This window comes from Cottoperca gobio, chromosome 11 (genome assembly GCF_900634415.1).
Source record: "Cottoperca gobio chromosome 11, fCotGob3.1, whole genome shotgun sequence".
Taxonomy (NCBI): domain Eukaryota; kingdom Metazoa; phylum Chordata; class Actinopteri; order Perciformes; family Bovichtidae; genus Cottoperca; species Cottoperca gobio.
The window spans coordinates 13,266,898-13,338,986 of record NC_041365.1 but is presented as its reverse complement, the minus strand read 5'-3'; the positions used below and the strand labels follow the sequence as shown (position 1 = coordinate 13,338,986).

Below are 72,089 nucleotides of genomic sequence, written 5' to 3'. Positions count from 1 at the left end.
AAGTTTGAAGACATTACTTTATGGGGACATCTTCTGGTCCAAAGTGCCAGTGCACATGTTTAAGGGATAACAGCAGCAGGTCAGCAGTTTGCAAAATGAACCTTTTTTATAAGACCCGACTTTGAAATTTGAAAACATTCAAATGTCATAGTAGTGTATTTCCCTTTGATAGAGTGGTGGTTGCAACTCCTCTATACCAGTTTTTCTCAAACTTTTTCCAGACCAAGGACCACTTAACCAATAAAAAAAACTTGGCTCTGTGGATGGTGAGGGCCGTGTTGTGCTTTATGTGAACTTGTTTGAGGACCTGTGCAAACAACCGACATGTTAAATTTGACCCTTGATCACTCTGTAATATTTTGGGGATCCCAACACGGATATGAACTGGCTGAGGGCCTTGACTACAGATTTATCTTCTCTTCTCCTCCACTTCATGTACATAAAGCTACTGTGTCCTACAGCGCCCTCAGTCGGTTTCTCATTGTAATAACAATGAAAGAAGTATGTAAACCAGTAAAATGGACAATTATTTTTGCAACATTCTGTGATGATAACACGTGTCAAATAGCTCGGTATCAGAAAGAAACAACAATAATCAACTAAATGAATATCTGTAAAACCATTATTGCTCTTTTACTAGATAATAACCGCTTTAAGTCCAAAACATATGACTGCACACACATACGCTTACTGAAAAAAGTAATAATTTAAATTAAGAATAAAATAGGCTGAATACATTTTAATACAGGACAAGCTGTATTATAAAAATGTTCTGGTTTTTGTTTTTTAAATAGAGAAAATAAGTAATATTTTGCCAGTAAAATCAAATTGTTATATATTTAGCATATCAGTATTTGTGGTCATATTCTCAGTCTCATGATAAGAATTTAACAACAAATATTACTTGGACCACTGCAGATGAACATTTAATATCCAGGAATTGACATTATAGACATCACTGGCTCTCTGTAATCTAGCACATGTTGTAGAGAGAAGTGGAAGATGATGCAATTAATATCTAATGATTTGCTAAAAGTGCTAAATGCCTAGTGGTGGCTGAACCACACCTACAGGTGGCTTCATAGAAGGCATCTGACCTGCATGAATAAGTTTGGTATGAGTGATAATGTTTTATAGAACTCCAGAAATAAGCACAAACAATTAAAAAGTACTGATAAAAACAAAAAAGCTAAAATGGCTTAAGGAGAGGTTCACCCCCTGCAAGATATGTGCCGGCAATATCTATATATGAATACACATTTATGGTCATGTAACATATAAAAGAGGTTTTCAACATAGCCACAGTCTGTGTCACTTACAAAGAATGGAATTGAATAACCTGTGGTTTATTCTGGAGGTACTGTATGTATATTACCTTCTTATTGTTTTACCAGAATTAAATAGCTTGAGTTACTTAAATTGTTAACCTTTCATAAAGAGTTTGCTTGCTGAAGTACTGATATACAGGACTGTCTCAGAAAATTAGAATATTGTGATAAAGTTCTTTATTTTCTGTAATGCATTCTGGATTCATTACAAATCAACTGAAATATTGCAAGCCTTTATTATTTAATATTGCTGATTATGGCTTACAGCTTAAGAAAACTCAAAAATCCTATCTCAAAAAATTAGAATAGTTCCTCAGACCAAGTAAAAAAAAAAAGATTTATAACAGCAAAGAAAATGAATGAATGAAAAGAAAATGAATTCCTCATCTCCAGAGCTTTTCAGCAGACGGAAGCATGTAGTGCTCTAAAATCTCTTGGTACACAGCTGCATTTACTCTGGGCTTGAATGAAACAGTGGACCAACACCAGCAGCTGACATGGCTCCCCAAACCATCGCTGACTGTGGGAACTTCACACTGGATTTCAAGCAACTTGGATTTTGCTCCTCTCCAGCCTTTCTCCAGACTCTGGCGCCTTGACTTCCAAATGAAATACAAACTTGCTTTCGTCTGAAAAGAGGACTTTGGACCACTCTGCAACTGTCCAGTGCTTCTTTTCCATAGCCCAAGTCAGACGCTTCTTCCGTTGTCTGAGTTCAGAAGTGGCTTGACCATGGGAATACGCTATTGTAGCCCATTTCCCGGACACGTCTGTGAACAGTGGCTTTTGATACCTGGACTCCAGCTTCAGTCCACTGTCTTTGAAGCTCCCCCAAATTCTGGAAGCAAACTCTTCACAATGCTGTTAAGGCTGCGGTCATCTCTCTTGGTTGTGCAGTGTTTCCTGCCACATTTCCCCCTTCCAACAGACTTTTTGTGGATTGTGCTTTGAAACTGCACTCTGTGAACAGCTTGCTCTTTGAGACATTTCTTTTGTGTCTTACCCTCCTGATGGAGGGGTGTCAATGATGGTCCTCTGGACAGCAGTCAGATCAGCAGTTCTTCCCCATACTTGAGATTTAGTTTACTGAACCAAGCTGAGTGTTTTCAAGGCTCAGGAGACCCTTGCAGGTGTTTCGAGTTAATTAGACGATTCAAGTGATTCGTTGAACACCCTACTAGTATACTTTTTCATGATATTTAATATGTTAGAGATAGGATATTTGAGTTTTCTTAAGCTGTATGCCATAATCAGCCATATTAAATAAAAGGCTTGCAATATTTCAGTTGATTTGTAATGAAATCCAGAATGTATGACATTTTGTTTTTTAAATTGCATTACAGAAAATAAAGAACTTTATCACAATATTCTAATTTTCTGAGACAGTCCTGTACAGTTGTACTTGTTTAAACATAATCAGAGTACATGGTGTTGGTACTCATAGTCCAGGGGTCGGCAACCTTTACTATCAAAAGAGCCATTTTGCCTCCTCTTCCACCAAATAGATTGGTCCTGGACCCGCAAAACATATTTGATAACACAGCTTATAAATGTAATATATAGTTATACTATATTTGTTTGCATTTATGAAATGACAGCATGACAATAAAGGAAACTGTTGAGATAGTATTGCCATTTGTACCTGTTTTAAACAAAGGAAAACACCAAAACTCTTTTGAAGGAGGAAGAAATACAGTGGCATGTTTATGGCCCACTTTGAAACAAATTAAACAGAACTATGCAGGCCTATTTGAGTCCTCCCATTTTGTTGAATCAAATAAAAATATAATATAAAAATACACAAAACAAAGAAAATACAATAGTATCCCACTTTGAAAAACAAACGTATATCTGCAGCCTAACAGCTTAAAAAATTATGGAGAATATGAACTGCGTCTTTGTATGAAGGACTATAACATGCAAATGAAAGCAGGTTAATCTTTTCTCAAACTGCCGGCTCTCCCACTGCTCAGGTGCCCATGGCAGACCACAGTTTGTTTGCTTTCCGTGAAAAACCTTTCAGAAGGCCAAGTTCAGTGGAAACAATAGAGTTCCGTTAAAGGTTCCAGGAAATATTGAGCTTTTTTACTATAGACAAGGCAGACAGACAGATAGAATAGATTAGGCTCAGATGCAGAGACAGACACCAGGCTTGGAATGGGTCAGAAGAGGAGTCTTTACTTTTAGAGCAAACAGGTGGCAGGACAAAACTCAAAATACCTCCGAAGCTAACAGGTAAAGTCTGGGCAAAAACAGGATAAACAGAGGATAATCCGAAAAAGCAGGCAGCAAAGGATCTCAAGAGCTAAGAGTAAAAAAGGCAAGTGGAACTAAGGAACGGAGACAAGGCAACAAAACCCGGACCTCAAGAGACGGCTCAAACTCACAAACTTGGCCTCCGGCAACAATCAAGACCACAGAATGAACAGAAGAAAACAGGCAGTTATAAAAGGCTAGCAAACAGAACAGGTGCAACCAATGAAACATAAAGACAAGCACATGACACACAGAAATGAAACGGTGGCGACCCACATGGTCAAAAGAGGGAATGCAGTCCAAAAACCCTGACAGATAGATAAGATAGATAGATAGATAGATAGATAGATAGATAGATAATTAGATAGATAGATAGATAGACAATAGATAGATAGATAGATAGATAGATAGATAGATAGATAGATAGATAGATAGATAGATAGATAGATAAGATAGATGCCGTATATAAAGTCATTTAAAATGAGCTCCAGCTTGACCACATTCCAAGTGATGACACATTAACAAAGTCATTAAATACAATCATATAATATATATTATTGGAGAGTGAGACTTTTATTTTTGGTACTTTAAGATATTTGATGCTAATTCATTTTGTACTTTATTAATTACAATTAAACAGGTTATTGAAGGAATTCAAACCATATATGTAACTTTAGTTACCGTTCTTAGAGCTGCGATGTTTATCTGTCGACAGTTGAAAGAATTTGCATTTTTGACCATATATTAATATGTTCTTTGCTCACTCCAGTATACGCATGAGGAAGAGGCAGTGTAGTCTGGACAGTTCCTGTTCTTATGGAGAACTTCAGTTTTTATTTAAGCCTCGTAGCTAGATTACTTTTTCATCTATAATTTTTATTTTTTATAATTTATAAACCATTGATCATTTTATTATATTAAAGCAGAAGACTGAAAGACAGCAGTTTCGTCACTTTTCGGACATCATCCACCCTTTGCATCTGAGGTTTCTCCATCAAACACTCAGGTAATGGGCCCATTGTGGAGGAGATGTAGGACAGGAGGCAAAGGAAGGCTTTCTGTCAGATTATGACGTTTCTCTAGGAGGAGCGGACATGTTCTACACACAAATAATACCCACTGATGATGCAGCTATTGAATCTAAGGATTAGGACACTGGAAAAAAGGCTTTTCATCTTGCTCACTCAGGTGCGCTATTTGCCTGCATAAATCCTAAAGTGATGCTGAGAACACACGTTGAAATGACTTAACTTAGGTTTGTAATGCATTAGATGTGTTCCTGGTAATTTTTCATTACAGTTCTTGTATGCGTTACAATGTAAGACAGAAATTCTGTAAATGCAATTGGTGGGTCCTGCCATTAAGTCCAGTAACCAAGCATAACGAAAATGTCAAAGGAATCAATTTTCTTCTGAATTAAGAAAAAAGAGGTCTCAGTGCTTATAGGTGACAAAACGAGGCCCTTCTAATCGGCCTCCAAAAAGCATTGTATCAAAAACACAACTTCCACTGCACCAAACTTCTCCATCGATGGCTTCTCCGTACCGTTCTCAGTCAAGTCACGAGCCTTGGTGTCACCTCTGGAAAGCACCCTTCCTTGTACCCCAAATAAAGAACATCACCGCACTGCTTTTTCAACCTGAGCAACTCTCAGACTCCCAACCGTCCCTGTCCCAATCCAGTATAGAAGTCTTCGGTCCACGCTTTTGTGACCATCATGGATTGACTACTGCAATGGGTTCTCTCGGCCTTCCAAACCAAAAACTGCTCCAACCGACTCAAATCATCCAAAACGCCGCTGCCCGGCTAACGGACCCGCACAAACCTTGTTATTTTAGTATTATTATTATTATGTATTATATTATATTATTATTATAATTATTATGTTCTTTATATATTATTATGTATTATATTTATATTATTATTAGTACATGCAGAGAGGGGCTTACCCTCTCATTGAAGGATAAAGCACTGGAGACCTCTTTTTTCTTAATCAGAAGAAAATGATTTCCTTTGAAATTTTCGTATGTTGTTAACTGGACTTAAGTGAGGACACACCAATTGCATTTACAGAATATTATGTCTTACATTGTAACGCAGTTACAAGAAACTGTGAATGAAAAAAATATTAACACAGGAAAACACCTTCTAAGCATTACAAATAAGTTAAGTCATTTAACGGGGGTTCTCCGGCATCCACTTTAGGATTTATGCAAGCAGAGCGCACCTGAGGTGAGCAAGATTGAAAAGCATTTTCAAGTGTCTCTAATCAGAGATTCAATAGCTCTGCAGCATCAGTGGGTATTATTGTGTTAGAAAAGGTCTCGCTCCTCCTCGAAGAACGTCAGTATCGACAGAAAGATCATTGCATCATGTTCAAAATCTCTCACACAAGGGGCCTTACCTGAGTGTTGATGGAGAAACCTCAGATGCAAAGGTGGATGATGTCCAAAAAGTGAAGAAACTGCTGTCTTTCAGGTCTTCTTTGCTTTAATATAATGAAAATGATCAATGGTTATAAATAATAAAAGAATAAAAATGATTAGATGAAAAGTAAATCTGCTACGAGGCCTTGAAATAAAAATGAGTTCTCATAAGTAAGAACAGGAAACTGTCTCGACTACAACGCCTCTCCTCAGGCGTATTAATGGAGTGAGCAAAGAACATCTTAATATAGGTCAAAATGCAAATTCTTTCAAACTGGTCGCAGATTAAACATCGCAGCTCTACGGAACGGTGGGAAAACTTAAAGTTAATATATGGTTATTTAATTCCTTACAATTATACATTTTAATTAATTTAAGTTAAAAGTACAAAGGATTAGCATCAAATATATTAAAGTACCAAAATAAAAGTACTCACTCTGCACAATAATATATATTTATGATTGTATTATAATGACTTTGTTAATGTGTTCATTCACTTGAATGTTGCAGCTGGAGCTTCATTAATGACTTATATACGGCCATCTATCTATCTATCTAGGCTGCTATCTATCTAAGCCGATACAGCGATGCGATCGATCTATCGATCTATCGATCGATCTATCTATCTATCTATCTTCTATCTAGCCTATAGATCTATCTATCTATCTATCTATATATCATCTATCTGTTCAGGGTTTGGGGACTGGCAGTTCCTCTTTTGACCATGGGGGTCGCCACGTCATTCTCTGTGTGTCATGTGCTGGTCTGTATTTGTTTCATTGGTGCAACCTGTTCCTTGTTTGATAGCCTTTATAATCTGCCTGTTTCTATGTTCATTGCTGTGTCTGATTGGTTGCCGGAGGCCAAGTTTGATGAGTTTTAGCCGTCTATTGAAGTGTACGTTTTTGTGCCCTTCTGTCTAGAGTTCCTAGTTCACTGCCTTTGTATCTTTAGCTCTTGAGACCTTGTGCTGCTGCTTTTCGGATATCATAATGTTGATCCTGTTTTTGCCCAGACTTTACCTGTTAGTGATCTGGAGGATTTTGAAGTTTGTCCTGCCCCGGTTTGCCCCTAAAAGTAAAGACTCCCTTCTGACCCATTCAAGCTGTGTCTGTCTCTGAATCTGAGCCCTAACTATCTTCTGTCTGTCTGCTGTCTATAGTTTAAAAAGCTCAATATTTCCTGGTGGAACCTTTAACGGAAACTCTATTGGTTTCCACTGAACTTGGCCTTATGAAAGGTTTTCACGGAAAGCAACAAACTGTGGTATGCCCTGGGCACCTGAGCAGGTGGGAGGGGTGGGAGGAGCCGGCAAGTTTGAGAAAAGATTAACATGCTTTCATTTGCATTTATAGTCTTCATACAAAGACGCAGTTCTATTCTCAATCATTTTTTTTGTAGCTGTTAGGCTGCAGATATACGTCTGTTTTTCAAAGTGGGATACTATTGTATTTTCTTTGTTTTGTGTATTTTTTATTATAATTTTTATTTGATTCAACAAAAAATGGGGCGGACTAAAATAGGCGGACATTTAGTTCTGTTTAATTTGTTTTCAAAGTGGGCCTAAACATGCCACTGTAGTTTCTTCCTCCTTCAAAAGAGTTTGGTGTTTTCCTTTTGTTAAAACAGGTACAAATGGCAATACTATCTCAACAGTTTCCTTTATTTGTCATGCTGTCATTTCATAAATGCAACAAATATAGTATAACTATATATTACATTTATAAGCTGTGTTATCAAATATGTTTTGCGGTCCAGACCATCTTATTTGTGGAAGAGGAGGCAAAATGGCTCTTTGATAGTAAAGGTTGCCGACCCCTGGGACTATGAGTACCAACAACCATGTACTCTGATTATGTTTAAACAAGTACAACTGTACAGGACTGTCTCAGAAAAATTAGAATATTGTGATAAAGTTCTTTATTTTCTGTAATGCAATTTAAAAAAACAAATGTCATACATTCTGGATTCATTACAAATCAACTGAAATATTGCAAGCCTTTTATTTTAATATGGCTGATTATGGCATACAGCTTAAGAAAACTCAAATATCCTATCTCTAAATATTAGAATATCATGAAAAAGTATACTAGTAGGGTGTTCAACGAATCACTTGAATCGTCTAATTAACTCGAAACACCTGCAAGGGTCTCCTGAGCCTTGAAAAACACTCAGCTTGGTTCAGTAAACTAAATCTCAAGTATGGGGAAGACTGCTGATCTGACTGCTGTCCAGAGGACCATCATTGACACCCTCCATCAGGAGGGTAAGACACAAAAAGAAATGTCTCAAAGAGCAAGCTGTTCACAGAGTGCAGTTTCAAAGCACATCCACAAAAAGTCTGTTGGAAGGGGGAAATGTGGCAGGAAACACTGCACAACCAAGAGAGATGACCGCAGCCTTAACAGCATTGTGAAGAGTTGCTTCCAGAATTTGGGGGAGCTTCAAAGACAGTGGACTGAAGCTGGAGTCCAGGTATCAAAAGCCACTGTTCACAGACGTGTCCGGGAAATGGGCTACAATAGCCGTATTCCCATGGTCAAGCCACTTCTGAACTCAGACAACGGAAGAAGCGTCTGACTTGGGCTATGGAAAAGAAGCACTGGACAGTTGCAGAGTGGTCCAAAGTCCTCTTTTCAGACGAAAGCAAGTTTTGTATTTCATTTGGAAGTCAAGGCGCCAGAGTCTGGAGAAAGGCTGGAGAGGAGCAAAATCCAAGTTGCTATTGAATCCAGTGTGAAGTTCCCACAGTCAGCGATGGTTTGGGGAGCCATGTCAGCTGCTGGTGTTGGTCCCACTGTTTCATCAAGCCAGAGTAAATGCAGCTGTGTACCAAGAGATTTTAGAGCACTACATGCTTCCGTCTGCTGAAAGCTCTGGAGATGAGGAATTCATTTTCTTTTCATCTCATTCATTTTTCTTTGCTGTTATAAATCTTTTTTTTTTTTACTTGGTCTGAGGAACTATTCTAATTTTTTGAGATAGGATTTTTGAGTTTTTCTTAAGCTGTAAGCCATAATCAGCAATATTAAAATAATAAAAGGCTTGCAATATTTCAGTTGATTTGTAATGAATCCAGAATGCATTACAGAAAATAAAGAACTTTATCACAATATTCTAATTTTCTGAGACAGTCCTGTATATCAGTACTTCAGGCAAGCAAACTCTTTATGAAAGGTTAACAATTTAAGTAACTCAAGCTATTTAATTCTGGTAAAAACAATAAGAAGGTAATATACATACAGTACCTCCAGAATAACCACAGGTTATTCAATTCCATTCTTTGTAAGTGACACAGACTGTGGCTATGTTGAAAACCTCTTTTATATGTTACATGACCATAAATGTGTATTCATATATAGATATTGCCGGCACATATCTTGCAGGGGGTGAACCTCTCCTTAAGCCATTTTAGCTTTTTGTTTTTATCAGTACTTTTTAATTGTTTGTGCTATTTCTGGAGTTCTATAAAACATTATCACTCATACCAAACTTATTCATGCAGGTCAGATGCCTTCTATGAAGCCACCTGTAGGTGTGGTTCAGCCACCACTAGGCATTTAGCACTTTTAGCAAATCATTAGATATTAATTGCATCATCTTCCACTTCTCTCTACAACATGTGCTAGATTACAGAGAGCCAGTGATGTTCTATAATGTCAATTCCTGGATATTAAATGTTCATCTGCAGTGGTCCAAGTAATATTTGTTGTTAAATTCTTATCATGAGACTGAGAATATGACCACAAATACTGATATGCTAAATATATAACAATTTGATTTTACTGGCAAAATATTACTTATTTCTCTATTTAAAAACAAAAACCAGAACATTTTTATAATACAGCTTGTCCTGTATTAAAATGTATTCAGCCTATTTTAATTCTTAATTAAATTATTTACTTTTTTCAGTAGCGTATGTGTGTGCAGGTCATATGTTTTGGACTTAAAGCGGTATTATCTAGTAAAAGAGCCAATAATGGTTTTACAGATATTCATTTAGTTGATTATTGTTGTTTCTTTTCTGATACCGAGCTATTTGACACGTGTTATCATCACAGAATGTTGCAAAAATAATTGTCCATTTTACTGGTTTACATACTTCTTTCATTGTTATTACAATGAGAAACCGACTGAGGGCGCTGTAGGACACAGTAGCTTTATGTACATGAAGTGGAGGAGAAGAGAAGATAAATCTGTAGTCAAGGCCCTCAGCCAGTTCATATCCGTGTTTGGGATCCCCAAAATATTACAGAGTGATCAAGGGTCAAATTTAACATGTCGGTTGTTTGCACAGGTCCTCAAACAAGTTCACATAAAGCACAACACGGGCCTCACCATCCACAGAGCCAAGTTTTTTTTATTGGTTAAGTGGTCCTTGGTCTGAAAAAGTTTGAGAAAAAACTGGTATAGAGGAGTTGCAACCACCACTCTATCAAAGGGAAATACACTACTATGACATTTGAATGTTTTCAAATTTCAAAGTCGGGTCTTATAAAAAGGTTCATTTTGCAAACTGCTGACCTGCTGCTGTTATCCCTTAAACATGTGCACTGGCACTTTTGGACCAGAAGATGTCCCCATAAAGTAAGTCTTCAACTTTAAAACTCCAGATGGTCCACATGAGATTCATGTGAAACTACCAGTCTTACTGTTACAGAAACTAAAATCTGAAGATTATTTCTGTTCCCTTTTTCAGTTCCTCCACAACCATCTGTACTGACTGTTTCAACTACGGTAGGTCAGGTAGGTTGAACACTTAATCAGAAATATTCTCAAAGCTCCATTAGGAGTAATCCATAAAGGGTGTTGAGTGCATTTGAAAGATAGATCACTAAAATCAAGAAGAACAATTATTGCAGTTATGAGAATTCATTTGTGATGAACCAAAACAAACTTTAGGGTTAGTTAAAGGTTTTATTTGTCACATGCTCATACAAATGTGTGCAGTGCTACTGCTAGAGTTAAATAATAATACTAATATAATAATAAGCTTTATTTGTATAGCACCTTTCATACAAGAATTGCAGCCCAAAGTGCTTCACAGCAAAAACATAACAATTAGTACAAGATTAGACAGGAATAAGAGCATTTACAGTACAATAAGCACAGTGTTGATGTAAATGAGTGTGAAGTACCATTAAAAATAGTATCAGAGCCATATTTGAAAGCATGAGATCAACAATGGACCCCTGTGGCCTTTCAAATGGGTTACTCCCTTTGCTACAGTCACAACTCCAGTCCAGGCTAAAGTCATGGCTATTTCTAAATATCCTCAGCCTACAACAAAAAAAGAACTACAGCGTTTTTTGGCTTAGTGGGGTATTATAGGAGTTTCTGTAGGAATTTTTCGACTGTGGTTTTTTCGTTGACTGAATTGCTGAAGGCCAAGGCAACATTTATTTGGTCATCTGAGTGCCAGCAAGCCTTTGAAAATGTTAAATCACTCTTGTGCTCTTCCCCTGTGCTAGCAGCTCCAGGTTTTCATAAAACATGTATGCTGCGGGTGGATGCAGAGCCACCTAAGAATTTGATTGACTTTGTGAATGGTTTTAGACATCGGTTGGTTGTCGCTGGTGGAATGGCAAGGGAGAAGTTACAACTATCTCAGAGTAGGATGAAGCACATATACGATCGTCGCGCAGAACGCCGTGTGTTTAGTCCAGGGGACCAGGTCCTTGCTCTTATGCCTTTGATGGGGTGCGCCCGGCTCTGGTTGTCAGCTCTATGTCCGTTGCGCGTGAGGACGATGGGGTGCCAGAGCCGGATGATAGTTTGTTGTACGGGCGTTTGAAAATTCACTTTTGCATAAATATCCCCCTGGAGCCCCCAATTTGTCACAACCCAAGCTCTAGGGCAGAACAAACAGACGAAAAGGACACGAAATGCCAAAATATATAAGTGATTTATTTGCAAACAGGACATAACCTGGCTCGGGCAGGGAGAGACCGCAGCATCGCGGATGCTGGGCCTTTTATGGTCGTGGGATGCGCTGCGCCCAGGTGCTCCAGATCAGACGGACTGCTGCCATCAGCTCCACTGACACCTTAAAGATATCCAACACAGTGACTGACACAAGACAGGTTAAGCAGGGGCCGTCACACTACCCATTCTTGGTCTTCCCGTTTCATAAACAAACCCCAGTTTGTTAAGTTTTATGAAATCTACCGGTTAATAATAATAATAATAATTATCAGAGAAACTTCCTCTGGCAATTACATTGGCATGAAGGATAGAAGCAATAATTAGAACATTAAATATAAAGATAGTATAATAATAATGTAATGTTGGAATAGATATAGACAATACCATGTCCTTTGATAAACAGAAGATATCGGGACACTTCAATACACCCATTGCAGCAAGTCTGGTTTCTAATATAAGTAAAAAAGTTACTCCTGACTCATTTGAGATGAGTCCTGTCTCAGTAACAAAAGTAATGACAATACTTTCCTCATTATGTACAAACAAAGCAACTGGCCTGGATCTTATTCCAGCCAGATTCCTGAGAGATAGTGTCAGTTTCACCTGTGGGGTCATTACTCATATTCTGAATGAGTGGTGGTGATGGCCTCGTGGTCTAGTGGTACGGCTTCCAAATACAACACCAGATGGTTGAGAGTTCAGGGTCCCCACCATTGTGCCCCTGAGCAAGGTACTTAACCCAGAGTGGAACTGTACTTAGTTCACTGGAAGTCGCTCTGGATAAGGGCGTCTGCTAAATGACCTGTAATGTAATGAATCTGTTATTAAAGCAGGGAAAGGTTCCAAGTCACACAAGAAAGGCAAGAGTTCTTCCCCTATTAAAGGCCCTGTCACACAGTGCCGTATGGCAGAAACGTATGCTGCACATATGACAATGAGCATATATGAACGTATACAGAGCCTACTGATAGCGTATCATGACGTGAAAGGCAAGTAGAAATGGAGTTACAGTCTGAATGAACAAAATAAATCTGTATATGATCATCTTTATGTTAAATGGAGGCACAGTGGGATAAAGTTGAACAATGCATCTCAAGTGTAAAAAACAGAAGTGAATCAAACACTAGTAATTCAATTATAATGTTTTCTATTGTTATACACTGAGAAATATAAAAAGTACATTTGTCACAGTTAAATGGCATACAGTACCCTTAACATGCTCAGGTGCACATATGCAATCATGCATGGTGGTGCAAAGGACTAATTCTAGAAGCAATTAATCAATTACATTGGCATGTCACATTTTCAGTTCATCTTGCTTCAATGAATCATATACTTACAATGTTATTAAGTGCTAAGATAGCATGGCATGTCCCATCTTTGTGCATGAACAGTGAGCGCTGTTTGGTTAGTGACTTTTTATAATCTGGACCCTTGCTCTCTGAAGGGATCATCAGTACAGTTCAGGTGCTCATACGACAGCCAGGCGGGAAAGCAAGAATGATGGTTTAGAGGGGAAGTCAAAGACGGCAGGCGGAAAACGCACCAAACTCTCAAGTCTGCCTTCATATCGAAATCATGTTAAATATCTCGGTGACCAAGAGCACAATTCAAGCTTAGAGCTTCATGACATACAGGACAATGACACTGGATGTTATCTATCTATCTATCTATCTATCTATCTATCTATCTATCTATCTATCTATCTATCTATCTATCTATCTATCTATCTATCTATCTCTATCTCTATTTTATCTCTATCTCTATCTCTATCTATCTATCTATCTATCTATCTCTATCTCTATCTCTATCTCTATCTCTATCTATCTTGTTTTTTTATGTTTTCTATATCCATAAAATCAATCAATCAATGTAGAGCTCTAAAAGTCACCAAAAGTATCTTGAACTGGATTCGTTATTTAATGTGTAGTCAGTGAATAAACAGGTGTTACAAGACATCTTTTCCAGGACCTGGTTTAAAGGCCATTCAACAGCTTCTGGACCACATTTTAGTGATTGATGGACGTGAAAGGCAAGTAGAAATGGAGTTACAGTCTGATGAACAAAATAAATCTGTAAATGATCATCTTTATGTTAGCTGGAGGCACAGTGGGATAAGTTGAACAATGCATCTCAAGTGTAAAAAACAGAAGTGAATCAAACACTTCATGCTGCTCAAGAGTCAATGCCGGGTCAAAGTGACATTTATATTTCTGATGGTAGATTTACCAGATGATGAAAGAGAAGCATCTGAAAACTTAATAATACATCTTTAGGAAGAATAAGGAAATGCATCAGCATCCCAAGCATCACCGTAACATCATCTTCCACACCAATGATATTAAATTATACACCACAAAACCTGCATCTTCCCTTCTTAATGTCCGTAATGTGATCACTAATTAAAGCAACTCTTCTGTCTACTCCCTATTCTCATTTTAAACTTATAAAAAGGATGAATTGAAGACTTCAGTTTATATGTTATCAAAATAATTCTTAAAATGAACCTGTCAGAGCAGAATCAGTTTTATGTTATGAAACCTTTCACCCATTATGTAGTGAAACATTTAAATAGTCAATGCTCTCAGCACTGAGAGGAAACAGCATGATATGTTGAGGACAGCTACACTTCACTGACTCTGTGTGTTTGCATACGTGTCCTGCCTCTCTGCTCCCAGCCGTTAAGAGATCAGAGTTGATCGGTGGCTGTCCAGGCCTTTCAGAGACACTGACACGCCGGCAGCACAATGATGATGTCACTGATTCTACTGCTGGTCACCCTGGGGCTCCTTGTTCAGGGTGAGACTCTCTTGTGAAAACTTTGCTTCAGGACGCTACCAGGTTCACCAACATGATGATCTGCTATGATGGAGAAACACTGAAACAAGCAGCATTTACCTTCTTCCATCTCTTCTCCATGTTAAAGAAATGATGCTCTTCTGTGTGGATGTTGATCTTCTTTCTCCAAACTGGATTTGTCTCAATAACCCTTCTGCTGTTTTCATGTTTTCCAGATTCATCAGGAGATATCATCCTGACTCAGTCTCCTGCATCTCAGTCTGTTGTTCCAGGTCAGACTGTCTCTATCAGATGTAAAGCCAGTTCAACTGCCAGTACATACCTTAACTGGTACCTCCAGAAACCTGATGAACCTCCCAAACTCTTGATTTATTATGCTACTAATCGTCAGTCTGGAGTTTCAGGTCGTTTTAGTGGAAGAGGATCTGGGACTGCCTTCACTCTGAGCATCAGTGGAGTTCAGACTGAAGATGCAGGAGATTATTACTGTCAGCAGAGTAACAGCATCCCGTTCACACAGTGATACAACGTCGTACAAAAACCTCCTCAGCTGGAGAGGAACTGATCCGACTCAACAGCTGCATAGAAACTAAAAACTAGAGGATTGATTAACATATATTTTTCTTTGTCATACCACAATAACATTTTCATCTTGAATACATTTTGTATATTTCTGTTAAATATAGTAGTTTTGAGTAAATATGAGTTTACACAATGTCAGAACTGTATGAATTTAGCTCTTATAACATTATATTATTACTATCATTATAACACATAATCAATTAATCAATGGAGATTTAGATTAGAATGTTTAATAAATGCTAAATTTGTACGTTTAGTGTTTGCTTAAAAAATGCCATAAACTTTATATTATCAAACTCAGAATTTTGGCTCTTAACAAAACGTAATTCATTCCTTGTTGTTAGAAATTGTGTTCCATTGTATCATTTTATCATCGATTTATTCTATTACACTTACACAGTATCGATGATACTTTACAATTTCTCACTCTAATATTCTTAGTGTCTTGTAGTAAACCCTTAGAGACACATTTAGACCCATTGTTGTCTTTTTTAGGGAGGGACAGGGATCCATTGATAAACAGCATCAGAAGTGAAGTCCCAATAATGCTCAGAGGAACGGGACATTTAACATCTGCATTTCAATAACTGGGCGACTCCATCTGCTGAGGAAGATCATGTGATATGAATGAAAGCTCAACAACAGTTAGTGGATGGAGGTTGTGGAGAGATTGTTTTGCTGTTTCCAAGGTCAAGAATGAACTTTCAGTCTTTTTTGTGGATTTCAGTTACATGTAAGAGAAAATGTGTTTTTACATACGCTTTATGACCATGCAAAATAATAATTGTTCTTATGTACATTTCCACGGTAGCTGCTTTTGACTCTTTGGAAAAATCAGAGAAGAATTTGAGATTATAATGGGATATGACTGGAGAAAGTAATCTGATTACCATCAAGATCATGTTTGTGTCTTTGAACTTGTTTTGATGAATGTTCATCGGTGGTTACAGCAACAACAGCATGTGTGTCCTCAATAAACTGGAGTTAGCTATACATTTAAAAAGGGAGTGATAGTATCCAGATACCCTGCTTTAACTTCTGATCTGATTAATGACTGAGAGAAGGGAAGAGGAGGATGTTGAGACTATTACAGCATGTCACAGGCATACAAGCTGACTTTCTGATGGTGTGAATGAAATGATGTCAGAGATGCTGATGCATATCCCAAAGAACCAGACAGGGATTCAATGTAAATGAAAAGGTTAGTGGAGAAACAAATCATCTATATCTAATCAACATTTGTAATTATATCTGTATTGAAGGATATTCCCATTTTCATAAACCATGCAGTGAATTATGTGTTTTAACCAACTACTGTGTGTCTGTGTCTGTGTGTGTGTGTGTGTGTGTGGTGTGTGTGTGTGTGTGTGTGTGTGTGTGTGTGTGTGTGTGTGTCTCTCAACTCCCTAAAAAAGACAACAATGGGTCTAAATGTGTCTCTAAGGGTTTACTACAAGACACTAAGAATATTAGAGTGAGAAATTGTAAAGTATCATCGATACTGTGTAAGTGTAATAGAATAAATCGATGATAAATGATACAATGGAACACAATTTCTAACAACAAGGAATGAATTACGTTTTGTTAAGAGCCAAAATTCTGAGTATGATAATATAAAGTTTATGGCATTTTTTAAGCAAACACTAAACGTACAAATTTAGCATTTATTAACATTCTAATCTAAATCTCCATTGATTAATTGATTATGTGTTATAATGATAGTAATAATATAAGTTATAAGAGCTAAATTGCATACAGTTCTGACATTGTGTAAACTGCATATTTACTCAAACTACTATATTTAACAGAAAGATTACAAAATGTATGCAAGATGAAAATGTTATTGTGGTAAATGACAAAGAAAAATATATGTAAATCAATCCTCTAGTTTTTTAGTTTCTATTGCAGCTGTTGAGTCGGATCAGTTCCTCTCCAGCTGAGGAGGTTTTTGTAGCGACGTTTATCCAAACCCACTGTGTGAACGGTCTAACTGTTACCCTGCTGACAGTAATAATCTCCTGCATCTTCAGTCTGAACTGCCACTGATTGCTCAGAGTGAAGGCAGTCCCAGATCCACTTCCACTAAAACGACCTGTAAACTCCAGACTGACGATTAGTAGCATATAAATCAAGAGTTTGGGGAGGTTCATCAGGTTTCCTGGAGGTACCAGTGAAGGTATGTTAACAGGACAACTTGAACTGGCTTTACATCTGATAGAGACAGTCTGACCTGAACAACAGACTGAGATGCAGGAGACTGAGTCAGGATGATATCTCCTGATGAATCTGGAAAACATGAAAACAGCAGAAGGGTTATTGAGACAAATCCAGTTTGGAGAAAGAAGATCAACATCCACACAGAAGAGCATCATTCTTTAACATGGAGAAGAGATGGAAGAAGGTAAATGCTGCTTGTTTCAGTGTTTCTCCATCATAGCAGATCATCATGTTGGTGAACCTGGTAGCGTCCTGAAGCAAAGTTTTCACAAGAGAGTCTCACCCTGAACAAGGAGCCCCAGGGTGACCAGCAGTAGAATCAGTGACATCATCATTGTGCTGCCGGCGTGTCAGTGTCTCTGAAAGGCCTGGACAGCCACCGATCAACTCTGATCTCTTAACGGCTGGGAGCAGAGAGGCAGGACACGTATGCAAACACACAGAGTCAGTGAAGTGTAGCTGTCCTCAACATATCATGCTGTTTCCTCTCAGTGCTGAGAGCATTGACTATTTAAATGTTTCACTACATAATGGGTGAAAGGTTTCATAACATAAAACTGATTCTGCTCTGACAGGTTCATTTTAAGAAATATTTTGATAAAATATAAACTGAAGTCTTCAATTCATCCTTTTTATAAGTTTAAAATGAGAATAGGGAGTAGACAGAAGAGTTGCTTTAATTAGTGATCACATTACGGACATTAAGAAGGGAAGATGCAGGTTTTGTGGTGTATAATTTAATATCATTGGTGTGGAAGATGATGTTACGGTGATGCTTGGGATGCTGATGCATTTCCTTATTCTTCCTAAAGATGTATTATTAAAGTTTTCAGATGCTTCTATTTCATCATCTGGTAAATCTACCATCAGAAATATAAATGTCACTTTTGACCCGGCATTGACTCTTGAGCAGCATGAAGTGTTTGATTCACTTCTGTTTTTTACACTTGAGATGCATTGTTCAACTTTATCCCACTGTGCCTCCAGCTAACATAAAGATGATCAATTACAGATTTATTTTGTTCATCAGACTGTAACTCCATTTCTACTTGCCTTTCACGTCCATCAATCACTAAAATGTGGTCCAGAAGCTGTTGAATGGCCTTTAAACCAGGTCCTGGAAAAGATGTCTTGTAACACCTGTTTATTCACTGACTACACATTAAATAACGAATCCAGTTCAAGATACTTGTGGTGACTTTTAGAGCTCTACATTGATTGATTGATTTAATGGATATAGAAAACATAAAAAACAAGACAGATAGATAGATAGATAGATAGATAGATAGATAGATAGATAGATAGATAGATAGATAGATAGATAGATAGATAGATAGATAGATAGATAGATAGATAGATATATATATATATAACATCCAGTGTCATTGTCCTGTATGTCATGAAGCTCTAAGCTTGAATTGTGCTCTTGGTCACCGAGATATTTAACATGATTTCGATATGAAGGCAGACTTGAGAGTTTGGTGCGTTTTCAGCCTGCCGTCTTTGACTTCCCCTCTAAACCATCATTCTTGCTTTCCCGCCTGGCTGTCGTATGAGCACCTGAACTGTACTGATGATCCCTTCAGAGAGCAAGGGTCCAGATTATAAAAAGTCACTAACCAAACAGCGCTCACTGTTCATGCACAAAGATGGGACATGCCATGCTATCTTAGCACTTAATAACATTGTAAGTATATGATTCATTGAAGCAAGATGAACTGAAAATGTGACATGCCAATGTAATTGATTAATTGCTTCTAGAATTAGTCCTTTGCACCACCATGCATGATTGCATATGTGCACCTGAGCATGTTAAGGGTACTGTATGCCATTTAACTGTGACAAATGTACTTCTTATATTTCTCAGTGTATAACAGTATAAAACATTATCATTGAATTACTAGTGTTTGATTCACTTCTGTTTTTTACACTTGAGATGCATTGTTCAACTTTATCCCACTGTGCCTCCAGCTAACATAAAGATGATCATATACAGATTTATTTTGTTCATTCAGACTGTAAGTACATTTCTACTTGCCTTTCACGTCGTGATACGCTATCAGTAGGCTCTGTATACATTCATATATGCTCATTGTCATATGTGCAGCATACGTTTCTGCCATACGGCACTGTGTGACAGGGCCTTTAATAGGGGAAGAACTCTTGCCTTTCTTGTGTGACTTGGAACCTTTCCCTGCTTTAATGACAGATTCATTACATTACAGGTCATTTAGCAGACGCCCTTATCCAGATCGACTTCCAGTGAACTAAGTACAGTTCCACTCTGGGTTAAGTACCTTGCTCAGGGGCACAATGGTGGAGACCCTGAACTCACAACCATCTGGTGTTGTATTTGGAAGCCGTACCACTAGACCACGAGGCCATCACCACCACTCATTCAGAATATGAGTAATGACCCCACAGGTGAAACTGACACTATCTCTCAGGAATCTGGCTGGAATAAGATCCAGGCCAGTTGCTTTGTTTGTACATAATGAGGAGAGTATTGTCATTACTTTTGTTACTGAGACAGGACTCATCTCAAATGAGTCAGGAGTAACTTTTTTACTTATATTAGAAACCAGACTTGCTGCAATGGGTGTATTGAAGTGTCCCGATATCTTCTGTTTATCAAAGGACATGGTATTGTCTATATCTATTCCAACATTACAGTATTTAGTGTTATATTTCCCTGGTGAGCCCACACATGTCTTTAAGGACTTTCCATAGTTCTTTGGAACAGCATCAACGTAACAGATGAGGACCCACTGGCTTAGTGTGTGTGTGTGTGTGTGTGTGTGTGTGTGTGTGTGTGTGTGTGTGTGTGTGTGTGTGTGTGTGTGTTGCCTTTATCTTCTGTTAAAAAGCATATCGGAGGTGTTTGCTTAACCCTCCTATTGTGTTCGGGTCAAATCTGACCGATTTACTACTTTCATCAATCATAAATATTTTGTTTTACATCTGATTGCTTCAAGTCCTTATGATATCCTCCACAGTAGACATTTGAACATATACAATTTCTGATCACCACTTTCATTGAATTTGGAAGGGGTTCAGTCAACTTTGTTACATCCGTGGTGTTCCCGGTCAAAATTGACCGGCATAAGAAATTAATGGGTAACCCTAGATTAATTTCATCCAACAGATAGCGCACACACACACACACACACACACACACACACACACACACACACACACACACACACACACACACACACACACACACACACACACTTATTTGTACCTTGCTCTCATTTCACTCTGTGAGCACAATGAGTAGGCCACTGAATATCTGTCAGAGAGGTTCTTGACCAAATCTTTGAACCAGATGAAGTTGAAGTTGACCCAGAAATAAAGGAGGATGTCTCAGAAATGGAAGACAACATCGATCCTGACTTTGATCAAGACCTTTGTGAGTCTGACCAGTCAACAGATGGCGAGGAAGAGGCCCCTGAGAAAGAGGCCCCTGGGGAAGATGCAACTGAAGAAGAGGCACCTGAAGAAGAGGCACCTGAAGAAGAGGCACCTGAAGAAGAGGCACCTGAAGAAGAGGCATCTGAAGAAGAGGCACCTGAAGAAGAGGCACCTGAAGAAGAGGCACCTGAAGAACCGGCACCTGAGGTGACATTCCAGTCCAAGGGTGGTAACTTGCTCTGGTATTCATCCTCCCAGGACAGAGGAGGCAGAGTGAGAGTGGAAAACATTGTAAGGATGACGCCAGGGCCAACACGGTTTGCAACATCTCGTGTGGATGACATCATGTCCAGCTTCCAACTCTTTTTACCAAAGTCCATTGAGGAAGTTATAGTGGAGATGACTAACCTGGAGGGGAGGCGTGTGTTTGGGGACACGGGGAGAGCATTGGACCAGGTAGTCCTCCAAGCATACATAGGTCTGTTGATTCTAGCAGGAGTTTATCGGTCAAACGGTTAGGAGTCTGCAAGCCCCAGCCACGGCCCTGGCCCCACTCCCCCAATAAGGACAGGGGCAGAAAAAGAAGAGATGCAAGCTCTGTGCCCCAAGAGACAATAAAAAAACTGTGTGTGTGTGTGTGTGTGTGTGTGTGTGTGTGTGTGTGTGTGTGTGTGTGTGTGTGTGTGTGTGTGTGGTTCCGTAACTACTCTTTTTAAAACTGCTTATCTGGCTCCATCTTCTGGCAATAATAAATCTCTGCAACAGGTTTTGGTTATCTGTCCTCGTGTGATGATGTCATCATGGTCTGCAGCCGCTATTGTTTTGATTAGAAACTGTGAAGTTTTACTATTTCTCCAACTTTAAGTTGGTCTTTGAAGACATTGTCGGTCTGTACACTCATTTGTAAATAATATTTCTGTTAATGAAGAGTATATGCAGGGAATATATGAACGGAATGTTTTGCACGAGTTTGTAATGGAGGAGCTCACTATGTCTTGGATAGCGTGTTAAATCTCTGTCTGAGTGCGATGAATGTTTATTATTGTTTCTAATGGCAATGTACGTTTATTTCTCAGTTTTACCCAACCCCAAGTGGCTTCAGTAAAATAGTGTGTGTTAGAGTTGTCACAATACCAATACCAAGTTTAGTATCATGATACTTGATAGTGAGACTTAAATTTGACATTGAAATAGTGCTGATTCCACACTATCAATATTCAATTAACCACGAGACTGTTAAATATATCAGTAAATAAATACTGTGAATTATTAAGCCTGGCTGTGGCTACGTTAAGCATTAAAATGGTGCATACCTGTCAACCCTCCCGCTTTTCCCGGGATTATCCCGTATTTTTCCTTCTGTCCCGCTGTCCTCCCGTTTAAATATTTTCCCATAATCATCCCGTATTTTTAACCTTTAAATACAAATAGGCCTAATTAAAAAAAGTGTACAGTGGTAAAGTGGCCTCCGGTAGAGCAGGTGGCAGTATTATGTTTAACTTTAGCTGAAAAACATTATCCGCCAGTAAACACAGGAACAATAACACAGAAGAAGAAGACGAAAAAATGTGGATGAGAGTCACAGTGAACGGGAGATAGATGGAGACGCAGCTGTACCTGCCAAAAAAGTTAAAACTTTATGCAAGTACCTCGCCGAATGAGAGGAGACCTTCCCTTATTTAATAAAAAGCAGAGTCGGACAAACTCGTGTTTTTTGTAAAGTGTGCCATTCAGATGTTAGCATCACACACGGCGGAATAAGCGATGTTCGCCAGCATGAAACATCGACCAAGCACAAGCACAAGCACGCGAAGAGACACAAACACATACACTGTCAATGACTTCATGTGTGACAAGAACTGTGTCGGAGGCAGACCAAGTGACCAAAGCTGAGGGAAAGATGTCGATGCTTTGTGTCAAAAATAATGTCGCCTTCAGCTTCTGCGATGATTTCAGTCGCAGTGTAGCGGACACGTTTCCCGATTCTGCCATCGCAAGGAAGTAGGCTACTCGTCGGGGGAAACAAAAGCCACACAACTCATCCATCATCAAATAAATTGATGAATAAATAAAATACATAAATCTTATAAACATGTCTGTACAAGTAATAGCCTACATACTTTAAATAAACTTGTGTTTCCTGAACAGATGGTGACTCCGACGTGATTGGGTGTGGAGAAGTACCTGGAGATTGGACCGGAGGATTCCTACTCACCTCCCGACACTTGTTCTGCGCATATTGAGTAAAGGTAGGCAGAGCCTTTTGATATCAAAATCTGCATAGATTACATGGGAAAATAGAATACGAGTGTCAGCGGAGAGTCGTTATCTGTAACAAAACATAAATAACATATTTAAGTACAATAAATAATTGAATAATGATGATATATACGTGACTTGTATGTCGGTTTGAATGAGAAACTAGTTGAGTGAACTCCGGGAGGCCCTTGGTGCCGCCCGACGTGTATATAAATAAATAAATCATTTGAGAGGTACGAGGAGAAGCTCGGTTGATAGTGTAAAGATTCATTGACAATCCACCCAGAGAGGTCTGGATTGAGTCCAGTGGCTCGGGTAGCACGCCTTGATGTACCACCATAGTCTATAGTGTAATGATAGGCGGGAGTGATAGTGGAATTTTGAGTGTTTGAAGAGAGGACCATGGTGTGTAAATATATGTGAAATGGGTGAATAAGAAAGTGATGAAAAAGTTGTTGAGAGTTCAAAGAGTGATTCTACGCAGTGTGTTTTAAAACTTTGGTGTCAAAATATTGGATCAGAAGTGGAAACCTTACGGTGATAACACAAGCTTCTGTACAAATATTCAAAGGATCAGTCACTCGGGTGAATTCCATAACGACTGATTGGCCAAAGTTAGTGATTTTGTACAAAGTGTGGGAGGGTTATACAGAAATATCAATGCATGGAATCAACATCCACAGCAAGATGTAGGAGGGTTTGAGAGAAGCATACGAGGCCTAGTAAGCACTTATTGATTAAATACAGTAGAACTAGAAACATGTGTAAGAGGAATATTGCCATACACTTATATGCAACAGTAGAGAATGAATAGGTTAAATGGATCTGCACTCCCTGTGTCCAATCATGTTAAAACATGGACATTTAGTTGATTGGCAGACAGCCCCTCTGCAAGATGTCAAAACTCACATGATTCATTCGACAGTAGTTTTAGAAAAAGAAAAAGAGCGGGGAGCCACTGGGGGCAGCGCCCTGTAGCAGAGATATTTATGACGAAAGCAGTGAAACCAATTACCAGAACCCCAGAAGAAGAGTAGAATGGGAGTTTTTAGTAGACAGAGCAGTGACTAGAACAGAACAATGTCGCAAAATAATCAGTATAAAGAGAAAAATAATCAAAATAAAGAGAAAAATAATCAGAATAAAGAGAAAAATAATCAAAATAAAGAGAAAAATAATCAAAATAAAGAGAAATAAGAGCAGAATAATCAGAATAAAGAGCATAAAATAAAACAATCACAGTAAAACCAGCTAATGGTAGAATACGTTCAGATAATTGTTAAAAGACATTTGCATCAGACCATATTAGAGATATCCGTTTAAACAAGAAGCGCCTGAGGGAATTAGACCAATAGTGAAGGCCTTAATGGTATCAGGAGTAATTATTGACTGGCTCACCTTGCATCACACCATTATTTACAGCAAAGAAAACGACACCATCATCAGTAGATTCAATAGCAGCATCATCAGTGGGTATTATTTTGTGTTAGAAAAGGTCTCGCTCCTCCTAGAGAAACGTCAGTATCTGACAGAAAGCTTCCTTTGCCTCCTGTCCTAACATCTCTCACACAAGGGGCCTTACCTGAGTGTTGATGGAGAAACCTCAGATGCAAAGGTGGATGATGTCCAAAAGGTGAAGAAACTGCTGTCTTTCAGTCTTCTTGCTTTAATATAATGAAAATGATCAATGGTTATAAATTAATAAAAAGAATACAAATGATTAGATGAAAAAGTAAACTGCCAATGTTCAAATCCTCAGGCGTATACTGGAGCTGAGCAAAGAACATCTTAATATTTGGTCAAAAATGCAAATTCTTTCAAACTGTCGACAGATTAAACATCGCAGCTCTACAGAACGGTAAACTAAAGTTACATATATGGTTATGAATTCCTTCAATTATAAAATGTAATTTAATTTAAGTAAAAGTACAAAAGGATTAGCATCAAAATATACTTAAAGTACCAACAATAAAAGTACTCAATCTGCTGAATAATATATATTATATGATTGTATTATAATTACTTTGTTAACGTGTTCATCACTTGAATGTTGCAGCTGGTAAAAGTGGAGCTCATTTAAAATACTTTATATACTGCAGGAAAGCTAATTCACAATAATATATCATCATTTATTAGTTGATATATATTTTGTATTAATAGTCTAAATCTGTAAGAAACAAAGCTTTAAAATAAATGTAGTAAATTTCTCTCGGGATCAATAAAGTGTATCTCTCTCTCTCTCTCTCTCTCTCTCTCTCTCTCTCTCTCTCTCTCTCTCTCTCTCTCCTCTCTCTCTCTCTCTCTCTCTCTCTCTCTCTCTCTCTCTCTCTCTCTCTCTCTCTCTCTCTCTCTCTCTCTCTCTCTCTCTCTCTCTCTCTCTCACACACACGGTCCGCTCCACCGCTCTTTTTCGACCTAGCCTACTGCAAGAGACCAGAACCAGATAACCACCGTGCTTATATTGTGTGATTACCTGATTCTGTGCAGCTGTCTGATCCCCGGCTGAGACACTCCCACCTCTCCACCAGCAGACGCCGCCCTAATCACACCCCACACCACAGTGTTCAAGCCCTATTTAGCAAAAATGTATTGGATGTACTGGTATTGGAATCAACTACAACATTCTGCCATTGTGACATGAAACAGTTTAAATACTGACCTTGCAAATGGTCTTGGGACTTCCAAAGTATTTATCAGAGGTGAATGTGTGTGTGTTGGATTTACCTTCCCTTCCTGATTCTCAAATATTCTGATTCTCATCATCGATCTGATTGGAGTAAAGAGGGGCTGTAGGGTGTTTGCCAGGATGTCGTTAGGATCCTTGATGCACTTATAGTTCAGTGACACACCAGCTGAGAAGCGACGACAGTCACATGCATTCCGGGGGCCAGGGCGGGCAACATAGAAGCACATTTGAAACTGCTGGCTAAGGCTAAACGTAAATACAGTAAGATTGTTATTCACGTCGGCGGTAATGACACGCGATTGCGTCAATCGGAGTGTACTAAAGTTAATGTGGAGTCGGTGTGCCAAAACAATGTCTGACTCCGTAGTTTTCTCTGATCCTCTGCCAAATCTTTTGAATGATGACATGTTTAGCCGCATGTCATCATTCCATCGCTGGCTCTCATGGTGGTGTCCACATAATGATGTGGGCTTCGTAGACAATTGGCGGACTTTCTGGGGAAGACCTGGTCTGATTAGGAGTGATGGCATCCATCCTACTTTGGATGGAGCAGATCTCATATCCAATAATATTACAACGTTTATTAGTGGACCTAATCCATGACAACCCAGAGTTGAGACCAGGAGACAGAGTTGCAGCCTTACACACTTCTCTGTGCTTCTTTCCGGGAAGTAACCCACTTAAATCCCCATAGTGACTGTGTCTGCCCCACGACCACTGAAATTAATCAAATCTATGGTTAACAGAAGAGGAGTTATACATGAAAACCTAATTAAAATAAACACCACCGCTGCAAAAGTGCAACTAAATCAAAAAATTAAATGTGGGCTCTTAAACATCAGATCTTTATCAACGAAAGCTGGATTGGTAAATGATTTAATATCAGATAATAAGATTGATTTATTGTGTCTCACTGAAACCTGGCTGAGACATGAAGAATATGTCAATCTAAATGAATCCACTCCACCTGGTCATATTAATACTCACATTCCCCGAGGCACTGGCCGAGGAGGTGGACTTGCGGCCATATTTGACTCAAACCTCTTGATCAATCCTAAACCTAAACTAAACTATAACTCTTTTGAAAGCCTTGTTCTTACGCTCTCAAACCCAACATGGAAAACAATAAAGCCAATTTTATTTGTTACTGTGTCTCCTCCTCCTACTCCTAGTCCGTATTCTGAATTTCTATCTGAATTCTCAGAATATTTATCAAGTTTAGTCCTTAAAAAAGATAAAGTAATTATTGTAGGTGACTTTAATATTCATGTGGATGTTGATAGTGACAGCCTTAATAATGCATTTATCTCAATATTAGATTCAATTGGGTTCAGTCAGAATGTACATGAACCAACTCACTGTCTAAACCACACTCTGGACCTTGTTCTGGGATATGGTGTTGAAATTGAAAGTTTATCAGTGTGTCCACATAATCCTCTTTTATCGGACCATTTTTTTTATAACTTTTGAAGTCCTGTTACTGGACTACAAGCCAGTAGGCAAAATATCCTAAAAAGTGCTGAAAGTGCTGTGACTAAATTTAAGGAAGTGATTCCATCAATATCAATATAACGGAGGACTCCAATGCTAACTTTAGTCCCTCCCAAATTAATCATCTTGTTGATAGCGCTGCAGCCTCACTGCGAATAATAATAATACATTTTATTTATAAGCGCACTTTTCATTTGCGTAAACAAAACTCAAAGTGCTACAGAGTAAAAACGATGAGCAAAATATACATTTAAAAAATAAAATAAAAACATTTGATAGACAAGACAACACTCGACTCTGTCGCTCCTCTAAAGAAGAAGACCATAAAACAGAAAAAGAAAGCTCCATGGCTTAATTAAAAAATCCGCAAACTAAAACAAATCTCCGTAATGCCAGAGCAGCTTATTACTCTTCCTTAAATTGAAGTTTTGTCAGGTATATCCTATACAAGGCCCCTACACAGCAGACTCTCACTGGGCTGGAGTATCTTTACATTGATTGTAAGTGACAAAGATGGCCCCCTCTACAAATCAAATCAAATCAAATTTATTTATATAGCCCAATATCACAAATTATACATTTGTCTCTGTGTGCTTTACAGACTGTACAGGTTACGACACCCTCTGTCCTTAGACCCTTGCATCGCACAAGGAAAAACTTCCTAAAAGAAACCCCATAATCCCTCTCCCAGGACGGACAGACGTGCAATAGATGTTGTGTGTACAGGATAAACAACATAGTACAAATACAACATTTGACAGAAATTAGAAAAGAGAAAGTATGGATGAATCCAGGAAAATGTCAAAAAGGCTTCCCGGTGTCCAGGGCAGCAGGCGCAGCCACGATTCCTGATCCTGATGTAAACTTTATCAGTGGCAACCTGCCACATGAGAGACACAGAAACTCCGGGGATGATGCCCCGGATGATGAGTTAGTAACTACATTTACATAATGCATACAGATAGAGAGGAAGAAGAAGAGAGAGGGAGGGGAGGAGAGAGGAAGAGAAGGAGGAGAGCAGGGAGGTGTCCCCTGGCAGTCTAAGCCTATAGCAGCATAACTAGGGGCTGATCCAAGGCAAACCTGAGCCAGCCCTAACTATAAGCTTTATCAAAAAGGAAAGTCTTTAGCCTACTCCTAAATGTGGAGAGGGTGTCTGCCTCCCGAACACAAACTGGAAGCTGGTTCCACTGGAGAGGAGCTTGATAGCTGAAGGCTCTGGCTCCCATTGTACTCTTAGAGACTCTAAGAACTACAAGTACCCCTGCTGTCTGGGAGCGCAATGCTCTAGTTGGTTTATAAGGTACTATGAGATCTTTAAGATATGCTGGAGCCTGACCATTAATTGCTTTGTAATGAGTTGCAGTAATCCAGCCTTGAAGTAACAAATGCATGGACTAGTTTTTCTGCATCATTTTGAGACAGGACGTGTCTTATTTTTGCAATGTTATGTAGATGAAAGAAGGCAGTCCTTGAGATTTGTTTTATGTGGGAGTTAAAAGACAGATCCTGATCAAAGATGACGCCAAGATTCCTTACGGTGGTGCTGGAGGCCAAAGTTAATGCCATCCAGAGCTTCTATGTCATTAGAAAATGCGTTTCTGAGGCGTTTAGGGCCAGGTATAATAACTTCAGTTTTGTCTGTGTTTAACATCAATAAGTTGCTAGACATCCAAGTTTTTATGTCCTTAAGGCTTGAAGTTTAGCCAATTGATTGGTTTCGTCTGGTTTAATTGATAGATATAATTGGGTATCATCCGCATAACAATGAAAGTTTATAGAGTGGTTCCTTATAATATTGCCCAAAGGAAGCATATATAAGGTGAATAGAATCGGTCCAAGTACAGAACTCCAAGACTGACTTTGGCTGTCATGGAGGATTTATCGTTAACACATACAAATTGAGATCGCTCAGATAAATAGGACTTGAACCAGTTTAGTGCGGTTCCTTTTATGCCAACACAATGTTCCAGTCTCTGTAGTAGAATGTCATGATCAACAGTGTTGAAAGCAGCACTGAGGTCTAACAAGACAAGAACAGAGACAAGTCCTTTGTCTGATGCCAATAGAAGGTCATTGGTAACTTTCACCAGTGCCGTCTCTGTGCTATGATGAACTCTAAATCCAGATTGAAAAACCTCAAATAAACTATTATTATGTAAAAAATCACACAACTGTTTTGCGACTCCTTTCTCAAGGATCTTGGTGAGAAAGGGAAGGTTAGATATCAGGCCTATAGTTAGGCTAAAACCTCTGGATCAAGACTAGGCTTTTTAAGAAGTGGTTTTATTACAGCTACTTTAAAGGATTGTGGTACGTAACCAGATAATAGAGACAGGTTGATCATATTTAATAACGAGGTGTTAATTAAGGGTAAAACTTCTTTAAACAGTTTAGTTGGAATCGGGTCTAAAAGACAGGCAGATGGCTTAGATGATGAAATTGTTTAAGTTAGTTGGTTAAGGTTGATTGAAGTAAAACAGTCTAGATATATTTCAGGAGTTACAGATGTTTTTGAAATTCTGGAGGTTGAAGTTAAGTCATTACCAATTGAGGGCAGGAGGAGATTAATTTTGTCTCTATTAATTATAATTTTATCGTTAAAGAAGCTCATGAAGTCGCCACTACTGAGAGATATAGGAATAGAAGGCTCTGTAGAACTGTTGCTCTCTGTCAGCCTGGCTACAGTGCTGAAAAGAAACCTGGGGTTGTTCTTATTTTCTTCTATTAACAAATCTGTTAAATCATGGGTCTTCAACTGGGGGACGGTGACCCCTAGGGGGTCCTCAGAGTTGTCTGAAACTAGACAATATTACAACACATTTTTAGCAAAGAAACGGCACCTATCCATAACATAGAACTAGTTAGCTACGTTTTATTGAAACATATTGGCCACCCTGCATGTTATTGTGGGCACAGGTAATATGCAACTCAGTTTTATGTAGTAGTGCAGGGGTGCCCAACCCGCGGCTCTCGAGCCGCATGCGGCTCTTTGCCCAGTTTCATGCGGCTCTTCAGTTCATATCAAATTTTATTTGTGTGTGTATGTGTGCTGTCAGTATGAGAGCATGACAGTGCGTCTAATTTTGATGTGGCCCAAGAACCAATCACCTTCGAGGGGGGAAAAACATATCGTAGAGTAAACACTATCTGACCATCTGAGAATGCACAGCTAAGGGAAAATATGAAGACCAACATAGGACGTTTTATTAGAGTGGGTGAGTTCATATTCATATAAAAATGCTGCCTGATCTAGTGCAAAGTGTATTTGCGTGTGTTAACAAACTGAAATAGTTTAAGACACTTCAAAAGTGAGAATTAGCGCATTTTCCCTCTGCTAAAAGCAAGCGGACAAGCCGAAATACTACATTGGTTGAAACCCTGCACGAAAACTTTGCGACCCGGTTCCATGATCTACAGCTGAAAAGGTCACAGATTATGTTCCTCGTCGACCCTTTTAATGCTGAGACGGACTGTTTGAAAGCCCCGCTAGTCCATACCTGTCAACATTGGAATTTCAAAATAAGGGAATTTTTTGCACACATGAAGTCATTGACAGTGTACGTTTTGTGCCTCTTGGCGTGCTTGTGCTTGGACGATTTTTCTTGCTGGCGAACATCGTTTATTCCGCCGTGTGCGATGCTAACATCTGAATGGCACACTTTACAAAAAGCACGAGTTTGCCCGACTCTGCTTTTAATAAATAAGGGAAGGTCTCCTCTCATTTGGCGAGGTACTTGCATAAAGTGTTAACTTGTTTGGCAGGTACAGCTGCGTCTCTATCTATCTCCCGTTCACTGTGACTCATCCATATGTTTTCGTCTTCTTCTTCTTCTGTGTTAATGTTCTTGTTTTCTTCTTCTGTGTGTTTACTCGCGGATAACGTTTTTCAGCTAAAGTTAAACATAATACTGCCACCTGCTTTACCGGAGGCCATTTTTTAATTAGGCCTATTTTTTTTCTTTCTGAAAGGTTAAAAATACGGGATAATTACGGGAAAATATTTAAATGGGAGAAAATCGGGATAGAAGTAAAAATACGGGATAATCCCGGGAAAAACGGGAGGCTTGACAGGTTTGCGCTAGTCACGGACGAGGCGGTGGCCCAGTTGGAGATGATTGAACTTTCTGAGGAAGACCGACTGAAACCTGTTCTGAGGGAAGGGACCCTTGAGTTCTGGAAAACTGTGCCAATGGAAAAAATATCCCAATGTCAAACGGGCTTCACTCAAGCTACTATCAATGTTTGGGTCAACATATGTCTGTGAGTCGGTGTTATCTACCCTGAAACACGTGCAATCAAAGTATTGATCTGTTCTGACTGACACACATGTGAAAGAATTGCTTCGAGTGACCACAACGGAATACAAGCCAGATTTGAGGAGGATTGTTCAAGGCAAGGAATGTCAGAAGTCCCACTAATTTAAAGAAGCAACATGCATAGGAAGACACTTTTTCACATGTCTTTTACTGAGAGTTTGTGTGAGAGAGTGCACACAATGTTCATTGTTGATAATAACTGGCCTCTGAATACTGGTAGGAGATGTGTCTGTCTGTGTGAGGGTGTGTGTGTCTTTGGGAGGGAGGGTCTTTGAGTGTGTGTGTGTGTGTGTGTGTGTGTGTGTGTGTGTGTGTGTGTGTGTGTGTGTGTGTGTGTGTGTGTGTGTGTGTATGTTTGTGTAAAGTTTTAGATTTTAATTTTGACTGCGTGAGAGAGAGGGGAGGAAGAGAGTGAGGGAGCACAGAGAAAGGCTGAGAACAAAAGAGAGAAGGGGGGGGGGGGTGTGACTGTGTGTATGATGTGGCTCTTTGCAGTAACGTAGTAACATTATTGGCTCTTAACCTCTGACTGGTTGGCCACCCCTGTAGTAGGGGGTCCGAGCTCCATCTCTCTTTCAGCTCATGGGACCCTTGGATTACACATACCTGTTTGCTACATCAGATAGCTGACAGCAGCACCCTTTGAAAGACTTCTAGAAGTCAAGTGTTGCCTCACCAGTGCAAAGCACCTTCAGAAAAACACTTTCCTCTGTAAATGTGCTTATGTTAGCCTTATGTTTGAAAACACCCAGACTCACTTTTATATAAAAAAAACATCAATATCAACAGATGTTGGGGATCAAAGTCCAGAAGAGCTTTAGTTGTTCTAGATGTTGGGGATCAAAGTCCAGAAGAGCTTTAGTTGTTCAGAATGGGTTTAAATTAGTATGCATGCTTGTTAATTAAGATGAAAAAAAGGTTTCCTTCTGAGGAGTGTGAAATGTGTCGATCTACAAGATCTTCCTCAGGCCTGAGAAAAAGTCGTTTTTTATACTCACGTTATGTGTGAAAGTCTTCATGACAAAAACAACAGATCCAAAAACATATATTGACACACGTCCCCTGTAAAAACATACTAGGACTAGAAATGATTAATCAAATTAATTATATTATTAGTAGGTATTGCTATGTAGTGCTGGGAAAGACTGACACGTGTGATTTAGTTGTGAATAATTTAATTTAATTAGTAAATATCATTAAATCATACTTTGACCTGGATGACCGGGAACAGGTTATTAAAGTGCATACTGTGTGGAATTAAAAAGGGTTTTAAATTCCTCATAATGAACCCTGCAGAGACCGTGAACAAGTTTTTATTTATTTTTATGAGGAAATTAAGAGACAAGTTCAGGTGTTCGTGACATTTTACTTTTTTCATCACAGAAAACACTGGTTTGTGCTTCGTGCCTACAAAAACGCATTGTAACACTATTCTTTCCTATAATGCACTTCCACCTTGTATATACATATATATATATATATACATATATATATATATATATATATATATATATATATATATATAAAAATATATATACCCTCTACTAATTCATTGTATCCCATTATCAGTGATATAACAAATTTAAATATATATTGTTTGTATTTAAATATGGATTCAGAAATGCAAGTAAATTTATATTCTTTTGAAAATTGTGGTGGAAAGTTTTAATCAAGTCCTTTGAAGTCTATAATACTGAAATGAAGATTCTTGAGAAATAAGCTTGTCTTTGGAGTATTTATTCTTTGCAAAGAAGGTTTAATACAATCATACAGAGTGCAAGCAGTCTGGGTGCGGAAGAACCCTGCTCCCAGGGTATTCATGTATTTTACAGACAGTAAGGAGAAGGAGGGGTGGAAGATTGCCACAGTTGACCCACAAAGACAGGAAGTAGAGAGGGGAGGTGTGTGTGGAGAGTTCCCACAGTTGCAGGAGTTAGATGAGTAGAGTAGAGAGGGCAAGAGATATGCTGGGCATTGAACCAAGTATTAAACAGTAGGAATTAACATTGACATATGACATTTTCCATGACACAATGATAAACAAATGCATACAGAATTGCAAACACAACTTAATAATAGATGCTGATTTAGCCCATCAATCATTTATCAGAGTCAGAGTCACAGTCAGAGTCGGTGTCAGAGGGAGAGTCTACATCCATCTTATGAGCTTTGTTATTATCTGGGCAAGGCTGAGTGTCCATAATAAAACCTTTAAACATGGTACGAACAGCTTCATTCTCGAAGCACAGTGCGCCCCCACGCCTTTTGTATTGTGACATTCGTCTGTTTACATCAGCAATACAGATCAACGGCTTATTATTATCTGTAGTTACACACCACTTGGAATGATCATTTCCAGCCTTCCACACACCAAAATTAGTTATAGTTATAGATTCAATATTTATCACTTTGTGTCCATTTTTAGGGCAGGAGGAAGTGTCTTGCTTGCAGGGCCAGGACTGGACTTTCACTTCACTGCTATATGTGTTAGCAATAGTGGTGTAAAGATCTCCAACTGCAAGAACAACAACACAGTTCAGTACTGATAATACACTAAATACACACTCTGCTGAGCTGCAAATGTTGGTGCCCAAAATCATGTAAAGAAATAACACAATCACAATCACGTACACATGAACAGGAAGACCTGTCAGCCATCACCAGCCAGCCTCCATCTCACCTTACTCAAGATAAAAACACGTGTTGTTCACCTACCAGCCCGTGCATCATCTAAGTTATCTGGATGTCGTCTTTTACTTCCAGCTGCTGGAGCTGACTCTAAAACAAAACAAAAGAAAAAACAGCAGAATTGTCATTATCCCAGGGGTCGGCAATCTTTACTATCAAATATATCAAAATATATATATATATATCAAAAATAACACGGCTTATTAATATATTATAGTTATATATAGTTATACTATATTTGTTGCATTTATGAAATGACAGAATGACAATAAAGGAAACTGTTGAGATAGTATTGCTATTTGTAAACTCTTTTGAAGAAGGAAGAAATACAGTGGCATGTTTAGGCCCACTTTGAAAACAAATTAAACACAGAACTATGCAGGCCTATTTGAGTCCTCCCCATATTTGTTGAATCAAATAAAAATGAAATGAATATAATATAAAAATACACAAAACAAAGAAAATACAATACAAAAATGAAATGAATACAAAAGTATCCCACTTAGAAAAACAAACAAACGTATATCTGCAACCTAACAGCTTAAAAAAAGTAATCATGAAAAAATAGGCCAGTTTGTATTTAATTATGTCCGTTTTCACCCCAGTGTCAGTGTCACAATATCACCTCAAACTCCAAGATAAGGTGTTCCCTTTGAAAGATTGTCCACTGTGCAACAAAAAATACATAAAAATAAACATTTAGTTCCATGTTTTAGTTTTTGTCAAAGCTACAGGGAGCCACTACAGAGGGGTTAAAGAGCCGCATGTGGCTCCTGAGCTGCGGGGGTTGCAGACCTCTGGTTTATCCTGTTAAAATGTCAACAGGGGATTCATCTTGCCGTGTGTTGTTTACAGTCCACCATGCTGGATTTGGTACCCATGCCATACATCATTAGAAAGCTTAGAAGCTCGTCTGTTTAGTGATCCGCAATCACAACAGCAGGTACAATCACCGCCTCAAACTAGCAAGCAAACAATCATAACATTGAGCCAATTCACCCATGAAGCCTCATCATAATCCTGTAATCAGTAATAATCCAAGAACAACAGTTCTGTTTCATTGCCTTCAGGTCCAGTAGATCCACTCCAGTAAGATGTATTGTCCATCCACATGATCACGTAGAGTGATTCTGACTGTTTTGCAAAATAAATTAGTGTTATCTTTTGAATGAGACCAACACCATGCATATACTGCAAATGGTTGAAGAGCAGCTTTTAATTTACTTTGGGTGTGTCGTTTTTAGGCATTCACCTACAGGGTAACGAGTTATGTTATGCTTTTTCAAATTTAAGGCAGGTGTTATTAGTATTTTCTTTACAGCCCCAACATGTACTTGACATGTACAAAGCCACAGTTATTTAGACTAAAAACTACTTTTTTGTTCTGACACGTTTCATTTCTGGAAAGACTATTCATGCATGAAATCAGCCATTTTAATCTGGATATGTCATTTGAGCTGTTTCTGCTGCAAAACAGTGATGTGGAATGGAAGAGGTGAACCTAATATAAGAAGTCACATGCTGTCATCCAATAATTATTATAATGTGCACACCAACCGCCGCAAATGTAAAAAAAGAGTGCTTGCCTACAGTAATTGTCTCAGTAGTGAAATAGCCATTTAACATAACATTTGATTACCACAATAAAAATGCATTCTTACTTTATAACAATGTAGTTAGTAATTTAGGTAATGCAATTCAAACCTTCATGCAGAGATCTCACCTTTAAACTGAAGTTTAGCAATGCTAAAAAAGGGCTGTAGTCCATTTGATGTCAGCGGCTGTTTATCGTTGGAGGGGGTTATTGATTTCCAGTTAACAACATTGATAAGTTCTGGAAAATCATCTGGAACATGATGGTCGAATGGGAAAGCTTTGATGTACTGCAGGTGTTTACCTGAAAATATAAATAGTCACAGTAACATTCAGGCTTAAATCTTCACATTTACTGTGTGTTTTAACTGAGCTCCTTACCTATAGCGATGAACTGGTCATGGGGGAATGTCACACAGATAAACGTCTGAGCATTTCTTTCTCCGCTTTGAGGCCAGAAATGGTTTTGATCTCTTTTGAAAGGGAACTGTGGTGTGCTGTGTAAGAGCCAGACTCCAGATTTATCTTCTTCCACCATCACAACTCCTGGAGAACATGAACAGTTATGCAGATAATTATCTTCTTTCTGCTTATTGATTTAGTTCAATTTAATCTGATATTCAAAGACACAAACTGCGTTTTGTCTTACAGTAAGAGCTGAAAGTGAACAAACAGGAGTCACAGATCCTCCATTCATCATCGTTAACTAATAAGCTTTCATTACACAATAATAGATGTATGTGAGACTAGTTGGATACAGAAGTATGACATTCAGACTGTTTGTTTCCTGTAAGAGTGATGCTTTCTTTATTTACCTTTACTGTGCCCAAACTCATCATCAGCATGACATCCTGGAGGTTGATCGCTGTAGCTGATGAATCCAAAATCGTTTTGCTATAAGTTATGCAGAATGAAGGGAAGAAAATGTCAGAAACATTATTTAAGAGAAGGAACTGGCCAGTACCAAATCTACTGTTTAAGAGTTTATTCAAATACAATGACCAACTGGAGAGTTCACGTCCGGAGGCTGATTTTATTCTTTCATCCTCTGAAAGTCCTCAGTCTGCATTTGTTGTAGTAAAGTTTCATGATGCTGTGGTTATCCTAGAGCTCACAACAGCTCATTTTATACAACAAGTTAAAAGAATGATCACACTACAATGAAATGGATATTATGGGGACTAGGTCATCATACATGAATACAATTTGCTCATTGAATCAACAACTTTCAGCTTTCCAGTCATACCCAATTTATGCAATTCCCCCACTGCTTAGGCATCCAGCATGCAGAAATATTCAAATACACCATTTTTAGAATAGGCAAAAAGAACACTGCAATACTTCATTTTAAAAAACTGCATGATTTGTGCCCTAAATTGCACGTGATAATCATAAAGTGGGCACGTCTGTAAAGACGAGGCTTGTGAGTATTCATGGAACCCATGTCCATTCAGATATCTTGAGGTGAGAGGTCAAGGGACCCATGTAAATACGGCCATGCCGGTTATTCCATCGGCAAAATGTAGCCTATCTTTGGAGCGTTATTTAGCATTATATGCTAGCATACCATAGTTGCTGTCAATGGATTGCTTAGCTTTTCTAGTTTCATATGATATCTTCACTCTAACTTAAGAAATTAGCCTGCTACAGCCTTTCAAAGACAGTAAAGTTGGCCGGGGCCACTGGTGATCATGTGGGCTGGACTAACAACCGTCACAGACTACAAGAGAAAAACCAGCAGTGCTGAGTAAAACCTCTCCCAGATGAAACTTGAAAACTTGGATGAAACAATTTCCATCAGATGTGTGCAGATCTTTTAAAAGGATTAATACACGTAACATCTGCGTTATTCATCATTGCCAAAGGTCAATATTTTGCAAATGCTTAGGCCATGGCTACCTTTATTTTATTAAAGAAGGAAGGAAGAAGCCCTTTAATTTAAAAGGAAAATAATTTATATGAATAAAAATGAAGGACATTTTTTTCAATTCATAATTTTTATTAATTTTTGTATATGGTCATAAATATCGTATCATGGACTTTTTATCGTGACATTATCGTACCGTTTAGTTTTTGGTATCGTTACATCCCTATTAAACATTCTTCACCTGATAGATGATGAGTTTCAAAAGTCTTTATTTCAAAAGTCTTTATTATTAGTTCACGACCATCATGTGTATCCATCAGTTTGAGTCATGGTTTAGTTTTCATCACAACAGAAACAGAGGGTTGCAGTTTAAAAATGATTCTCACCATTGATGTTTTTTCTTTTAAAATCGGCCGCAGGGTGTTTGCCAAGACACCATCAGCATGATCGATGAGCTTTCCAGATGTATAGGTCTCCTTCGTGTGCAGAGTTGAATCAATGTAAATATACTCTAAACCAGTAAGCGTTTTTCCTTGCTTTGGTGCCTTGTAGATGATGTACCTGATAATGAGAAGTGAAAAATCAATCTGCAGAGAGGACTCATGAGGAGTAAAGAAGAGCAATACACACACACTGCAGGAGTCTCAAAGTATAAGAGAGCATATGTGCATCTTCTTTGTACACCCTGACAGTGTTAATGTTGGCAGCTATTATAGATTTAGTCTTAGTCTTTGGTCAAAATTGAATTCAAAAAGATTTTTATTTGATTAATATTTGACTATATATGAAGTGGACTAGTGTTTCCTCACCAGTCCACCTCTTCATTCTTGTTGTTTCTGCAGGTCACATCGCCCTCGCAGTTCCAGCAGAGCACACTGACAGTCAGGATAACTCTCCACATAATTCCCTGAAACACACAATTTCAATAACAACGGCACATTTGCTTGGCTTGATTTTGAATTTGAAAGTAAAAGCAATTTTGCACAATCCTGTCTTTGTTATTAGTATTACTAAAGTTTTAAAGGCAATTACATAATGAGAAATATGTCTTGTAGAGCAGTGTAGGACATGTAAAACATAATGCGGGGGGGGGGGGGCACTGTCTAAAAACGTGGGGAATTTACAAAATTTTAATAGTAATTAAAACTGAATTAAAGCACCAACATCTGCTTAATCTGCAAGGAGTATGTCATACAAGTACACAGCCTGTAACTTCCTGTTGTCAGTAGGTGGCGCTATGAGCCAATACTGGTAAGTATATGTCTTCAGACCGTGACTCTTATTAAGCATAAGAAATTTCGAGCGTATTGGAGAATGTATGCTGAAACAACTTCCTGTTTTAAGGCGAATTGTTCAAAATGGCTGCGACGCCACGGCAATGTTGTTCCTTAAAAAGTCACGATTTTGATAACTTTTTTCACCATTAAGGTCTTTAGATGGTACTGACCAAATTTGAAGTCGATTGGGTGAAATCTGTAAGAGGAGTTTGTTAGTACGCCACCTGTAAAAGGCAAAGGATTGGTCACAGTTTTTAGGGGTATTTTTGCCCTTTGACTCCTTGATTTCTGACACTGTTGTAGGGGACACAAAGCTAAATCAAATCAAATGTATTTATACATCCCAATATCACAAATTACACATTTGTCTCAGTGTGCTGTACAGACTGTACAGGTTACGACACCCTCTGTCCTTAGACCCTCGAATAGCACAAGGAAAAAGTTTCTAAAAGAAACCCCACAATTAAAGGGGGAGAAATAGAAGAAACCTCAGGGAGAGCAACTGAGGAGGGATCCCTCTCCCAGGACGGACAGACATGCAATAGATGTCGTGTGTCAATAAGCATTTTTAACCTGATATTTGATGAATTACATTTTAAAAGGCTTTATTTTTAGCACCAGACTATCATATGTTTCCATCAGTTTGAGTCATGAAAATATAAACAGAGGACCAAAACTCTACACACACTTTACTTTGTGATTATTAGTATCTGCAGAGAGGGGCTTACCCTCTCATTGAAGGCTAAAACACTGGAGACCTATTTTCTCTTGATTCAGAAGAAAATTGATTCCTTTGACCTTTTCGTTATGCTTATTAACTGGACTTAAGTGCAGGACACACCAATTGCATTTACAGAATATTATGTCTTACATTGTAACGCAGTTACAAGAAACTGTAATGAAAACTAAACCAGGAACACATCTAATGCATTACAAACTAAGTCTAAGTCATTTCAACGTGTGTTCTCAGCATCACTTTAGGATTTATGCAATGCAATAGTGCACCTGAGGTGAGCGAGATGAAAAGCCTTTTTCCAGTGTCTCTAATCAGTAGATTCAATAGCTGCATCATCAGTGGGTATTATTTTGTGTTAGAAAAGGTCTCGCTCCTCCTAGAGAAACGTCAGTATCTGACAGAAAGCTTCCTTTGCCTCCTGTCCTAACATCTCTCACACAAGGGGCCTTACCTGAGTGTTGATGGAGAAACCTCAGATGCAAAGGTGGATGATGTCCAAAAAGTGAAGAAACTGCTGTCTTTCAGTCTTCTTGCTTTAATATAATGAAAATGATCAATGGTTATAAATTAATAAAAAGAATAAAAATTATTTGATGAAAAAGTAAATCTGCTACGAGGCTGAAATAAAGACTGAAGTTCTCCGTAAGAACAGGAACTGCCTCAGACTACACTGCCTCTTCCTCAGGCGTATACTGGAGCTGAGCAAAGAACATCTTAATATTTGGTCAAAAATGCAAATTCTTTCAAACTGTCGACAGATTAAACATCGCAGCTCTACAGAACGGTAAACTAAAGTTACATATATGGTTATGAATTCCTTCAATTATAAAATGTAATTTAATTTAAGTAAAAGTACAAAAGGATTAGCATCAAAATATACTTAAAGTACCAACAATAAAAGTACTCACTCTGCACAATAATATATATTATATGATTGTATTATAATTACTTTGTTAACGTGTTCATCACTTGAATGTTGCAGCTGGTAAAAGTGGAGCTCATTTAAAATACTTTATATACTTCAGGAAAGCTAATTCACAATAATATATCATCATTTATTAGTTGATATATATTTTGTATTAATAGTCTAAATCTGTAAGAAACAAAGCTTTAAAATAAATGTAGTAAATTTCCCTCGGGATCAATAAAGTATCTCTCTCTCTCTCTCTCTCTCTCTCTCTCTCTCTCTCTCTCTCTCTCTCTCTCTCTCTCTCTTCTCTATCTCTATCTATCTATCTATCTATCTATATTCTATCTATCTATCTATCTATCTATCTATCTATCTATCTATCTATCTATCTATCTATCTATCTATCTATCTATCTATCTATGTATCTATCTATCTATCTATCTATCTCTCTATCTATCTATCTATCTATCTATCTATCTATCTATCTATCTATCTATCTATCTATCTATCTATCTATCTATCTATCTCTCTAAAGTAAAAAGCTCAATATTTCCTGGAACCTTTAACTGGAACTCGATTGTTTCCACTGAACTTGGCCTTCTGAAAGGATTTTCACGGAAAGCAACAAACTGTGGTCTGCCATGGGCACCTGAGCAGGTGGGAGGAGCCGGCAGTTTGAGAAAAGATTAACCTGCTTTCATTTGCATGTTATAATCCTTCATACAAAGACGCAGTTCATATTCTCCATAATGTTATTTGAATTTCCATTTCCCCTCGTTATGTTATCTACCCATTGTAAATGGTTGTAGGAGTAGTATAGTTATGTAAATGATTATCACAGAGCTCTCATGATAGTTTTAATATGTGCAGGGTTCTTCCTGACCCCGTGCACGAGTGCATCTGTCGAGCACCTCGCCACAGGCCAAAACTCACAGGACTTTCCCGTGCCTACTTTTAACTTGTCCGCTACAGTGCTCCGTGTTAGATAACCACTAGGTAATGTGTCACCGCCAATTCAACACGTTCACAGATGTCTCAGTCAAATAAAAATGTTCACCGTCGATTCAACACAATTCATCAACGTGTAACTTTATGGAAATCCAACTAGATATAAGATTTCACGAGACGCTGGACACCTGGCCAGTCTCGGGAAAAGGGTCCCCACGTTCGTACAGGTTATCTTACCCAAATGTGTTATGGCGTGTGTAAGTTGGTTCAATCAGTATCGTGTAGCCGTAGTGTGGAAACTGAACTTACCCCGGGGCCGCGAAGAGACTCTCCTCCTCATTACCCAGTCCATATTAGTATAGATATCCACCATTTTAATCTGATGTGGTTTCAAAGTGTCCCTGTAATGTTTTTGAGCAGTGTACTTCCCTTTAAACACAGTTTAATCTCTAAATGAAAACAATGCTTAAAATGTGACTATGAGTACCAACACCATGTACTCTGATTATGTTTAAACAAGTACAACTGTATATCAGTACTTCAGCAAGCAAACTCTTTATGAAAGGTTCACAATTTAAATAACTCAAACTATTTCATTCTGGTAAAAACATTAAGAAGGTAATATACATACAGTACCTCCAGAATAAACCACAGATTATTCAATTCCATTCTTTGTAAGTGACACAGACTGTGGCTATGTTGAAAACCTCTTTTATATGTTACATGACCATAAATGTGTATTCATATATAGATATCGCCGGCACATATCTTGCAGGGGGTGAACCTCTCCTTAAGCCATTTTAGCTTTTTTGTTTTTATCAGTACTTTTTAATTGTTTGTGCTTATTTCTGGAGTTCTATAAAACATTATCACTCATACCAGACTTATTCATGCAGGTCAGATGTCTTCTATGAAGCCACCTGTAGGTGTGGTTCAGCCACCACTAGGCATTTAGCACTTTTAGCAAATCATTAGATATTAATTGCATCATCTTCCACTTCTCTCTACAACATGTGCTAAATTACAGAGAGCCAGTGATGTCTATAATGTCAATTCCTGGATATTAAATGTTCATCTGCAGTGGTCCAAGTAATATTTGTTGTTAACTTCTTATCACATGACATGAGACTGAGAATATGACCACAAATACTGATATGCTAAATATATAACAATTTGATTTTACTGGCAAAATATTACTTATTTTCTCTATTTAAAAATAAAAACAAGACATTTTTATAATACAGCTTGTCATGTATTAAAATGTATTCAGCCTATTTTAATTCTTAATTTAAAATATTTACTTTTTTCAGTAGCGTATGTGTGTGCAGTCATATTCTCACACGGGCCCTGGTTCTAAGAAATGCAGGTTTTGGACTTAAAGCGATTATTATCTAGTAAAAGAGCCAATAATGCTCATACTCATAGATATTCATTTTGTTGATTATCGTTGTTTCTTTCTGATACCGAGCTATTTGACACGTGTTATCATCACAGAATGTTGTTGTAAAGAAAAGGTCCATTTTACTGGTTTACATAAATAATGATTTAATTGTTGTTACAATGAGAAACCGACTGAGGGCGCTGTAGGACACAGTCGCTTTATGTACATGAAGTGGCAATGGGAGAGGAGAAGAGAAGATAAATCTGTAGTCAAGGCCCTCAGCCAGTTCATATCCGTGTTTTGGGATCCCAAAAAGGGTCAAATTTAACATGTCGGTTGTTTGCACAGGTCCTCAAACAAGTTCACATAAAGCACAACACGGCCTCACCATCCACAGAGCCAAGGTTTTTTTATTGGTTAAGTGGTCCTTGGTCTGAAAAAGTTTGAGAAAAACTGGTGTAGAGGAGTTGCAACCACCACTCTATCAAAGGGAAATACACTACTATGACATTTGAATGTTTTCAAATTTCAAAGTCGGGTCTTATAAAAAGGTTCATTTTGCAAACTGCTGACCTGCTGCTGTTATCCCTTAAACATGTGCACTGTCACTTTTGGACCAGAAGATGTCCCCATAAAGTAATGTCTTCAACTTTAAAACTCCAGATGGTCCACATGAGATTCATGTGAAACTACCAGTCTTACTGTTACAGAAACTAAAATCTGAAGATTATTTCTGTTCCCTTTTTCAGTTCCTCCACAACCATCTGTACTGACTGTTTCAACTAGGTCAGGTAGGTTGAACACTTAATCAGAAAATATTCTCAAAGCTCCATTAGGAGTAATCCATAAAGGGTGTTGAGTGCATTTGAAAGATAGATCACTAAAATCAAGAAGAACAATTATTGCAGTTATGAGAATTCAATTTGTGATGAACCAAAACAAACTTTAGGGTTAGTTAAAGGTTTTATTTGTCACATGCTCATACAAATGTGTGCAGTGCTACTGCTAGAGTTAAATAATAATAATAATATAATAATAAGCTTTATTTGTATAGCACCTTTCATACAAGAATTGCAGCCCAAAGTGCTTCACAGCAAAAACACAACAATTAGTACAAGATTAGACAGAATAAGAGCATTTACAGTACAATAAGCACAGTGTTGATGTAAATGAGTGTGAAGTACCATTAAAAATAGTATCAGAGCCATATTTTGAAAGCATGAGATCAACAATGGACCCCTGTGGCCTTTCAACTGGTTTACTCCCTTTGCTACAGTCACAACTCCAGTCCAGGCTAAAGTCATGGCTATTTCTAAATATCCTCAGCCTACAACAAAAAAAGAACTACAGCGTTTTTTGGGCTTAGTGGGGTATTATAGGAGTTTCTGTAGGAATTTTTCGACTGTGGTTTTTTCGTTGACTGAATTGCTGAAGGCCAAGGCAACATTTATTTGGTCATCTGAGTGCCAGCAAGCCTTTGAAAATGTTAAATCACTCTTGTGCTCTTCCCCTGTGCTAGCAGCTCCAGGTTTTCATAAAACATGTATGCTGCGGGTGGATGCAGAGCCACCTAAGAATTTGATTGACTTTGTGAATGGTTTTAGACATCGGTTGGTTGTCGCTGGTGGAATGGCAAGGGAGAAGTTACAACTATCTCAGAGAAGGATGAAGCACATATACGATCGTCGCGCAGAACGCCGTGTGTTTAGTCCAGGGGACCAGGTCCTTGCTCTTATGCCTTTGATGGAGTGCGCCCGGCTCTGCTTGTCAGCTCTATGTCCGTTGCGCGTGAGGACGATGGGGTGCCAGAGCCGGATGATAGTTTGTTGTACGGGCGTTTGAAAAATTCTGAGTCGCTTTGTAATTGGGACAAGCTACTCTCCCACATGTCAGAATCCAAATTGAATTGTGTGCACTTTTGCAGAAATATCCCCCTGGAGCCCCCAATTTGTCACAACCCAAGCTCTAGGGCAGAACAAACAGACGAAAAGGACACGAAATGCCAAAACATATAAGTGATTTATTTGCAAACAGGACATAACCTGGCTCGGGCAGGGAGAGACCGCAGCATCGCGGATGCTGGGCCTTTTATGGTCGTGGGATGCGCTGCGCCCAGGTGCTCCAGATCAGACGGACTGCTGCCATCAGCTCCACTGACACCTTAAAGATATCCAACACAGTGACTGACACAAGACAGGTTAAGCAGGGGCCGTCACACTACCCATTCTTGGTCTTCCCGTTTCATAAACAAACCCCAGTTTGTTAAGTTTTATGAAATCTACCGGTTAATAATAATAATAATTATCAGAGAAACTTCCTCTGGCAATTACATTGGCATGAAGGATAGAAGCAATAATTAGAACATTAAATATAAAGATAGTAATTCAATGATAATGTTTTATACTGTTATACACTGAGAAATATAAAAAGTACATTTGTCACAGTTAAATGGCATACAGTACCCTTAACATGCTCAGGTGCACATATGCAATCATGCATGGTGGTGCAAAGGACTAATTCTAGAAGCAATTAATCAATTACATTGGCATGTCACATTTTCAGTTCATCTTGCTTCAATGAATCATATACTTACAATGTTATTAAGTGCTAAGATAGCATGGCATGTCCCATCTTTGTGCATGAACAGTGAGCGCTGTTTGGTTAGTGACTTTATATAATCTGGAGCCTTGCTCTCTGAAGGGATCATCAGTACAGTTCAGGTGCTCATACGACAGCCAGGCGGGAAAGCAAGAATGAATAGTTTAGAGGGGAAGTCAAAGACGGCAGGCGGAAAACGCACCAAACTCTCAAGTCTGCCTTCATATCGAAATCATGTTAAATATCTCGGTGACCAAGAGCACAATTCAAGCTTAGAGCTTCACGACCTACAGGACAATGACACTGGATATTACTACTTCAGGTTTGACACATACACATGTGAAGGATGCAGTAAAGGATCAGTGTATTTATCTTTAACAGGCCGAGTTCACTGATAATATAATATAATAATATTTCCAGTTTTGTGTATCTAAATCTGGAGAATGAATTTATGATTTTGGGCTATTAAATTGACTTTTGAAGTACCCTTACACTGATGTTGATATCCTCTACGCCTACATTTGAAAGATTAAAAGTTAAAAGTAGGACATCAGTGAAATACAGTAGCAGGACTATGATCCTCCATTAAAAATGTACATATAGCACACAGTCAATTAAAGGGTTCAATATCTTAAACTAATTAAAAATGTGAAACCAGATAACCATAATGTTTCTTCTTTTAAATAAAACTAAAAGCTTATAAACAAATTATAAATAATGAAACTCTGTGGATGTATAGCCCACTGTTGCAGCCAGGAGTGTGTCTAAGGATGCTGAAGGCCTGTTCTGCTGAACTCGGGGAGCCCCTTCAGTGTATGTTCAACCTGAGCTTGCAGCTGGGGAGGGTCCCAGTACTCTGGAAGACTTCATGTCTCATCCCTGTCCCCAAAAAGAAACACCCTAGGGAGCCAGATGACTTCCGGCCGGTTGCACTGACATCACACATGATGAAGACCATGTAGCGGCTGCTGCTCCATCACCTCAGACCGCAGGTCCACCATGCACAAGATCCTCTGCAGTTCGCATACCAGGCAAAGGTGGGCGTGGATGACTCCATCCTCTATCTGTTACACAGGGCTTACTCTCATCTGAACAAGGGGAGTGGCGCCTTTAACACCATCCAGCCCCTACTCCTGAGAGATAAGCAGACAGAGATGAGGATGGACTCGCATCTGGTGAGATGGAGTACGGACTACCTCACAGAGAGACCACAGTACGTCAGGCTGAAAGGCTGCACTGACACTGTGGTCAGCACCACTGCAGCGCCACAGGGGACGGTACTCTCCCCTGTCCTGTTCACCCTCTACACCTCTGACTTCCAGCACAACTCTGAGCTCTGCCACATGCAGAAATACTCAGATGACTCTGTGATCGTCAGCTGAGTCAGGAATGGACAAGAGGGGGAGTACAGGAACCTGTTGGAGGACTTTGTGAGGTGGTCCAAGTCAAACCATCTGCAGCTGAACACCTCCAAGACCAAGGAGATGGTGGTGGACTTACGAAGTATCAGACCACAGCTGCAACCGTTGTCCATCGAGGGGGTCGACGTGGAGGTGGTCAGGACCTATAAATATCTGGGGCTGCAGCTGGACGACAAGCTGGACTGGACTGCAAACATGGACACTCTTCACAAGAAAGGGCAGAGTCGTCTGTACTTTCTGAGAAGGCTGGGGTCCTTCAAAATCTGCACAACACTGTTGTTGATGTTCTACCAGTGCTCTCTTCTATACTGTGGTGTGTTGGGGAGGAAGCAGCAAGAAGAGGGACGCAGGGCGGCTGGACAGACTGGTGAGGAGGGCTGGCTCTGTAGTGGGCACGGAGCTGGACTGCCTGGTGACAGTAGCAGAGAGAAGGACCATCCTGGACAACGGCCACCACCCTCTGCACAGCACATTCACCCGGCAGAGGAGCGTGTTCAACGGCAGACTGCTGTCCCTGTCCTGCTCCACAGACAGGCTCAAGAACTCCTTCGTCCCCCTGGCCATAAGACTGTACAACACTGTACATTTCAAACATTTCAAACATTTCAAACATTTCAAACATTTCAAACATTCAAAACAAAACAAACAGTGGTCAATGTTGCAGTGTATATTTGTATTTATTTATAACAGCCTGTATTTTTACTTTTGTATTTATAATTTACAGCCTTTATCTCTTATTTTTATTTTTACTTACTTTTTAATGGAGGGAGGGAGGGAGGGGGGGGGGGCAGATGTGCAATGTCATATGTCTTTTAAGCTACTGGATGCCTAAAGTGACATTTATATTTCTGATGGTAGATTTACCAGAGGATGAAAGAGAAGCATCTGAAAACTTTAATAATACATCTTTAGGAAGAATAAGGAAATGCATCAGCATCCCAAGCATCACCGTAACATCATCTTCCACACCAATGATATTAAATTATACACCACAAAACCTGCATCTTCCCTTCTTAATGTCCGTAATGTGATCACTAATTAAAGCAACTCTTCTGTCTACTCCCTATTCTCATTTTAAACTTATAAAAAGGATGAATTGAAGACTTCAGTTTATATGTTATCAAAATAATTCTTAAAATGAACCTGTCAGAGCAGAATCAGTTTTATGTTATGAAACCTTTCACCCATTATGTAGTGAAACATTTAAATAGTCAATGCTCTCAGCACTGAGAGGAAACAGCATGATATGTTGAGGACAGCTACACTTCACTGACTCTGTGTGTTTGCATACGTGTCCTGCCTCTCTGCTCCCAGCCGTTAAGAGATCAGAGTTGATCGGTGGCTGTCCAGGCCTTTCAGAGACACTGACACGCCGGCAGCACAATGATGATGTCACTGATTCTACTGCTGGTCACCCTGGGGCTCCTTGTTCAGGGTGAGACTCTCTTGTGAAAACTTTGCTTCAGGACGCTACCAGGTTCACCAACATGATGATCTGCTATGATGGAGAAACACTGAAACAAGCAGCATTTACCTTCTTCCATCTCTTCTCCATGTTAAAGAAATGATGCTCTTCTGTGTGGATGTTGATCTTCTTTCTCCAAACTGGATTTGTCTCAATAACCCTTCTGCTGTTTTCATGTTTTCCAGATTCATCAGGAGATATCATCCTGACTCAGTCTCCTGCATCTCAGTCTGTTGTTCCAGGTCAGACTGTCTCTATCAGATGTAAAGCCAGTTACAACTGCCAGTACATACCTTCACTGGTACCTCCAGAAACCTGATGAACCTCCCAAACTCTTGATTTATCGTGCTACTAATCGTCAGTCTGGAGTTTCAGGTCGTTTTAGTGGAAGTGGATCTGGGACTGCCTTCACTCTGAGCATCAGTGGAGTTCAGACTGAAGATGCAGGAGATTATTACTGTCAGCAGGGTAAAAGCTTCCCGTTCACACAGTGATACAACGTCGTACAAAAACCTCCTCAGCTGGAGAGGAACTGATCCGACTCAACAGCTGCATAGAAACTAAAAGACAACATATGATTAAAATATACTTTATACTTGTATTTAATTCTAACATTTTTAAACGAACAGTACTGACTCTATTAAAAATATTTTATTTTTATTGACCATGTTCTTACTCAAAGTTTAATTTAATAACCTTTCAGAGTCCAGCTCATTCAGTTTGATGTCAACTGTTTTTTAATTTAAATCTAAATCCATCTATTTATTAATATATATCTGTGTACCTTCGGATCAATTTCTTCCTTAAACGATTAATTGAAAAAGCAACAGCATTGTTAGTTTTATGTCAGTAAATAGTTAAATGAACATTGTATCTGTTTAGGGGCGAGGGGCGGGAGGAACTCTCTGAAGTCATTTCACAACAGAGTTGCCTGCGTTTGTAAAAGACACTTGCATTGGTGCTGCAAGAAAGGTTTTGGATATCGTGGGAATTACTGGAGAGACGTGCAGCGTCTTTTGAGAGAGGACTTCATGCCCCCTCAGAAGCTGGAGTCATAAGATTAGTGTTATTAGAAAACAGGATGAGGGGAGGGTAATAACAATAAAACATTACATAAATAAAATGTCCTTTCTTTCTTTAGATTAGGAGATTTGGAGAAGTGAGTCTTATTTTTAATCCAGTAGGATTGTGGAAAATGCAACTGTTTGGATGCAAACCGCCTCTAAAAACCACAGAAGAAGAACATGCGTCTTTAAATCACTGTCGAAAAAAACTTGTCCTCTTCTGGAGAGTTTGAGGATCGAGCAAAATCATTTCACTCTCAGCAGAGAACAACCTCAAATGACAACCCACTCTCAAACACGATTATAATTCTGACATCATTATAGTCATTTATCATCGTCATCATCATGATTATGACCATTAGCACAACCTGTACAGTTATTTTATTTTTGCACTGCTATTATTAATTCATATCATTATTACTGTAACAATGTGTACTGTTATCTATTGACTTAGATTATAATTTCATATCATGATAATGTGTACAGTTAGTTAATCTTGTTTTCTTTAGTTTTATTAGTCTAATATTAGTTCGTATTAAAATGTACGACTCGTGTACTACACGGTGCTACGAATAAATTATAAGAGTTTGAATGTCTACTTCCAAACCGGAGTCCTAGCTCCAGTGCTGCCATACTGTCCACACACCGGAGCCACGTTATTTTCAGGAGCTATCAGAAGGATTTTTCGAGGGCTTTTCTTTTGAAGTTACTTCCCAGAGTGCTTCTCTGCCTCTCGCCCATAAACTGATTCAATGATTTGTTTGATTATTAAGTGAGGTAAAAAGGAAGTCATGTTGTGTTTGCAGAGTAAATGATCTCAGAATGTTTTACAATAACAAATAGCAAAGTCCCTCATTATATTCTAGCGCCACGTAAATACTTGAAGATGTTAAGTAGAATATAAAGTCTGTTTAAATAATATCCTCTGAAACACTTTGAAGAAACACATCTTTATTATCTGCAAAGGTTAACAGTATACTCGTCATTATGAGCAAGAAAATATCACAATTTAAATCTTTTGGTCTGATAAGAGAGAGAGAGTATAACAGAGTGCAGACTGAGAGCAGTATCAGAGTAACACCAGTAGCAGAGTCCCAGTGAGTCCGGTCAGGACTGGGAGCACTGGTCTCTCCTCAGTGTCTCTGAGAACACAGTCTGGGAGCCCTGGGTGGCCTCACAGGTCACAGAGCCCACCTTCCTCCACTGGCCTGCAGGGAGCCTCAGGGTGCTGCTCCAGCTGTAGTGGCCGTCCTTCTCCAGCACCCCGGGGCTGCTGCTCTTCTCCCAGCTGATGCTGCTGCTGCCGTCCACCTTCCAGGCCAGACTCCAGTCTGAGGGGAAGCCCTTGTTGGCCAGGCACATGAGCGTGGCCATCCCCTGCTGCAGCTCTTCTTCGGAGGGGGGCAGCACCATCAGGGTGGGACGGACATCACCTAGGAGACACCAATCAGATTAGAGGACATGGACCACACAGCTGTCAATCAACCAGCAGACACGTGGACACCTTTACTGTGTGAGAGTTTCTCCTTTAAGGAGTTTCTGTCAGATGTTTGTTCTGCTCCATCAGTCACTCACTCACACATTGTTTCACTTCCCTTGAAGAAGCCTCTCATGCATATCAGCACAGAGAGAACCATCATACAGAACAACCTGAAATATATCAAACTACACTATAAATACAATAACTAAATCTGGACAAATGTTGAACATTTTCATCAAAATCATCCAAAACGTGAACGATACATTACTTTATTAAAGTATTTAGTGGATACATGAACAAATACAGGAAACGAGCTGAGGACAATCAAATGTACTTAATGTTGATTTCAATCATTACAAGATTTTCACAATTTAAAACAATATATGACACAATTTAAAGATTTTGCACATTTTGAAATACTCATATTCATGTAAAAACAGTTATCATTGAGGAAGTAAAGCTGCTCTGAGTTCTCCTCCGTTATCAGAGAGGAGAAATAAAAACATGAAAACTAAAGTGTTACAATTAAAACAAGATATATTTATCTGCCTCAAACATCCAAAAACTGAATTTAAAACATCACTCAACAATATCATATTTAGTTTTGGTGCAGAAACTTACTTCCAACATCCAGTCTGGTTCCTCCACCAAAAGTCAACCACAGTGATACAAAGTCATTGAGCCGCCGTACAAAAACCTCTGACTGTAGAGAGACACGGCGCTCTGACTTTGTGAGACTGAACTAAACCTACAAGCCCTCAAGATGCAGCTTCACCATTAAAGGTGAAATAATGTTTTATTTTCTATTTACATTTTTTAACTTTCACAACTGTAAGTTTATTAAACTTTAATGGAGAGAAGTTTGACTCTTTGTGCAAAATGTATACATTAACATGGAATTCATTATTTTTCCTTGCATACTGAATATATAGGAAAGCAAAAGAAACATTACTTCTGAAATAATATCATATTTAAACATTTGACTTACTTCCAACATCCAGTCTGGTTCCTCCACCGAACGTGTACCACAGTGATACAAAGTCATTGAGCCGCCGTACAAAAACCTCTGACTGTAGAGAGACACGGCTCTCTGACTTTGAACCAAACAGACTCACCAAACACATCCCCAGTTTACCTCCTTCATGTAATTACTGATTAAAATGATTATTACCGATTCACAAACTTCAGAAATGTATCGAATATTTCCTCATATATTCCTTCAAATATATATCTGCAAGCAATATTTATTTCTCTTTCAGTAAAATACATTTAATTTAGATGTTTCTAAAGAAAATCTCTACAATAAATCCTGATAAATGTAAATGATTTGAAAACAACATCTCTATGGTAGATTATGATGAATGGAAAATAACCATTGTGTTTATTAGTGTCTCACAGTGGTGATGATTTGTGTTGTAGTGATTTACAGTGAATTAACAAAACATTCTGGAAAGAAATGTGTCCGTCGAACTCAAAGCAAAGCCTGATACAAATGAGCACTGACACATTCAATACTCTGATAAAGTGATTGATCCATTGATAAACAGCATCATCAGAGTAATCCAAGTCCCTGTTGGAGTCAGTCAGAGCATTTCCATAGAGAGACACTTTGCATCAGCAGCACCATGCTCCAGTGCTCCGGGAGACTTTATAGTCCTGAGAGTTGAACACTGGATGACTGACAGCCGTCCTTCATGACAACAGAAGCCACAGAAATCCTCCTCATCAAAAACATGACTTTGATCTGCGTCCTCATCTGGACTCTCCTCTGCTGCTGCTTCACAGGTAAAGTCCAGAGAAACAAACTCCTCTCCTCTATGAACATCCGTCCCTCTGACATGAAGACGACAAAACCATGATGTGCTTTATGTCTTTGTCTCTGTATCCTCAGAGTCCAGAGGCCAGGTCACAGTGACTCAGTCTGGAGCAGTGAGCTCTGCTCCGGGAGGCTCCGTCACCATCACATGTAGCACCAGTCAGGGGGTTAATGGTGGGACTTATTTAGCCTGGTACCAACAGAGAGATGGAGGAACTCCTAAACTGCTTATTTACCTACGCTAGTACTCGAGAATCAGGGATTCCAGCCCGTTTTACAGGCAGTGGATCAAACTCTGACTTCACTCTGACCATCAGTGGAGTCCAGACTGAAGATGCAGCAGTTTACTTCTGTCAGAGTTTTCATGTCATCAACAGTCAGTATGTGTTCACACAGTGAAAAAGCGTCGTACAAAAACCTCCATCAGTCAGACTGAACAGAAACTGAAGTGACTGCTGCAGCTGGAAGCTACTGCAGAGACTGATACACTTCAGTGAGGACACACACACACACACACACACACATACACACACACTCATTTTATCCTTATTATTCTAAGCAACCCTCCTATTGTGTTCGTTTCTCCCCCCTTACTTTGGTGTTCCCGGTCAACACAACACATCAACACAAAAACCCATTAATCATCTCCAAATGTTATTGAATACCCTTTTAAGCTGTAAACAATGTCTCAGACTACTGGTTTACATGAATAACTGCAGTAAATATATAAGAAAAGTTAGTGGAGAAACAAATCATCTATATCTAATCAACATTTGTAATTATATCTGTATTGAAGGATATTCCCATTTTTCACAAACCATGCAGTGAATTATGTGTTTTAACCAACTACTGTGTGTGTGTGTGTGTGAGTGTGTGTGTGTGTGTGTGTGCGCACAGGAGTGCCCTTTTACCATCATGTCGGAGTGTGCCTTGCAAATGTAAGCATCACATTTGTAGCATGTAAGGCTTTTTTTATTGTTTCTTGGGGCACAGAGCTTGCATCTCTTCTTTTTCTGCCCCTGTCCTTATTGGGGGAGTGGGGCCAGGGCCGTGGCTGGGGCTTGCAGACTCCTAACCGTTTGACCGATAAACTCCTGCTAGAATCAACAGACCTATGTATGCTTGGAGGACTACCTGGTCCAATGCTCTCCCCGTGTCCCCAAACACACGCCTCCCCTCCAGGTTAGTCATCTCCACTATAATTTCCTCAATGGACTTTGGTAAAAAGAGTTGGAAGCTGGACATGATGTCATCCACACGAGATGTTGCAAACCGTGTTGTCCCTGGCGTCATCCTTACAATGTTTTCCACTCTCACTCTGCCTCCTCTGTCCTGGGAGGATGAATACCAGAGCAAGTTACCACCCTTGGACTGGATTGTCACCTCATGTGCCGGTTCTTCAGGTGCCTCTTCTTCAGGTGCCTCTTCTTCAGGTGCTTCTTCTTCAGGTGCCTCTTCTTCAGGTGCCTCTTCTTCAGGTGCCTCTTTTTCAGGTGCGTCTTCCCCAGGGGCCTCTTTCTCAGGGGCCTCTTCCTCGAATATCTGTTGACTGGTCAGACTCACAAAAGTCTTGATCAAAGTCAGGATCGATGTTGTCTTCCATTTCTGAGACATCCTCCTTTATTTCTGGGTCAACTTCAACTTTATCTGGTTCAAAGATTTGGTCAAGAACCTCTCTGACAGATAATCAGTGGCCTACTCATTGTGCTCACAGAGTGAAATGAGAGCAAGGTACAGATAAAAGTGTGTGTGTGTGTGTGTGTGTGTGTGTGAGTGTGTGTGTGTGTGTGTGTGTGCTATCTGTTGGATGAAATTAATCTAGGGTTACCAATTCATTTCTTATGCCGGTCAATTTTGACTGGGAACACCATGGATGTAACAAAGTTGACTAAACCCCGTCCAATATCAATGAAAGTGGTGATCAGAAATTGTATATGTTCAAATGTCTACTGTGGAGGATATCATAAGGACTTGAAGCAATCAGATGTAAAACAAAATATTTATGATTGATGAAAGTAGTAAATCGGTCAGATTTGACCCGAACACAATAGGAGGGTTAAGCAAACACCTCTGATATGCTTTTTAACAGAAGATAAAGGCAATACACACACACACACACACACACACACACACACACACACACACACACACACACACACACACACACACACACACACACACACACACACACACACACACACACAACTAAGCCAGTGGGTCCTCAGCTGCCTTCTGAACAGTGTCCACTAATGTCCAACTGGATTGACTCCAAAAGATGAAAAGTCCCAACTTTAAAGCCACAGTCAACTTCACTTTTGAGTCAGCAGTGAGCAGGTGCCACATGAATGACAACAGATATTTAGGACCTCATCAGACAGAGACTAAATATATTTGCTGAAGATTTAGATGTAAAATCTGCATACTGACTATGACAGATATATACAGTACAGAGTTAGAAAATACAGAGCCGAGTCCCAGTGTTACGTTGATGCTGTTCCAAAGAACTATGGAAAGTCCTTAAAGACATGTGTGGGCTCACCAGGGAAATATAACACTAAATAATGTAATGTTGGAATAGATATAGACAATACCATGTCCTTTGATAAACAGAAGATATCGGGACACTTCAATACACCCATTGCAGCAAGTCTGGTTTCTAAAATAAGTAAAAAAGTTACTCCTGACTCATTTGAGATGAGTCCTGTCTCAGTAACAAAAGTAATGACAATACTCTCCTCATTATGTACAAACAAAGCAACTGGCCTGGATCTTATTCCAGCCAGATTCCTGAGAGATAGTGTCAGTTTCACCTGTGGGGTCATTACTCATATTCTGAATGAGTGGTGGTGATGGCCTAGTGGTCTAGTGGTACGGCTTCCAAATACAACACCAGATGGTTGTGAGTTCAGGGTCCCCACCATTGTACCCCTGAGCAAGGTACTTAACCCAGAGTGGAACTGTACTTAGTTCACTGGAAGTCGCTCTGGATAAGGGCGTCTGCTAAATGACCTGTAATGTAATGAATCTGTCATTAAAGCAGGGAAAGGTTCCAAGTCACACAAGAAAGGCAAGAGTTCTTCCCCTATTAAAGGCCCTGTCACACAGTGCCGTATGGCAGAAAAGTATGCTGCACATATGACAATGAGCATATGAACGTGTACAGAGCCTACTGATAGCGTATCACAACGTGAAAGGCAAGTAGAAATGTACTTACAGTCTGAATGAACAAAATAAATCTGTGTATGATCATCTTTATGTTAAATGGAGGCACAGTGGGATAAAGTTGAACAATGCATCTCAAGTGTAAAAAACAGAAGTGAATCAAACACTTCATGCTGCTCAAGAGTCAATGCCGGGTCAAAAGTGACATTTATATTTCTGATGGTAGATTTACCAGAGGATGAAAGAGAAGCATCTGAAAACTTTAATAATACATCTTTAGGAAGAATAAGGAAATGCATCAGCATCCCAAGCATCACCGTAACATCATCTTCCACACCAATGATATTAAATTATACACCACAAAACCTGCATCTTCCCTTCTTAATGTCCGTAATGTGATCACTAATTAAAGCAACTCTTCTGTCTACTCCCTATTCTCATTTTAAACTTATAAAAAGGATGAATTGAAGACTTCAGTTTATATGTTATCAAAATAATTCTTAAAATGAACCTGTCAGAGCAGAATCAGTTTTATGTTATGAAACCTTTCACCCATTATGTAGTGAAACATTTAAATAGTCAATGCTCTCAGCACTGAGAGGAAACAGCATGATATGTTGAGGACAGCTACACTTCACTGACTCTGTGTGTTTGCATACGTGTCCTGCCTCTCTGCTCCCAGCCGTTAAGAGATCAGAGTTGATCGGTGGCTGTCCAGGCCTTTCAGAGACACTGACACGCCGGCAGCACAATGATGATGTCACTGATTCTACTGCTGGTCACCCTGGGGCTCCTTGTTCAGGGTGAGACTCTCTTGTGAAAACTTTGCTTCAGGACGCTACCAGGTTCACCAACATGATGATCTGCTATGATGGAGAAACACTGAAACAAGCAGCATTTACCTTCTTCCATCTCTTCTCCATGTTAAAGAAATGATGCTCTTCTGTGTGGATGTTGATCTTCTTTCTCCAAACTGGATTTGTCTCAATAACCCTTCTGCTGTTTTCATGTTTTCCAGATTCATCAGGAGATATCATCCTGACTCAGTCTCCTGCATCTCAGTCTGTTGTTCCAGGTCAGACTGTCTCTATCAGATGTAAAGCCAGTTCAAGTGCTCAGTACATACCTTCACTGGTACCTCCAGAAACCTGATGAACCTCCCAAACTCTTGATTTATATGCTACTAATCGTCAGTCTGGAGTTTCAGGTCGTTTTAGTGGAAGTGGATCTGGGACTGCCTTCACTCTGAGCATCAGTGGAGTTCAGACTGAAGATGCAGGAGATTATTACTGTCAGCAGAGTAACAGCTTCCCGTTCACACAGTGATACAACGTCGTACAAAAACCTCCTCAGCTGGAGAGGAACTGATCCGACTCAACAGCTGCATAGAAACTAAAAGACAACATATGATTAAAATATACTTTATACTTGTATTTAATTCTAACATTTTTAAACGAACAGTACTGACTCTATTAAAAATATTTTATTTTTATTGACCATGTTCTTACTCAAAGTTTAATTTAATAACCTTTCAGAGTCCAGCTCATTCAGTTTGATGTCAACTGTTTTTTAATTTAAATCTAAATCCATCTATTTATTAATATATATCTGTGTACCTTCGGATCAATTTCTTCCTTAAACGATTAATTGAAAAAGCAACAGCATTGTTAGTTTTATGTCAGTAAATAGTTAAATGAACATTGTATCTGTTTAGGGGCGAGGGGCGGGAGGAACTCTCTGAAGTCATTTCACAACAGAGTTGCCTGCGTTTGTAAAAGACACTTGCATTGGTGCTGCAAGAAAGGTTTTGGATATCGTGGGAATTACTGGAGAGACGTGCAGCGTCTTTTGAGAGAGGACTTCATGCCCCCTCAGAAGCTGGAGTCATAAGATTAGTGTTATTAGAAAACAGGATGAGGGGAGGGTAATAACAATAAAACATTACATAAATAAAATGTCCTTTCTTTCTTTAGATTAGGAGATTTGGAGAAGTGAGTCTTATTTTTAATCCAGTAGGATTGTGGAAAATGCAACTGTTTGGATGCAAACCGCCTCTAAAAACCACAGAAGAAGAACATGCGTCTTTAAATCACTGTCGAAAAAAACTTGTCCTCTTCTGGAGAGTTTGAGGATCGAGCAAAATCATTTCACTCTCAGCAGAGAACAACCTCAAATGACAACCCACTCTCAAACACGATTATAATTCTGACATCATTATAGTCATTTATCATCGTCATCATCATGATTATGACCATTAGCACAACCTGTACAGTTATTTTATTTTTGCACTGCTATTATTAATTCATATCATTATTACTGTAACAATGTGTACTGTTATCTATTGACTTAGATTATAATTTCATATCATGATAATGTGTACAGTTAGTTAATCTTGTTTTCTTTAGTTTTATTAGTCTAATATTAGTTCGTATTAAAATGTACGACTCGTGTACTACACGGTGCTACGAATAAATTATAAGAGTTTGAATGTCTACTTCCAAACCGGAGTCCAGCTCCAGTGCTGCCATACTGTCCACACACCGGAGCCACGTTATTTTCAGGAGCTATCAGAAGGATTTTTCGAGGGCTTTTCTTTTGAAGTTACTTCCCAGAGTGCTTCTCTGCCTCTCGCCCATAAACTGATTCAATGATTTGTTTGATTATTAAGTGAGGTAAAAAGGAAGTCATGTTGTGTTTGCAGAGTAAATGATCTCAGAATGTTTTACAATAACAAATAGCAAAGTCCCTCATTATATTCTAGCGCCACGTAAAGACTTGAAGATGTTAAGTAGAATATAAAGTCTGTTTAAATAATATCCTCTGAAACACTTTGAAGAAACACATCTTTATTATCTGCAAAGGTTAACAGTATACTCGTCATTATGAGCAAGAAAATATCACAATTTAAATCTTTTGGTCTGATAAGAGAGAGAGAGTATAACAGAGTGCAGACTGAGAGCAGTATCAGAGTAACACCAGTAGCAGAGTCCCAGTGAGTCCGGTCAGGACTGGGAGCACTGGTCTCTCCTCAGTGTCTCTGAGAACACAGTCTGGGAGCCCTGGGTGGCCTCACAGGTCACAGAGCCCACCTTCCTCCACTGGTCCTGCAGGGAGCCTCAGGGTGCTGCTCCAGCTGTAGTGGCCGTCCTTCTCCAGCACCCCGGGGCTGCTGCTCTTCTCCCAGCTGATGCTGCTGCTGCCGTCCACCTTCCAGGCCAGACTCCAGTCTGAGGGGAAGCCCTTGTTGGCCAGGCACATGAGCGTGGCCATCCCCTGCTGCAGCTCTTCTTCGGAGGGGGGCAGCACCATCAGGGTGGGACGGACATCACCTAGGAGACACCAATCAGATTAGAGGACATGGACCACACAGCTGTCAATCAACCAGCAGACACGTGGACACCTTTACTGTGTGAGAGTTTCTCCTTTAAGGAGTTTCTGTCAGATGTTTGTTCTGCTCCATCAGTCACTCACTCACACATTGTTTCACTTCCCTTGAAGAAGCCTCTCATGCATATCAGCACAGAGAGAACCATCATACAGAACAACCTGAAATATATCAAACTACACTATAAATACAATAACTAAATCTGGACAAATGTTGAACATTTTCATCAAAATCATCCAAAACGTGAACGATACATTACTTTATTAAAGTATTTAGTGGTTACATGAACAAATACAGGAAACGAGCTGAGGACAATCAAATGTACTTAATGTTGATTTCAATCATTACAAGATTTTCACAATTTAAAACAATATATGACACAATTTAAAGATTTTGCACATTTTGAAATACTCATATTCATGTAAAAACAGTTTTCATTGAGGAAGTAAAGCTGCTCTGAGTTCTCCTCCGTTATCAGAGAGGAGAAATAAAAACATGAAAACTAAAGTGTTACAATTAAAACAAGATATATTTATCTGCCTCAAACATCCAAAAACTGAATTTAAAACATCACTCAACAATATCATATTTAGTTTTGGTGCAGAAACTTACTTCCAACATCCAGTCTGGTTCCTCCACCAAAAGTCAACCACAGTGATACAAAGTCATTGAGCCGCCGTACAAAAACCTCTGACTGTAGAGAGACACGGCGCTCTGACTTTGTGAGACTGAACTAAACCTACAAGCCCTCAAGATGCAGCTTCACCATTAAAGGTGAAATAATGTTTTATTTTCTATTTACATTCTTTAACTTTCACAACTGTAAGTTTATTAAACTTTAATGGAGAGAAGTTTGACTCTTTGTGCAAAATGTATACATTAACATGGAATTCATTATTTTTCCTTGCATACTGAATATATAGGAAAGCAAAAGAAACATTACTTCTGAAATAATATCATATTTAAACATTTGACTTACTTCCAACATCCAGTCTGGTTCCTCCACCGAACGTGTACCACAGTGATACAAAGTCATTGAGCCGCCGTACAAAAACCTCTGACTGTAGAGAGACACGGCTCTCTGACTTTGAACCAAACAGACTCACCAAACACATCCCCAGTTTACCTCCTTCATGTAATTACTGATTAAAATGATTATTACCGATTCACAAACTTCAGAAATGTATCGAATATTTCCTCATATATTCCTTCAAATATATATCTGCAAGCAATATTTATTTCTCTTTCAGTAAAATACATTTAATTTAGATGTTTCTAAAGAAAATCTCTACAATAAATCCTGATAAATGTAAATGATTTGAAAACAACATCTCTATGGTAGATTATGATGAATGGAAATAACCATTGTGTTTATTAGTGTCTCACAGTGGTGATGATTTGTGTTGTAGTGATTTACAGTGAATTAACAAAACATTCTGGAAAGAAATGTGTCCGTCGAACTCAAAGCAAAGCCTGATACAAATGAGCACTGACACATTCAATACTCTGATAAAGTGATTGATCCATTGATAAACAGCATCATCAGAGTAATCCAAGTCCCTGTTGGAGTCAGTCAGAGCATTTCCATAGAGAGACACTTTGCATCAGCAGCACCATGCTCCAGTGCTCCGGGAGACTTTATAGTCCTGAGAGTTGAACACTGGATGACTGACAGCCGTCCTTCATGACAACAGAAGCCACAGAAATCCTCCTCATCAAAAACATGACTTTGATCTGCGTCCTCATCTGGACTCTCCTCTGCTGCTGCTTCACAGGTAAAGTCCAGAGAAACAAACTCCTCTCCTCTATGAACATCCGTCCCTCTGACATGAAGACGACAAAACCATGATGTGCTTTATGTCTTTGTCTCTGTATCCTCAGAGTCCAGAGGCCAGGTCACAGTGACTCAGTCTGGAGCAGTGAGCTCTGCTCCGGGAGGCTCCGTCACCATCACATGTAGCACCAGTCAGGCGGTTTATAATGGGGACTTATTTAGCCTGGTACCAACAGAGAGATGGAGGAACTCCTAAACTGCTTATTTACTACGCTATCACTCGACAATCAGGGATTCCAGCCCGTTTTACAGGCAGTGGATCAAACTCTGACTTCACTCTGACCATCAGTGGAGTCCAGACTGAAGATGCAGCAGTTTACTTCTGTCAGAGTTTTCATGTCATCAACAGTCAGTGGGTGTTCACACAGTGAAAAAGCAGTCGTACAAAAACCTCCATCAGTCAGACTGAACAGAAACTGAAGTGACTGCTGCAGCTGGAAGCTACTGCAGAGACTGATACACTTCAGTGAGGACACACACACACACACACACACACACACACACACACACACACACACACACACACACAACACACACACACACACACAGACACACACACACACACACACACACACAGTAGTTGGTTAAAACACATAATTCACTGCATGGTTTATGAAAAATGGGAATATCCTTCAATACAGATATAATTACAAATGTTGATTAGATATAGATGATTTGTTTCTCCACTAACTTTTTCATTTACATTGAATCCCTGTCTGGTTCTTTGGGATATGCATCAGCATCTCTGACATCATTTCATTCACACCATCAGAAAGTCAGCTTGTATGCCTGTGACATGCTGTAATAATCTCAACATCCTCCTCTTCCCTTCTCTCAGTCATTAATCAGATCAGAAGTTAAAGCAGGGTATCTGGATACTATCACTCCCTTTTTAAATGTATAGCTAACTCCAGTTTATTGAGGACACACATGCTGTTGTTGCTGTAACCACCGATGAACATTCATCAAAACAAGTTCAAAGACACAAACATGATCTTGATGGTAATCAGATTACTTTCTCCAGTCATATCCCATTATAATCTCAAATTCTTCTCTGATTTTTCCAAAGAGTCAAAAGCAGCTACCGTGGAAATGTACATAAGAACAATTATTATTTTGCATGGTCATAAAGCGTATGTAAAAACACATTTTCTCTTACATGTAACTGAAATCCACAAAAAAGACTGAAAGTTCATTCTTGACCTTGGAAACAGCAAAACAATCTCTCCACAACCTCCATCCACTAACTGTTGTTGAGCTTTCATTCATATCACATGATCTTCCTCAGCAGATGGAGTCGCCCAGTTATTGAAATGCAGATGTTAAATGTCCCGTTCCTCTGAGCATTATTGGGACTTCACTTCTGATGCTGTTTATCAATGGATCCCCTGTCCCTCCCTAAAAAAGACAACAATGGGTCTAAATGTGTCTCTAAGGGTTTACTACAAGACACTAAGAATATTAGAGTGAGAAATTGTAAAGTATCATCGATACTGTGTAAGTGTAATAGAATAAATCGATGATAAAATGATACAATGGAACACAATTTCTAACAACAAGGAATGAATTACGTTTTGTTAAGAGCCAAAATTCTGAGTATGATAATATAAAGTTTATGGCATTTTTTAAGCAAACACTAAACGTACAAATTTAGCATTTATTAAACATTCTAATCTAAATCTCCATTGATTAATTGATTATGTGTTATAATGATAGTAATAATATAATGTTATAAGAGCTAAATTCATACAGTTCTGACATTGTGTAAACTCATATTTACTCAAAACTACTATATTTAACAGAAATATACAAAATGTATTCAAGATGAAAATGTTATTGTGGTATGACAAAGAAAAATATATGTTAATCAATCCTCTAGTTTTTTAGTTTCTATGCAGCTGTTGAGTCGGATCAGTTCCTCTCCAGCTGAGGAGGTTTTTGTACGACGTTGTATCACTGTGTGAACGGCCAACTGTTACCCTGCTGACAGTAATAATCTCCTGCATCTTCAGTCTGAACTCCACTGATGCTCAGAGTGAAGGCAGTCCCAGATCCACTTCCACTAAAACGACCTGAAACTCCAGACTGACGATTAGTAGCATAATAAATCAAGAGTTTGGGAGGTTCATCAGGTTTCTGGAGGTACCAGTGAAGGCATGTACCAGCACTTGAACTGGCTTTACATCTGATAGAGACAGTCTGACCTGGAACAACAGACTGAGATGCAGGAGACTGAGTCAGGATGATATCTCCTGATGAATCTGGAAAACATGAAAACAGCAGAAGGGTTATTGAGACAAATCCAGTTTGGAGAAAGAAGATCAACATCCACACAGAAGAGCATCATTTCTTTAACATGGAGAAGAGATGGAAGAAGGTAAATGCTGCTTGTTTCAGTGTTTCTCCATCATAGCAGATCATCATGTTGGTGAACCTGGTAGCGTCCTGAAGCAAAGTTTTCACAAGAGAGTCTCACCCTGAACAAGGAGCCCCAGGGTGACCAGCAGTAGAATCAGTGACATCATCATTGTGCTGCCGGCGTGTCAGTGTCTCTGAAAGGCCTGGACAGCCACCGATCAACTCTGATCTCTTAACGGCTGGGAGCAGAGAGGCAGGACACGTATGCAAACACACAGAGTCAGTGAAGTGTAGCTGTCCTCAACATATCATGCTGTTTCCTCTCAGTGCTGAGAGCATTGACTATTTAAATGTTTCACTACATAATGGGTGAAAGGTTTCATAACATAAAACTGATTCTGCTCTGACAGGTTCATTTTAAGAATTATTTTGATAAAATATAAACTGAAGTCTTCAATTCATCCTTTTTATAAGTTTAAAATGAGAATAGGGAGTAGACAGAAGAGTTGCTTTAATTAGTGATCACATTACGGACATTAAGAAGGGAAGATGCAGGTTTTGTGGTGTATAATTTAATATCATTGGTGTGGAAGATGATGTTACGGTGATGCTTGGGATGCTGATGCATTTCCTTATTCTTCCTAAAGATGTATTATTAAAGTTTTCAGATGCTTCTCTTTCATCCTCTGGTAAATCTACCATCAGAAATATAAATGTCACTTTTGACCCGGCATTGACTCTTGAGCAGCATGAAGTGTTTGATTCACTTCTGTTTTTTACACTTGAGATGCATTGTTCAACTTTATCCCACTGTGCCTCCAGCTAACATAAAGATGATGATATACAGATTTATTTTGTTCATCAGACTGTAACTCCATTTCTACTTGCCTTTCACGTCGTGATACGCTATCAGTAGGCTCTGTACACGTTCATATGCTCATTGTCATATGTGCAGCATACGTTTCTGCCATACGGCACTGTGTGACAGGGCCTTTAATAGGGGAAGAACTCTTGCCTTTCTTGTGTGACTTGGAACCTTTCCCTGCTTTAATGACAGATTCATTACATTACAGGTCATTTAGCAGACGCCCTTATCCAGAGCGACTTCCAGTGAACTAAGTACAGTTCCACTCTGGGTTAAGTACCTTGCTCAGGGGCACAATGGTGGGGACCCTGAACTCACAACCATCTGGTGTTGTATTTGGAAGCCGTACCACTAGACCACTAGGCCATCACCACCACTCATTCAGAATATGAGTAATGACCCCACAGGTGAAACTGACACTATCTCTCAGGAATCTGGCTGGAATAAGATCCAGGCCAGTTGCTTTGTTTGTACATAATGAGGAGAGTATTGTCATTACTTTTGTTACTGAGACAGGACTCATCTCAAATGAGTCAGGAGTAACTTTTTTACTTATTTTAGAAACCAGACTTGCTGCAATGGGTGTATTGAAGTGTCCCGATATCTTCTGTTTATCAAAGGACATGGTATTGTCTATATCTATTCCAACATTACATTATTTAGTGTTATATTTCCCTGGTGAGCCCACACATGTCTTTAAGGACTTTCCATAGTTCTTTGGAACAGCATCAACGTAACACTGGGACTCGGCTCTGTATTTTCTAACTCTGTACTGTATATATCTGTTATAGTCAGTATGCAGATGTTACATCTAAAACTTCAGCAAATATATTTAGTCTCTGTCTGATGAGGTCCTAAATATCTGTTGTCATTCATGTGGCACCTGCTCACTGCTGACTCAAAAGTGAAGTTGACTGTGGCTTTAAAGTTGGGACTTTTCATCTTTTGGAGTCAATCCAGTTGGACATTAGTGGACACTGTTCAGAAGGCAGCTGAGGACCCACTGGCTTAGTGTGTGTGTGTGTGTGTGTGTGTGTGTGTGTGTGTGTGTGTGTGTGTGTGTGTGTGTGTGTTGTCTTTATCTTCTGTTAAAAAGCATATCAGAGGTGTTTGCTTAACCCTCCTATTGTGTTCGGGTCAAATCTGACCGATTTACTACTTTCATCAATCATAAATATTTTGTTTTACATCTGATTGCTTCAAGTCCTTATGATATCCTCCACAGTAGACATTTGAACATATACAATTTCTGATCACCACTTTCATTGATATTGGAAGGGGTTCAGTCAACTTTGTTACATCCGTGGTGTTCCCGGTCAAAATTGACCGGCATAAGAAATTAATGGATAACCCTAGATTAATTTCATCCAACAGATAGCACACACACACACACACACACACACACACACACACACACACACACACACACACACACACACACACACACACACACACCTTTTATCTGTACCTTGCTCTCATTTCACTCTGTGAGCACAATGAGTAGGCCACTGATTATCTGTCAGAGAGGTTCTTGACCAAATCTTTGAACCAGATAAAGTTGAAGTTGACCCAGAAATAAAGGAGGATGTCTCAGAAATGGAAGACAACATCGATCCTGACTTTGATCAAGACTTTTGTGAGTCTGACCAGTCAACAGATATTCGAGGAAGAGGCCCCTGAGAAAGAGGCCCCTGGGGAAGACGCACCTGAAAAAGAGGCACCTGAAGAAGAGGCACCTGAAGAAGAGGCACCTGAAGAAGAAGCACCTGAAGAAGAGGCACCTGAAGAAGAGGCACCTGAAGAACCGGCACATGAGGTGACAATCCAGTCCAAGGGTGGTAACTTGCTCTGGTATTCATCCTCCCAGGACAGAGGAGGCAGAGCGAGAGTGGAAAACATTGTAAGGATGACGCCAGGGACAACACGGTTTGCAACATCTCGTGTGGATGACATCATGTCCAGCTTCCAACTCTTTTTACCAAAGTCCATTGAGGAAATTATAGTGGAGATGACTAACCTGGAGGGGAGGCGTGTGTTTGGGGACACGGGGAGAGCATTGGACCAGGTAGTCCTCCAAGCATACATAGGTCTGTTGATTCTAGCAGGAGTTTATCGGTCAAACGGTTAGGAGTCTGCAAGCCCCAGCCACGGCCCTGGCCCCACTCCCCCAATAAGGACAGGGGCAGAAAAAGAAGAGATGCAAGCTCTGTGCCCCAAGAGACAATAAAAAAAGCCTTACATGCTACAAATGTGATGCTTACATTTGCAAGGCACACTCCGACATGATGGTAAAAGGGCACTCCTGTGTGCACACACACACACACACACACACACACACACACACACACACACACACACACACAGTAGTTGGTTAAAACACATAATTCACTGCATGGTTTGTGAAAAATGGGAATATCCTTCAATACAGATATAATTACAAATGTTGATTAGATATAGATGATTTGTTTCTCCACTAACTTTTCTTATATATTTACTGCAGTTATTCATGTAAACCAGTAGTCTGAGACATTGTTTACAGCTTAAAAGGGTATTCAATAACATTTGGAGATGATTAATGGTTTTTGTGTTGATGTGTTGTGTTGACCGGGAACACCAAAGTAAGGGGGGAGAAACGAACACAATAGGAGGGTTGCTTAGAATAATAAGGATAAAATGAATGTGTGTGTGTGTGTGTGTGTGTGTGTGTGTGTGTGTGTGTGTGTGTGTGTGCGTGTGTGTCTGTGTGTGTCTGTGTGTGTGTGTGTGTGTGTCCTCACTGAAGTGTATCAGTCTCTGCAGTAGCTTCCAGCTGCAGCAGTCACTTCAGTTTCTGTTCAGTCTGACTGATGGAGGTTTTTGTACGACGCTTTTTCACTGTGTGAACACCCACTGACTGTTGGTGTAATGTTCACTCTGACAGAAGTAAACTGCTGCATCTTCAGTCTGGACTCCACTGATGGTCAGAGTGAAGTCAGAGTTTGATCCACTGCCTGTAAAACGGGCTGGAATCCCTGATTCTCGAGTGCTAGCGTAGTAAATAAGCAGTTTAGGAGTTCCTCCATCTCTCTGTTGGTACCAGGCTAAATAAGTCCCCATTATAAACCGCCTGACTGGTGCTACATGTGATGGTGACGGAGCCTCCCGGAGCAGAGCTCACTGCTCCAGACTGAGTCACTGTGACCTGGCCTCTGGACTCTGAGGATACAGAGACAAAGACATAAAGCACATCATGGTTTTGTCGTCTTCATGTCAGAGGGACGGATGTTCATAGAGGAGAGGAGTTTGTTTCTCTGGACTTTACCTGTGAAGCAGCAGCAGAGGAGAGTCCAGATGAGGACGCAGATCAAAGTCATGTTTTTGATGAGGAGGATTTCTGTGGCTTCTGTTGTCATGAAGGACGGCTGTCAGTCATCCAGTGTTCAACTCTCAGGACTATAAAGTCTCCCGGAGCACTGGAGCATGGTGCTGCTGATGCAAAGTGTCTCTCTATGGAAATGCTCTGACTGACTCCAACAGGGACTTGGATTACTCTGATGATGCTGTTTATCAATGGATCAATCACTTTATCAGAGTATTGAATGTGTCAGTGCTCATTTGTATCAGGCTTTGCTTTGAGTTCGACGGACACATTTCTTTCCAGAATGTTTTGTTAATTGCACTGTAAATCACTACAACACAAATCATCACCACTGTGAGACACTAATAAACACAATGGTTATTTTCATTCATCATAATCTACCATAGAGATGTTGTTTTCAAATCATTTACATTTATCAGGATTTATTGTAGAGATTTTCTTTAGAAACATCTAAATTAAATGTATTTTACTGAAAGAGAAATAAATATTGCTTGCAGATATATATTTGAAGGAATATATGAGGAAATATTCGATACATTTCTGAAGTTTGTGAATCGGTAATAATCATTTTAATCAGTAATTACATGAAGGAGGTAAACTGGGGATGTGTTTGGTGAGTCTGTTTGGTTCAAAGTCAGAGAGCCGTGTCTCTCTACAGTCAGAGGTTTTTGTACGGCGGCTCAATGACTTTGTATCACTGTGGTACACGTTCGGTGGAGGAACCAGACTGGATGTTGGAAGTAAGTCAAATGTTTAAATATGATATTATTTCAGAAGTAATGTTTCTTTTGCTTTCCTATATATTCAGTATGCAAGGAAAAATAATGAATTCCATGTTAATGTATACATTTTGCACAAAGAGTCAAACTTCTCTCCATTAAAGTTTAATAAACTTACAGTTGTGAAAGTTAAAGAATGTAAATAGAAAATAAAACATTATTTCACCTTTAATGGTGAAGCTGCATCTTGAGGGCTTGTAGGTTTAGTTCAGTCTCACAAAGTCAGAGCGCCGTGTCTCTCTACAGTCAGAGGTTTTTGTACGGCGGCTCAATGACTTTGTATCACTGTGGTTGACTTTTGGTGGAGGAACCAGACTGGATGTTGGAAGTAAGTTTCTGCACCAAAACTAAATATGATATTGTTGAGTGATGTTTTAAATTCAGTTTTTGGATGTTTGAGGCAGATAAATATATCTTGTTTTAATTGTAACACTTTAGTTTTCATGTTTTTATTTCTCCTCTCTGATAACGGAGGAGAACTCAGAGCAGCTTTACTTCCTCAATGATAACTGTTTTTACATGAATATGAGTATTTCAAAATGTGCAAAATCTTTAAATTAAGTCATATATTGTTTTAAATTGTGAAAATCTTGTAATGATTGAAACAGATTTAGTTATTGTATTTATAGTGTAGTTTGATATATTTCAGGTTGTTCTGTATGATGGTTCTCTCTGTGCTGATATGCATGAGAGGCTTCTTCAAGGGAAGTGAAACAATGTGTGAGTGAGTGACTGATGGAGCAGAACAAACATCTGACAGAAACTCCTTAAAGGAGAAACTCTCACACAGTAAAGGTGTCCACGTGTCTGCTGGTTGATTGACAGCTGTGTGGTCCATGTCCTCTAATCTGATTGGTGTCTCCTAGGTGATGTCCGTCCCACCCTGATGGTGCTGCCCCCCCCTCCGAGAAGAGCTGCAGCAGGGGATGGCCACGCTCATGTGCCTGGCCAACAAGGGCTTCCCCTCAGACTGGAGTCTGGCCTGGAAGGTGGACGGCAGCAGCAGCATCAGCTGGGAGAAGAGCAGCAGCCCCGGGGTGCTGGAGAAGGACGGCCACTACAGCTGGAGCAGCACCCTGAGGCTCCCTGCAGACCAGTGGAGGAAGGTGGGCTCTGTGACCTGTGAGGCCACCCAGGGCTCCCAGACTGTGTTCTCAGAGACACTGAGGAGAGACCAGTGCTCCCAGTCCTGACCGGACTCACTGGGACTCTGCTACTGGTGTTACTCTGATACTGCTCTCAGTCTGCACTCTGTTATAATCTCTCTCTTTCTTTCCGTCATCTGACTATTTGAACATAATAAACTTCAAATAGATCTTTTTTTGTTCTAATAATATGTATGCCATTAATGCTGTAAGACAATAAAGCAAATTCAAATAAGAAATATGTTTGTATCGAAACCTTTTCCTGCGCCCGTGTGTTTAGAGATACAAGATTTTAACCCATGTCACAGTAAGATTTTGGTGGTGATGGTTTTATTAATAAATGTTTTAATCATCCATTGTTACTTGTCCGCTAACTATTTGATGCTCATCTGAAAGTGTCTCTGATTAGCAATATTGTCTTAATGCAGATATGAAAAAAGGTGTTATGGATTGATGAGGGGGCTGTATTATATAATCAATTTAAAATGCAGTGTAACTAAAGTACTAAAGTACAGTTTGTAGAATGAAAAACTAAATGTAGAATATCATTAGTATAAGATGATATAACCTTTTTCTTACATGAGATTTTTATACCCAGGAATAAATGTCAGTGTTTGCCAATATTGAGTTATTATTTATGTGCCGCAATTATTTTTTTATTGCACTGGTTACTGTGTTTAAAAATTGACATATTGTAATATTTCTTTATATCTTAAAGGATACAATGTTGAGAGGAAATAATTGGTGTTATCTTTCCTCTGTTTAAAAAGATGGAGAGTGTTGCTTTCTTACCTTTTAAGTGTTAGACATTTTAACCATTTCATGTAAAGTTAGTCCTATTTAGTAAATTCAATTGGATAAGACCATATGCTCAACCCTGTCAACAAATCTACAAAGGTTTGATATAAAAACCTCATTAATTAAAAGAAAAAAAGAAAATATGAAAATAACAAATTATGAATGTGATTGTATTAACTTGTGTGTGTGTGTGTGTGTGTGTGTGTGTGTGTGTGTGTGTGTGTGTGTGTGTGTGTGTGTGTGTGCGTGTGTGGTTCCGTAACTACTCTTTTTAAAACTGCTTATCTGGCTCCATCTTCTGGCAATAATAAATCTCTGCAACAGGTTTTGGTTATCTGTCCTCGTGTGATGATGTCATCATGGTCTGCAGCCGCTATTGTTTTGATTAGAAACTGTGAAGTTTTACTATTTCTCCAACTTTAAGTTGGTCTTTGAAGACATTGTCGGTCTGTACACTCATTTGTAAATAATATTTCTGTTAATGAAGAGTATATGCAGGGAATATATGAACGGAATGTTTTGCACGAGTTTGTAATGGAGGAGCTCACTATGTCTTGGATAGCGTGTTAAATCTCTGTCTGAGTGCGATGAATGTTTATTATTGTTTCTAATGGCAATGTACGTTTATTTCTCAGTTTTACCCAACCCCAAGTGGCTTCAGTAAAATAGTGTGTGTTAGAGTTGTCACAATACCAATACCAAGTTTAGTATCATGATACTTGATAGTGAGACTTAAATTTGACATTGAAATAGTGCTGATTCCACACTATCAATATTCAATTAACCACGAGACTGTTAAATATATCAGTAAATAAATACTGTGAATTATTAAGCCTGGCTGTGGCTACGTTAAGCATTAAAATGGTGCATACCTGTCAACCCTCCCGCTTTTCCCGGGATTATCCCGTATTTTTCCTTCTGTCCCGCTGTCCTCCCGTTTAAATATTTTCCCATAATCATCCCGTATTTTTAACCTTTAAATACAAATAGGCCTAATTAAAAAAAGTGTACAGTGGTAAAGTGGCCTCCGGTAGAGCAGGTGGCAGTATTATGTTTAACTTTAGCTGAAAAACATTATCCGCCAGTAAACACAGGAACAATAACACAGAAGAAGAAAGACGAAAAAATGTGGATGAGAGTCACAGTGAACGGGAGATAGATGGAGACGCAGCTGTACCTGCCAAAAAAGTTAAACTTTATGCAAGTACCTCGCCGAATGAGAGGAGACCTTCCCTTATTTAATAAAAAGCAGAGTCGGACAAACTCGTGTTTTTTGTAAAGTGTGCCATTCAGATGTTAGCATCGCACACGGCGGAATAAGCGATGTTCGCCAGCATGAAACATCGACCAAGCACAAGCACAAGCACGCGAAGAGACACAACACATACACGGTCAATGACTTCATGTGTGACAAGAACTGTGTCGGAGGCAGACCAAGTGACCAAAGCTGAGGGAAAGA

The 72,089-nt window shown here is 39.2% G+C and overlaps 1 protein-coding gene, 2 pseudogenes and 5 gene segments (V, D, J or C); 4 read left to right on the top strand and 4 right to left on the bottom strand.

Moving 5' to 3' along the window:
• The first annotated feature begins 14,573 nt into the window (after positions 1–14,573).
• On the top strand, positions 14,574–15,257 carry LOC115015990 (Ig kappa chain V-III region PC 7043-like). The segment is given in 2 exon segments: positions 14,574–14,734; positions 14,950–15,257. Coding segments are annotated over 2 exon segments (360 nt in total).
• Positions 15,258–33,429: 18,172 nt separating this feature from the next.
• On the bottom strand, positions 33,430–42,052 carry LOC115015976 (plancitoxin-1-like). Of its 2 annotated transcripts, none has more exons than XM_029443651.1 (9): positions 42,031–42,052; positions 40,315–40,396; positions 38,660–38,757; positions 38,237–38,411; positions 36,799–36,877; positions 36,365–36,529; positions 36,114–36,287; positions 34,418–34,480; positions 33,430–34,217 (listed from the first exon to the last, which is right to left on the bottom strand). In XM_029443651.1, the coding sequence occupies exons 3-9, from the start codon at positions 38,749–38,751 to the stop codon at positions 33,802–33,804; spliced, it is 1,164 nt and encodes a 387-aa protein (XP_029299511.1). In that variant the 5' UTR covers positions 38,752–38,757; positions 40,315–40,396; positions 42,031–42,052; the 3' UTR covers positions 33,430–33,801. The 2 variants fall into 2 exon arrangements, with proteins under 2 accessions (XP_029299511.1, XP_029299512.1); XM_029443652.1 differs by lacking the exon at positions 42,031–42,052 and adding an exon at positions 41,959–41,977.
• A 6,343-nt stretch (positions 42,053–48,395) lies between these two features.
• LOC115015991 (Ig kappa chain V-III region PC 7175-like) lies at positions 48,396–49,080 on the top strand. The segment is given in 2 exon segments: positions 48,396–48,556; positions 48,772–49,080. Coding segments are annotated over 2 exon segments (361 nt in total).
• A 1,504-nt stretch (positions 49,081–50,584) lies between these two features.
• LOC115015984 (Ig kappa-b4 chain C region-like) lies at positions 50,585–52,273 on the bottom strand. The segment is given in 2 exon segments: positions 50,585–51,083; positions 52,119–52,273. Coding segments are annotated over 2 exon segments (462 nt in total).
• A 4,457-nt stretch (positions 52,274–56,730) lies between these two features.
• Positions 56,731–57,434, top strand: LOC115015992 (Ig kappa chain V-III region PC 7175-like). The segment is given in 2 exon segments: positions 56,731–56,911; positions 57,127–57,434. Coding segments are annotated over 2 exon segments (360 nt in total).
• A 1,503-nt stretch (positions 57,435–58,937) lies between these two features.
• On the bottom strand, positions 58,938–67,918 carry LOC115015980 (Ig kappa chain V-III region MOPC 63-like; annotated as a pseudogene).
• On the top strand, positions 61,202–70,071 carry LOC115015978 (Ig kappa chain V-III region MOPC 63-like; annotated as a pseudogene).
• On the bottom strand, positions 63,281–63,964 carry LOC115015989 (Ig kappa chain V-V region L7-like). The segment is given in 2 exon segments: positions 63,281–63,588; positions 63,804–63,964. Coding segments are annotated over 2 exon segments (360 nt in total).
• Positions 70,072–72,089: the final 2,018 nt, after the last annotated feature.

Bases quoted from the DNA above. Each gene is read 5' to 3' on its own strand.
- LOC115015976 (XM_029443651.1), bottom strand. From the start codon at position 38,751: ATGTGGAGAGTTATCCTGACTGTCAGTGTGCTCTGCTGGAACTGCGAG. The intron at 36,530-36,798 runs GTAAATAAAGAA...CATGTTCTCCAG, and splicing joins TGAGTTTGGGCACAGTAAAG to GAGTTGTGATGGTGGAAGAA. The intron at 36,288-36,364 runs GTAAGGAGCTCA...TTATATTTTCAG, and splicing joins TGACCAGTTCATCGCTATAG to GTAAACACCTGCAGTACATC.